The sequence below is a fragment of the Vanellus vanellus genome, assembly GCF_965231255.1.
Source record: "Vanellus vanellus genome assembly, chromosome: Z".
NCBI lineage: Eukaryota > Metazoa > Chordata > Aves > Charadriiformes > Charadriidae > Vanellus > Vanellus vanellus.
Genome location: NC_138908.1, coordinates 34,584,316 through 34,637,494, shown reverse-complemented (window position 1 = coordinate 34,637,494; position 53,179 = coordinate 34,584,316). Strand labels below are relative to the sequence as shown.

General features: G+C 45.6%; 2 protein-coding genes across 3 annotated transcripts; one reads left to right on the top strand and one right to left on the bottom strand.

The window, feature by feature from the left end:
- Window positions 1–15,393: 15,393 nt before the first annotated feature.
- On the bottom strand, window positions 15,394–25,477 carry FNTA (farnesyltransferase, CAAX box, subunit alpha). The gene is made up of 9 exons (XM_082497025.1): window positions 25,322–25,477; window positions 24,566–24,651; window positions 23,857–23,971; window positions 22,907–23,011; window positions 22,016–22,142; window positions 21,457–21,605; window positions 19,256–19,318; window positions 18,003–18,174; window positions 15,394–16,471 (listed from the first exon to the last, which is right to left on the bottom strand). The coding sequence occupies exons 1-9, from the start codon at window positions 25,450–25,452 to the stop codon at window positions 16,343–16,345; spliced, it is 1,077 nt and encodes a 358-aa protein (XP_082353151.1). The 5' UTR covers window positions 25,453–25,477; the 3' UTR covers window positions 15,394–16,342.
- An 8,462-nt stretch (window positions 25,478–33,939) lies between these two features.
- Window positions 33,940–46,438, top strand: FUT10 (fucosyltransferase 10). 2 transcript variants are annotated; one of them, XM_082497747.1, is made up of 5 exons: window positions 33,940–34,047; window positions 35,899–36,105; window positions 38,612–38,897; window positions 44,704–45,539; window positions 46,189–46,438. In XM_082497747.1, the coding sequence occupies exons 2-5, from the start codon at window positions 36,025–36,027 to the stop codon at window positions 46,411–46,413; spliced, it is 1,428 nt and encodes a 475-aa protein (XP_082353873.1). In that variant the 5' UTR covers window positions 33,940–34,047; window positions 35,899–36,024; the 3' UTR covers window positions 46,414–46,438. The 2 variants fall into 2 exon arrangements, with proteins under 2 accessions (XP_082353873.1, XP_082353874.1); XM_082497748.1 differs by having other exon boundaries at window positions 34,015–34,047; window positions 35,902–36,105.
- The last annotated feature ends 6,741 nt before the right edge of the window (window positions 46,439–53,179 follow it).

Here is a 53,179-nt window from a genome sequence, read left to right as displayed (position 1 = left end):
TCTACAAACCATGACGAGTTTTTGTCCCATCATGGATTGTTTCCTGCCCTGTCATGAAAGTAGGCTAGTCTTGAGTGAAAAACCTGCAGCGTGGCCTGCGCTCCTTCCCTGGTTCAGATGTACAGGGTACATACATCAAGCGTCTTGATTCTGTGCTGCCTTTCTTACTATGACTTCCTGGCCTTCCCCCAGATTTCATCCTGAATAGCACCATCTCCCTCACCTTCTCTGTCCATGTTACTCCCACCTGCCTTCATTTTCCTCTTAAGTTTTCATCTCCTACCCTGCTCACGGCAGTCCTCTCTCTTTTATCTCTGACAGTCCAACACCTCCATCTTCTCCACAGCCCCCATATATCTACCCCACCCCTGTAATTCTTATGTATTCACACTGAAGTATCTCCTTAGTCTGTTTTGAAGGCCCTGAGGGCCCATGACAGAGCAGCCTAAGCATCAAGCTGCAGTGAAAGGCAGGAGTGAACAGGGGGTGTTGAAATGAGGATGTGCCAACCTCCTTCCTTGCACCACCTCCCTCCCATGCCAATTTTATTATATAGCCTCTGCTTCTCCCCTTTACATGCACGTGCACACTTTTGTCCCCTGTATTCAGGCCACCTGCTTCACTTCCATCTTTCCCTTGGCCACATATAGTTTCATAACCACACTGCCTACTGACAGTGTAACTTGGATCCAGTCTGTCTAAAAGTCCAGTGGGTTGGGGGCATTATCACTGGAAACAAGCAATACCCGTGCAATGGATAAGCTGTAGGAGAAACTGGGGGTCATTTTGGCTGATGGGAGCCAATGGCTTCACTGCTTCTGAAAGAACGAGAAGAATCAGAGACAGTATAGATTAAAAGTTTGCTCATGATACCAAACTGGGTGGGGTGGCTGACACCTCAGAGGGCCCTGCTGCCATCCAGCGTGACCTGGACAGGCTGGAGAGCTGGGCAGAGAAGAACCTAATGAGGTTCAACAAAAGCAAGTGCAAGGTCCTGCACCTGGGGAGGAAGAATGCTAGGCACCAGTATAGGTTAGGGGTGGATCTGCTGGGAAGTAGCTCGGAGGAAAAGGATCTGGGGGTTGTGGTAGACAGTGAATTATCCATGAGCAAGCAATGTGCTCTTGTTGCCAAAAAGGCCAATGGAATCCTGGGCTGCATAGGGAAGAGTGTGGCCAGTAGGTCGAGGGAGGTCATTCTCCCCCTCTACTCTGCACTGGTGAGGCCACAACTGGAATACTGTGTCCAGTTTTGGGCTCCCCAGTTCAAGAGGGACAGGGAACTGCTGGAGTGAGTCCAGCGAGGGGCAACTAAGATGATTAAGGGCTTGGAGCATCTGCCTTATGAGGAAAGGCTGAGAGAGCTGGGACTCTTTAGCCTGGAGAAGAGAAGGCTGAGGGGAGACCTTATTATGGCGTACAAGTATCTAAAGGGTGGGTTGAAGGAGGATGGAGCCAGGCTCTTTTCAATGGTTCCCAGTGACAGGACGAGGGGTGATGGGCACAAGTTAGAACACAGGAAGTTCCCTTCAAATACACGGAAAAACTTCTTTACGGTGAGGGTGACAGAGCACTGGCACAGGCTGCCCAGGGAGGTTGTGGAGTCCCCTTCTCTGGAGATTTTCAAGACCCGCCTGGATGCAGTCCTGAGTAATGTGCTCTAGGCAATCCTGCTTTAGCAGGGGAGTTGGACTAGATGATCTCTAGAGGTCCTTTCCAACTCTGAAAATTCTGTGATTCTGTGAAAAGCCTTGGTACTTCTGGAATTGTATTAGAGTATACCTGCTTGTGCAATAGTATGTAAAACACACCTGCATTATATCCTTCAGTGGGAATTTTGCTGATTATCTCCTCTGCAAATTCAGCAAATACTGCAAATGTAAGACTCCCAGGCTCCCAGAGATGAGCATGTGGCAACTCCAGCTGAGTGTGGAAAGAGGTGCGTAAGATAATTTGAAGGTCCTTTTACAAGGTCAGGGCCACCAGTAGAAAATATTCTTATCTTGTTAGTATTAACTTGATCATTCATATACTGTCCTTGTTTTGAACAATATTGTTTCTCAAGTCAACATGCTGTTATTCCACAGGCAGAATGAGAAAGAAAGATTTCAGCGAGGTTTATAAAGTTCTGGTTGTCAAGGTTTAGGCTGGGCTGGTCACTAAATGAATGACAGATGCTCTCTATTAGCCCCTCTTCCTTTCCAGAAGGGAAGGAAGAGAGAATAAGGGAGAGAGACTAATGGGTTGGAAAAAAAGTAAACCAGTTTTAATGAAATATTAACAATAAAAAAACCTATTAATAAGAAAATAATGAAATATATACAATATATACAAAACAAGTATTGAGCTCCCAGGATGATGATCACATCACTGGCAGGCACTGGGAAAGTCCCAGGCTGGACTCGGCAATGGATGGGAACTGGATTCTGGATCTGGATTCAGGAACACGCGGATTGGGATAAAAGGCAGGTGAACAGAGTCCTCCTTGGACACTGGCCGTTGAAGAAAGAGGGCTGACCCCTTTGGTCCCCCAGCTTTTATACTGAGCATGAGGCAGATGGGATGGTGTACCCTGTTGGTCAGTTTTGGGTCACCTGTCCTGTCCACTCCTCCCCACAGGTGCGACCTCTCTACGCCTTTCCACCTCTGACCTTCCAACATGGCACACAACAAAGTTAGCTGGCCATGGTTGTTACAGCAATAGGTATATGCAGGAGCCTCTCTGCATACCATTCCTTGGTATTAACTATAAACATCAGGCCTTATCACTCTGGAAACAGACACTGTCTGAAAAACATACCATTAATTTCAAGGAGACTTAGCTGAAAAGTAAAATTACTGAAAAGAAAATTAGTTTTGTTCTGTCTCAAACCAGGACACTGGTGTGGATGGATCATTCTGTCCCTAAGGGAAGAGCCTGCCATAATCAGGTTTCTCATTGTTTCTCTCCCATGCAGCAGAATAAGCCATAGGTGATATTTCTTATAAAGCTGTGAGGAAAAAAAATTCAACGTTAGTATTTTCAGCAAGCTGAAAAATGAAAATTTGTTTACCCAAGGTCATTCAAGGTCAGAGCCAGGCAAGGGATTAGAGACCCAGATCTCATAGCTAATTAGGCCATTGCATAAGCCACAGTGAGAAACAGAAAAAATTATGAATTTTCCCAACATGAAATTATACTATGTTAAAATTTGTGCCTGGAAGTAATAAAATCCTCTGAAATAAGGAAGATATGCTTGTGTGACATCATGTGGGTCCACTCCCTGCCACTGTAAAAAGGTTCAGTGTCTGGAGCAGAGCAGGACAAGTTTGGATACTAGAATGAATAGTGACATCCTAAGCAGAGCTCCTGAGTGCTAAAACTGTTATGTTAGGAGCCACTTAGTCCATTAATCTCATGGAAATACTTCAACCAATTGTGGGCTACTGAAAGCCCACTAAAATAGTGGTTTTACTTGCTTCAGTGCTATCCCTACCAGGCTTCATCCATTTGAGGAAGTGATCTCTACTTCACTTTGCTTAGACTTGTCGTTGCCAAGGTTGGGCACCCCACTACACACAACACTAGGTCCTCGTTGGTTTGGTGGTTCAGCTTCACACTTGGAGGTAAGATACACTGTCACTACAGTGGTATAAAACTTACATAAATCAGTTGCTTAGATCAGTCCAGTCATCGTAAGATAAATGTGGAACTGTGATTGCATACAGGCTCAAATGTTAAATTTGTACACTGGTACATGTCAGGGCCTCCCACTACACTTTATTTTCTAACTGCTGTTTTTCTGCCTCCTCTTGCTCAGTAGTCGTTCAACGTGATATAGAGCTACTTACTGGCTGTTTTCAGCATGATCTATAAGGAAAGCTTTTAAAATCAACTGAGAAAGACAGTCTTGCTGCTTTCTAATATAGAAGCAAAAACCTGAAGGAACTTTGAATACTTACCTTCTTCTGTTTTGTTTTGGTGTCTGCACTAAGGACACCTGTTCTGCTATGAGAATGGACCAGAAAACACAAAGGGTGTGGGACTCATGTGGCTGGATGCTAGATAGGAAATGGTATTTTCACATAAATACTTCCTGGGAACTGAATTCTTCCATGTTCCCAGGCCTATTGTGTCTCGTAATCCAGCTTGAAGTGTCCAAAGCACTGAGGAACAGCACAAGTGAACTTGGAGTCATCAGGAACATCAGATGGCTTTGCTTACTGGCTTTTATTTAGAGTTTTTGCAGTGGAGTACAAGGATCCCTCTGGAAGAGAGCAGGGATTGAATTTTTAGCAGAGATATCCTTCCTGTGGGAAGTGTACTTGGCCTTGGAGCTAAACTGAGGTAAGCACAACTAAATATACTATAAAATGCTCATCAGTTTAAACATTTATTAGAATGCCTCCATTTGAATGCTGGACACTGCTAGGATGTGCAATGCAAATGCTACACTGCTATGCCCGTACTTTACTGGCAACCGGCAGTTGCAGAAGCTGTTCCATTTTTCAGATATAGAGTCCAGGTGTAGATATCACATATGCCATCTTTCCTGAGCAGTGGCATCCCCATATTCACCTGCACATACCCTGAAACTACTGCCCTCTGCCCACGCCAGCTGTAACAGATTTTGCACATTCCCAAAATCTTTTTGGAAGCCAGATAAGCTGTGAAGAGGTTAAGCTGATCAGTACTTGTACACAGTCAGATATATGCATGCAGGCACTGCACAGAATTCTAATATATTGCTGCTCTTTTTCCTTCTGTCAGAAAATATATCTGGACTTTGGCAAAACCAGAAACTGTCTTGTTAATCTCCTCACCTTTCCAGGCCACTCCACTTTGGAGTCAGTATTCAAAGGTTGTCCCAGATCTACCCTTCACTACTGAGAACTTTCATCCTTCTCAGCAGTCAGTTATTGATATTGGGTAAGATACCAGATGTTGATATAGGCCAAAAGTGCCCCAGCTACCTCTTTCTCTCCTACTTTTCTGGCTGTCGTGGTTTGGCCTCAGCCAGCAACAGAGAACCACGCAGCCGCTCGCACGACTCCCACAGCCGTGGGAAAAATCAGCAAAAAAAGGGCAAAACTCGTGGGTTGAAATATTATAATTTAGCAGAACAGACAAAGGGAAAAAGAAAGAAAGAAAAACAATAACACCGGTAAAGGAATACAAGAACGCGATTACAGTACCGCCGCGAAGCGCACCGACCGGACCCGCACCGCCGCGACCCGCCCCCGAGTGGCGACTGACTCCCCCGCCCCGGCTAGCTCCTTTTATAGCGGGCATGGGTCACGTGGTATGGAATACGTGCCTCCCCTGCCGGCTCCTTGGAAATTAACCCCATCCTTGCCGGAACCAGGACATTATCCACCCCTTATTCCATACCATCTATGTCATGCCCAGATCTTTCAGTTCCCATAGTCTATGAGCCATCCCTTAAAAATGTCCATTAAGCTCACGTAGTCCATGACGGTAGGCTCCAGCAGTGAGAACAGTCTCTCAGGGCACATAAGATGGTGTGTAGTGCTGAACTGGTGGGTGCTGTATTTGAAGCTCGTGACTGGGGAATGCAATACAGTCCATGCCCATGGTCCACAGGTTGAAGATGTCGATCTCAAGGAAAATTGCTGGGCGCCAGATACTAAGATCAGTTCTTATTACATCATAAAATTATTCACTGGCTATTCTCACCCAAAATCAAATCCCCATAAGGTACACATCGGACCTCCCCATCCTCTCGCATCACCCACCAAGTGCACCCGGGTCCTTGTGCAAAAGCAATCCCACGGATGGGTTTGCCTTTGCCTGAGGCAGGGCTAACCCAGACTGTCTTTCCTAACATATTCTTCATATGCACTACAGGGACTTTATCCCCTTCTACTGTACGTGGAAGTTTTGATTGGGCAGGGCCAGCTCGATTGGCAGATCCCCTAGTGTTAACTAACCAGGTGGCTTTTGCTAAATGGGTATCCCAATGTTTGAAGGTCCCACCCCCCATGGCTCTCAGGGTAGTCTTTAGCAGTCCATTATATCGTTCTATCTTACCCGAGGCTGGTGCGTGATAAGGAATATGATATACCCACTCAATGCCATGCTCTTTGGCCCAGGTGTCTATGAGACTGTTTCGGAAGTGAGTCCCGTTGTCCGACTCAATTCTTTCTGGGGTGCCATGTCGCCATAGGATTTGCTTTTCAAGGCCCAGGATAGTGTTACGGGCGGTGGCATGGGGCACAGGGTATGTTTCCAGCCATCCAGTGGTTGCTTCCACCATTGTGAGCACGTGGCGCTTGCCTTGGCGAGTTTGTGGGAGTGTGATATAATCAATCTGCCAGGCCTCCCCATACAATGATGTCATCAATGTACTGCAAATGTTCTGGAGCTTCACCCTGTTCCAGTGTGGTCTGGATCAGTCCATGACAAATGGTGGGGCTGTGTTTCCACCCCTGGGGCAGTCGATTCCAGGTGTACTGGATGCCCTTCCAAGTGAAAGCAAACTGTGGCCTGCACTCTGCCGCCAAAGGGATTGAGAAGAATGCATTGGCGATATCAATCGTTGCATACCACTTGGCTGCCTTCGACTCCAGTTCGTATTGAAGCTCTAGCATGTCTGGCACAGCAGCGCTCAGCGGTGGTGTGACTTCATTCAGGCCACGATAATCCACTGTTAGCCTCCACTCTCCATTAGATTTTCGCACTGGCCATATGGGACTATTAAAGGGTGAGCGAGTCTTGCTAATCACTCCTTGAGTCTCTAGTTGACGAATCAACTTATGGATGGGAATCACAGAGTCTCGGTTAGTACGATATTGCCGTCGATGCACCGTTGTGGTAGCAATCGGCACCTGTTGTTCTTTGACCCTCAACAACCCTACCACAGAGGGGTCCTCTGAGAGACCAGGCAAGGTGGATAACTGTTCAATTTCTTCCGTCTCCAAGGCAGCTATGCCAAAAGCCCACCGGTATCCTTTTGGGTCCTTAAAGTACCCTCTCCTGAGATAGTCTATGCCAAGGATGCATGGAGCCTCTGGGCCAGTCACAATGGGATGCTTTTGCCACTCATTTCCAGTTAGGCTTACTTCAGCTTCCAGTACAGTCAACTCTTGGGATCCCCCTGTCACTCCAGAAATACAAATGGGTTCTGCTCCTCTGTAATTTGATGGTATTAAGGTGCATTGTGCACCAGTGTCCACCAGAGCCTTATACTCCTGTGGCTCAGATGTGCCAGGCCATCGAATCCACACAGTCCAATAAACCCGGTTGTCCCTTTCCCCCACCTGGCTGGAGGCAGGGCCCCTCTAATCCTGATCATAGTATACATTACTCACCTGTTGCAAAAATGATTTGGAAGTCCCTTCAAGAGGATCGGAGGTTAGATCAGGCCTTCCATTCTGTCTGGGGAACTGTCTGCTGGAAACAGGAGCTGCACTTTTTCTGGAGGGATCCCCTTTTGTGTTTGTTCTTCCTTGCAGCTCACGTACCCGTGTCCGTAGTGCTGAGGTAGGTTGTCCATCCCACCTCCTCATGTCCTCTCCGTGGTCACGCAGGTAAAACCACAGGGTGCCTCGTTGTGTGTACCCCCTGTACTCTTCCTCTTGAGTAGGGAAACGCCTGCTCCTAATAGCTGAGATGCTGGCCTGTACAGGTGGGGTGTAGGACATACTCTCTTCAAGTTGCTGGACCTTCTGGGACAGTTTCTCCACAGCTGAAACGAGGGGGGAAGATAGGCTTTCTTCATATTGACGGAGTCGTCCAGCCACCTCATCCACCGTTGGTCCCTCTTCACCTCTCCATTCCATCACTGCCAAGGAGTTGGCATATGATGATGGTGCGCTCCGTACAAACTTCCGCCATATGGGCCTTGTGCACTGGACTTCATCAGGATCTGTGGGTAACTGCGCATTATCTGGGTCAAAGTAAATCATCTCTCGTACGGCTAATTCCCTTAGGTACTGGATACCTTTTTCCATGGTGGTCCACTTGCTTGGACGACATACAACATCTTCGCTGAAAGGATACCTTTCCCTTACACCTGCCAGGAGTCGTCTCCAGAGGCTGAGGGCTTGTGTCTTTTTCCCAATTGCCTTGTCAATGCCTGCCTCCCTAGACAAGGATCCCAGCTGCTTAGCTTCCCTGCCCTCTAATTCCAAGCTACTGGCCCCGTTATCCCAGCATCGGAGCAGCCAGGTGACAATGTGCTCACCAGGAAGTCGACTGAAATCTTTTCGCATATCTCGCAGCTCACTCAGGGATAGGGATCGGGTTATTACCTCTGGTTCTGTCTCTTCCTCCTGTTCCTTTGATGGCCCTGGTTCATCATCATCCTTTACTATGCGAACTGATTTCTTGGTGTATTTCTTCTTCTGTATAGGAGCAACTGATACTGGCACAGGTTGGTTGTCCAATTCAGCTGCAGTGCCTGCCACTGGGGTTTGAGTGGCTGCATTGCCTGTCACCAGGGTTTGAGTAGCCACAGTGCCTGCCACTGGAGTTAGAGTAGCCTCATTGTCTGCCACCGGAGTTGGAGTAGGCATAGTGCCTATCACTGGAGTTGGAGTAGGCTCCTTGTCTGCCACCGGGGTTGGAGTAGCCTCCTTGTCTGCTGGTCTGGCTTTCCCCTCTTTCCCCTGAGGGTCCTGCATAGTACTGAGCAGTGTTTGGTAGATACTGGCCAGGGCCCAACACAGTGCCATAAGTTGTGCCTCTCTGGAATAGCCACAGCATTTCCTTTGAAATATTCTATTACTTTATCAGGGTCCTGTAGTTGTTCAAGGGTGAAGTCCCAAACCATTGGAGGTGAGAAGTTCTCTAGATATCTGCCCATGTTCTCCCACATCCCATGCCACCCCTGACTATCTGGCCTTGGGACAGATTTCTGAGTGGTAGTCTTAAACAGCTTTTTTACCCTAAAAAAGACTTGAAAAACATTCAGGAGACATAGCAATAGGAACACGCTGGTTTGAGCATCCCAAGGATATTCAAAATTCTCAAGAGGTGTTACACCTGACCCAAAGGAGAAAAAGGAGGCAAAAGAGCTGGGGAAAGTATCTCCCCCTGTTTCTCCCATAGATTGGGTGTGATTATTGATAACTTCTGAGAGACAGTAACCAAGGTATGGACAGGACAGCAATACTACATAGAAACCCCAACAAAGCCACTTGAATAGTGATGTTGCCATATCATAAGCTGATATTGCACAGGACAGCAAAATTATAGTCCTGATCCCTCTCCCTGAGATAACAAACAGCATCACAGGGAGTACATACAGCATATAAGAATTTACATAACACAGCCATGTAAACAAACGAAGCAACATTGTAACCGGCTACTATTTAACTAATAGGAGAAATACATATAAGAAATCCGTTTTAACAAGCTCTGGTCAGATCTGTTGTTATTACAACCCTTCGAGCCCCACGTTGGGCGCCAAAAAGGACTGTCGTGGTTTGGCCTCAGCCAGCAACAGAGAACCACGCAGCCGCTCGCACGACTCCCACAGCCGTGGGAAAAATCAGCAAAAAAAGGGCAAAACTCGTGGGTTGAAATATTATAATTTAGCAGAACAGACAAAGGGAAAAAGAAAGAAAGAAAAACAATAACACCGGTAAAGGAATACAAGAACGCGATTACAGTACCGCCGCGAAGCGCACCGACCGGACCCGCACCGCCGCGACCCGCCCCCGAGTGGCGACTGACTCCCCCGCCCCGGCTAGCTCCTTTTATAGCGGGCATGGGTCACGTGGTATGGAATACGTGCCTCCCCTGCCGGCTCCTTGGAAATTAACCCCATCCTTGCCGGAACCAGGACACTGGCCAAACCTTTATGAAGAATTTGAGGCACAATGAACACTGAAAATTCATCAATTCATACTGATCTCTTACAAAAATATTTCAAACTGACTACATACCCTTGTAATGGCATGGTTCCAGTAGGCACACTATTCTTACAGGACCTAAAGTCATAGTGTACTAGGAAATAGAAGCAGCTTTTAAAAATTCTCAAAATTCCAGCTCTGCTCTCTGTCAGAAGAGGACAAAGAAAAGGAATTTATCCTTTCTAGACATCGTTATTACTGTTACTTTAGAGGTTACCGCTGAACCAGCTGATATTCCTCTAGTTGATAACCACAAATGTTGCTGGTTTTACTCCATTCCTTGTGAATGAATCAGAAACAGAGTGTCCCAAGCACTGTTGCAGCAAGCAGGAGATATCAGGCATGTATCCTGTTTACTTACAAAGCCCTGTTTCTGTGAGCAGGAGGAAGCAAATACAATATCTTCTCATCACTGTAAACACACTTTCCTCTGCTGCTCAGATATATTTTACGCACGTTTCTCAGGGCCATGCTAAGATACTGGTTCAGGCTATGAGCTAGGTTTTTATTACCTTCTTTTTTTTTTCTGCTCTTCTCTGCAAAACAATACCTCTTTCAAAACAATAACTGTACTTAGGCAGGTTCCCTATGAATTGAAATCACTGAGTGACCATATTTCACCTTTTTGAGTGCTGCTCTGTGCCTGTTCTTACAGTGGATGGTGCTATCTGATACAGGAGACAAGCTGCTCCTTGCAAAGCACGGTGGTTAATCTTTGGATCTATATGCCTCTATTTAAATGTAAAATTTAAGCCAACTGCTACCTTGTGCCTAGACCTCTCAGCTCACCTGCTGGGATCATGTGATGGGTGGGATGCTATGATGAGGTGGTACAATGGAGTCACATACCCCAGTCTCCACAACTGGCCCAAGACTTGGGGGGGGGGGGGGTGTCACAGTGGGCCCTCATGGTTTTGTCCTTTTCCACGAGCAGCCTTGTGAACAAAGGGGCTCTCTAGAAATCACTGCAAAACCTCATCAACTCCAGCACTACCCAGGCTAAGTGCAGCATGGCAAAGCATGGGAAAACATTGCACTGCACTGCTTGCACACGCTATGCAGGGATGGAGCTGAGGAACAGAAAGCCTGTGAAACTCCTACAGTGACAAAGAGACTGCTAGCATTGGGGAGGTGGTGGGGTGGTGTGTGCACCTCTGTGTATAGGGACTTTCAAACATATGAGGACATGCAGTTTCTGCTGTAAAAAACCTGTGCTATAAAGTGACAGCTGGAAACTGGCAGCATGAGATACAAAGACCAGGAGATGAGGGTCATGTCCTGGACGTGGCTGCTCAGTAGCAACCCTGTAGTAAAATGGGTTATATCTCATCTTTCCCTTCCTTTACTCGCATATAAATTTTAGCCTGAGTAGCTCAGACAAGCACAGAGCTGCCAATGTATTAGCAATTAAAAAGAGAAATGAGAAAGTCAATACAGACTAACCTGGAGAGAAGGCACTGCTCTTACTGCAAATGCACAGAACTGCTGGGCGTGCTAGGTGGCTCTGTGGTTCAGCAGCAGGTACCTCTCCTGAAATCATTTGCTGTAATAGTTTTAGCTGTTGTTAGTGATGCATGAGTAGTGATCTTGGATTGCCCCGGACCCAGTCATCGCTGATCTTCCCTTCCTAAGAGAAAATTTCAGCTCTCAGAAGGACCTAGCTATGCCTGGGACACTGCTAATGACAGGCAGAATTCATCTAGCTTTTGGTGTTTTGTCCAGAAATCCCTTTCAAACAAAAATATTAGATCTCACCTGAGACAAACCTCTCTTATACATTTTCCTTCTGAATGTCAGAAGCCAAGCAGTTTTCTAGTCTCCATTTACAGGTTTTTAATTTTTCAGTTAAAGAATGATCAACATTGACCTTAGAAAATGGGGTTTTTAAAACAGATGTTTCTGGTTTTCATTTGCTCATTTAAAATACTGAACACTCTTTCCTTTTGTTGTAGCCTTCAGCTGAGCTCAGGGTCTTTGCAGGCTAGACCTCTAAAACAACTTTGCAAGATGATTGGCAGTACCATTCAACTGGTAGCAGAGTGCTGGCACAGCGCTGCAAAGGGTTATATGCTTGGGAGCCCTCCACACCAGCCATGCACCTGGGCTGTGGGTACCTGCAAATGATCATTTTGGCTGATTTTGCAGCAGAGAAACTGTCAGTGCAAGAAGCAGCCAGCAGAGTCAGTGAGCACCATATGCTATGATGTACAGGGACAGCATGTTCTCACTGTCCTCTAGTAAAACCAGGAATAAAACTCACATTCATGGTGTGGCTGGAAGCTAGAGCAGGGACAGATATGTATAAGCAACTTGGATCTGGGAAGGGAAGAAGCGAAGGTTATCTACCTGCCACCTTATTGTCCTGCTGACAGGCTTTGGCAGAAGGGGAAGGGCAGGGGATGTACATCAACAATACAAACACAGCTCCCTTTTCCTTTTCTTTTCCTCCTTTCAAAACTTCTTGGTAGCAGCACAAGCATTTATTCAGCTGTTCTTTGGACTGTTGGAGACATGACTTGGAGAACTGACAGAACACATCAGGAAACCACTGGAGTACTTAACCAAGTACACCTATATAAAGCAACGCAAACCCAAAATGAGAAGCCCAAGCACAGCAAGACCTCTTCTGCAGTGGCAAGATCATTGCTCATGAGCAGCACTGGTACAACAGCATTGCGCCTGTCACCCGACCATTTCAGAAAAAGGCAGAGGTACGAGAGCCAGCATTATACCCATGGGAGGGGGGAGTGGTAACATATCGTGGCAGCTCAATGTGTACACACATAGGAAGCAGCTGCACCTGAGTAGCCCTGAGTGCTCAAGCTTGCTTGGCTAAAGTCACACATAGCGTTTCTTCATTCACTTAAAATCCCTGCACTGTGGTGACAACCCACAAGACTCAGTTTCAACAAACCAGTGCATGAGGAAGAGAAGTCTGTCTTTGCCCTTCCTCACCAAAGTGCTTGGTCCTGCTTCCCAGTGAACAATGCAACCACTTTTGGACCTGCAACAGCATGCTCAATTTCCTCAATTAGGCCCAAGTCCTCCCCTGACTTCCAAGAAGCAGGAGCAGGTCCTGTTGTCCTTCAACCCCTATTCACAGCAACAGACAGCAATGGCCAGCACTTCATTACAGAGGGACCATAACAAGGCTGGCTTTTTGGGGACGAAAATTTTGCAGCTTGTGAAGTTGCATGAGTGTCGCACTCTTGACTGGAAGCCAGTCTCCAAAAGGTCTAAACTGGCCACAAACCTCACGCTCTGAGAAGAGGGGTTTTGCAGTCATGCAGTTATTTTAGAACACCAGGACTCTTAACAAGAATCCAGATCTGGTACAAGGTGTCCAGTGTCACAGGACATAATTTCAATTAATGAAAAATTGCTCTCCACTTAACACCAACAATTTTTAGTGAAGATGACCATTTAGCCCCTCTCAGAATACTTGTGCTTGAGCCCTCTGTAGTGCTATGTATTGACATACCAAGCAGCTGTCCTTCCGTGTTTAATTGGCAGGTGTGAAAACTAGCAGTGCTGTATGGAGCAAGAGTTGTCCTAATTACACCTCTTGCTTGCCTGCACATAGCTGGCGTCAGTGAACTCAGAGTGAATTTTGCACTGCCATCTAGTGACTGACGTCCACTTTCCCTGCTGCACAGCAGCAGAGAAATGGTACAGCAAAGATTTTAATTCCCCAAAACTGAAATCTTAGGTAGGCTTATATCCCGTGGCTTCTTGAGGTACAGCGATAGGTGACACACATAATGGAGCAGAGTCCTGGGGAGCTTGCACAGGACACTTGATGTGGACATTTAGACATCCTGAGGTGGGGTTCCTAGCTAAATTTGGTGAAGTTTCTATTAGCTCTTCATGCCAAGTACTTATAGAAAACTAATTAAGTGCGTGCACCCTTGATTTTGGCAGTCTTGTCCTGAATGTTCATATACAGACACTTGTGTGCCTCTTTACATACTATCATGCTTTTTTTTTTTCTTTCTTTTCTGCAAATTTGGGGTCCACCCTATCAGCAGAAGGTAAGGTATCCTTTTCATAGCGGGCACAGGGAGGCCTAGAGCTTGTAAATGTGTTCTTCTCTCAGCACTGTTAATAGCATCACTTCTGGTCCAGGAACAGGCTCCTAATTTTCAAAAAGTCATGTGCTGAAGGGCATACGTTCTTAAGCCAAGTGATGCATTAAGATAAAAGGATGCTAAGAGCAGAGAAGGGATGAATAGAGAAAATGACCATGTCACGTTTACACTGTGACTTCAACTAGGTACAGGTCATCCCTATTTGGACTCTTAAGCATTAGGTAACATATTATGGAGGAAAACAAATTATTGCCTACTTTAGAGATTTCTATTCTCTGCTTCAGATTTCATCCACTGTTGGCCTGCATTGAGTAGCCACCCATACAAAATGCACTGATGTAAATGTACACAAAGTACTTTAAAATGGCACTGTTGTTCATGACCAGAATTATACAGACTAGTCTAGACTGCTAGGGATTCTGGAAAGGATCTGTTAAAGGACAAAAATAATGTATTTTTTTACATTCAAGTGCAATTTTTTTACCCTTCGCTGTTAGAATATATTGTACCTAAAGTCTGATGGTACAGCCTTAAAAGGAGGGATATTTGACACCTGTGGACTGGAAGTAAAATGCCATACTGCCACATTAACAGGCTTGTCAAAACTCAGCCAAACATCATCTTACCCAAGTTTTCCAAATCAATCTGCCTTAAGCAGAAGGTACACTAGGGAAACCTGGCTGCCAACCCAAAAGCCTTGGGGTTAATCAACTAAAACCAGACTTGGAATAGAAAGTGCAGAGCACCTACCTTAACCCACAGCATCAGTAAGGTGCAGAAGGCACCGATGTTCAGAAGAGGGCATGACATGAGTGAGGCTGAGGAGCATTTTTCAAACTATTGTATCCACCATGCCATATCTGGGGCAACATCTGAGATGCATGGCTCATGGTGTTAATAAAGATATTCTCTCTCCATTCATGTGCACAGGGCAAGAAAACCACAGCTGCAGTGTCTCTCCTGCCTAGTTCAAACTTGCACATGGGCAAGCCCACCAGCATTTGCAAAGCCTTCAGGTGAGCCTGCAAGGGATGACTCCACATCATCACTTCACGTTGTTCCCTTACTCCTTTGTTCTAAAAGCCACAGGACCTTTAAGGCATTTTGTGCTCTTTTAGGAGCCCATCTCTCCATAAACCCCTTGTCCCCACTGCACTGCATTAATTGCCTCCTAGCACTTGGACAGAAGCGTTTCGTGTGTCAGGAGTGATTAGAAACCTCACTGCTTCTCTGCTGCAGGATACTTCTCCCACAGAAGGTCCAGCTGAACAGCATGCTCCTAATCTGCCTCAGCACAGCCGGACAGTGACTGATATAAGCATTTTGTGCTAGCTGAGGTAGTTTTGTACTGAAGAGATTACGGAGGACTCACGTGCTGTTTTGTCAGCCGAGTTGCAGAGACAGTAACGTGGAAGTCAGTGACAGCTTAGACAGACAGACACAGCTGGACCATGGCAAGAATATCAGTCTCTAATGAAAGCAGGCATAGGAAATTACTTCACGTGCTTTAATAATTCTCCATACTCCACTGAATGTTCCAATTACACCAATTTACAAGGGACAGTTGTACCAATACAGTTTTCCATTTGGGCACACCTCTTCCATAATAAAATTGTACACAAGAGTTACTACACACAACCAGTAACAACAGTACAGATGAACCCTTAGGACCAATCAGTTTGGTGTTTTCCCCTGACCATAGGTAGTCAGTACCAATTGCTACGAGTTAAAGTCATCTAACATCCCTATTGTAAGATACTTCTCTCTATAGCTCATAAGTTTTGTCAAGCTCCCACTTCCATAAGAAAGATTCCGTCTCAGATATTTTTAAAATTAAAGGCTTGGTAGCTGCAGTTGCAACCTTGATGGGCAGCCTGTCATTTTCCCAGCTCTGACAGCTCAGTATTTTTGAGTATGGCTAAATACCAGAGAACTGAGGTGCCTTTTGAAGAGAATTTTAGAGCTTCTTTGCAATCCGAATGTCAGTAAACATAGACATTGACAGAAGAATCAAACATTTGTTATGACATAATAGTAAACATAAAAATTTGAAAAAAAAAAAAAAAACACAAAACACAGAACATTTCTGTTACAACATGACTTTTCTTTTTTAAAAAGGACATTAGTCTTCAGCATGGCTTCTTTTTTTTTTTTCTGTAGGATGTCAGTGTTGCATTGCTTCTCCCACGTAAGGCAACAACTGCAGCGCCTGCTTGCACTAATCACAAGTAGGTTACTTTATATCCACTACAGCTAAGTTACCTGCAGTCATTACTGCAGCATCTGATGTGACTGTGTTAGGAATGAGTGGATAAGCCAGGGCATGAACAGCTTGAGAGTGGATAAGCCAGGGCATGAACAGCTTGAGAGCTTAACACTGTTTTCTTCCGTGTTCAGCTACTGCTGCTTGTCTGTCAGTGTGCTCTGTTCAGTGCCTGAGCTGTACTTGTTCTTAAGGCACCTTCCAATATATCTCCAGTATTCCTTTCGGATGGTGTCTTTTTCTTTAGCCAGAATTTCACAAAACTGTGAAAGAAAATTGAGAGATTGAAAAGTTATAACCAAAAACTTACAAAATCCTTAATTATCTTTACAAAATACATACAATATATTGTTCAGCCAGTGTTAGAAACACCTTTCTTAGCAACACTTGTTTTACTCACTGGATTTGCAACTGTCCAGTGACCTCAAACTGGTTGACTACCAGTTGGAGTAGACATCAATCTGACACTGCACAAAAATCCCTCCAGTTCTATTTCAGTTGCAACTACTTCCCCATGACTCCTTTCTGTGCCTACCACTCATCATCTGCTCCAGCCTATTCAGCCTGCAGTATACTACAGTATACTTGTGACTTGCTGACAAGCTTGGTTGTCTGTTAGTGATCCAGTAGGCTGTAAACCACTTCATTCAAAACTGCGGGGCAACATCCTGCGCTTGAATCTTCAGTACTCCTGAGGGACTGACAGGAGATATTTTGTTTATGGTTTTTCTCTTAGCAGGCTGTCCCAAAAGGATTCTCCATGCAAGTCAGTAACCTCTCACAACATGTTAGAGCTGTTGCTATACAGGTACTTCTGCATGTTCTGATTTTTGTTTTACTTTGATCTGGGTAAGCAGCAAGGCACAGCAGAAATCAACCCTACTCACAGGACATGCTATGTAAAATTTATATGGTATGAACACTGTCTACAAATGTTCTAGTAAATTCCTTTTTATTAAGCAGATGACACTGCCTTACTCAGTGAACCAGAGCTGAAAAATAGAAGCTTTGATGCCTAAATAGATGAAGAAGTAAAACTCAGTGAAATAGTATAAAGGGACATGAATCTGGGAGGTACAACGACACGTATTTACACTCTGGTCCTGGAACATAACAAAGGAAAAATATTGAGAAAGAACACTGTTGGAACAAAGACTCCAGGCAAGAACTGCAGCTCTAATTACACTGAATTCCAGTCTGTCCCACAGTGAATAAAGTGTTGTTATAAAGACCACACTGCAAACCACAGCAAGGAATATGAACCACAGGAAGATACACAACATTTCTAGAAGTCATTTATTCTCTGTAGGAAGTTATGCCTGATATTTCTTACTGATGTCCCCAGTGCCTGCTGGCCTTTAAGCTAGTTCTGCCAGCTTTCTTAGCGAGAGCCAAGAAGTGCAAAGGGAGCTTGAGGTTCTGTTTAGATAGATACTCTGAGAACAAGATTCACTAACCTACAGAGAAGAAAGTGAGTTCAGGCTACAAAGTTAGCATTGGAACTCCTTGATTGTTCAAACATCTCCTTTCTTCTGCAGGCAGTATTAGAAATCTTCCTTTACTACCAGGTGAAGAAAAAGTTTACAGTGATTTTGTAACTAGTAAGTTATTATTTATACATAAATTCACAAGACTCTTCCAATTATCTGGCTTTCATATTCAACTCTTCATAGAGCTCCTGAGATTACCAAGTAACCTGTTCTATTTACAAAGATCCAACCTGCTTTGCTGGGATATAAAAAAAGAGCAAGAGATGGCATCCCTGAGAAGCAACACCAAGCTCTCAAAACGTACCTCCAATGCCTTGTTTAGTGTTTCCTCCTTGTTATCACACTGGTTTTCAAGTATATCTTCATATATGTCCACGAGAAAGGCAATCAGATAGGGTGAACTGTGGCTGGGCTGTAAATTCAACAATTGCTCTAACAGGTTTGGATATTTAGAAAGACCACGATCCTGTAGAATCCTAGAACAGAGGTTAATAGGCCTGAAACATAACACTAGGAAATCTGGTCTGAAGAATTACAGTTCTGTTATGACTCCCTTATTTGGAGATGTTGTGGTTTCAGTTGGGATAGAGTTAATTTTTTTACTAGCACCTGGTATTGTGCTAGGTTTTGGATGTGGGATGAGGAATACTTTTGATTGTGCACTGGTATTCTAAGTTGTTTCTAAGCTCTCAAGGCTTTTTCTGCTCCTCATACTGCCCTGACAGCAAGTAGGCTGGGGTGAGCACAAGAAGTTGGGAGGAGACACAGCTGAGACAGCTGACCCAAACTAACCAAAGCAATATTCCAATGTCATATGATGTCATGCTCAGTCTATAAAGTTGGAAGAAAGAAGGAAGGGGAGGGGATGTTTGGAGTGATGGCATTTCTTCCCAAGTAACTGTTACACATGATAGAACCCTGCTTTCCTGGTGATGGTTGAACACCTACCTGCTGATGGGAAGTAGTGATTGAATTCCTTGTTTTGCTTTGCTTGTGCATGTGGCTTTTGCTTTACTCAACCTGTATTTATCTCAACCCACTTTTACTTTTCCAGATCTCTCCCCAGTCCCAACCAGGGGCAGTAAGCAAGTGGCTGCGTGGTCCTATCTCCCAACTGGCGTTAAATCACAACAGGAGATCAGTTTTGAAGTAAGGGTGCAAATACACGTAAGGCAGAAAGTAAGCAGCATGCAGCAATAATACAGTTTAGTGTTGTAGTAAGCTAGTATAGTTATACTCAGCTGAACAGAAATTAGACTAAAAGCATGCTTGTTACTCTCTACTCTATGCTTTTGAACCAGTAACATTACAGGCAATTTTTTTTTAAACACATGAGAAGCACTTGCAATCCTCCCACAAGGCCCACTACAAGGGCCAGAAACTTAGTGGAAAGTTACAGAAAAATTAGGTTAATATTAACCCCTTGTGGAGGTTTTTGCCTGCCTGCTTAAGCATAAAACACTAGCATGGACAGCAACAAGCTCTTTCCAGATAAGAGCTAGGCATAAGACACCTTCTACAGATATTCTCTTTCCCCCACAGAGATGGATGCCTCACCCTTTTAAATAGTTCCAAGCACTCTCATTATGTGGCACTGCTGTGATCATCTCAAGAGTGTATCTGTGAGAAAAAGGTAACAGGTCATTAATGCAACCAGTAACAATGCAGTTAGAAATTACCTGAATGTGCTCAGACACTCCCAACTACATCTCTCTAGTCTATATTTCAGAACCTTTAAGCAGATCATCTCAGCTGGGTCATAGATCAAAAATGTCTCAATATAATCACTGCAAGTCTCAGGGAGGCAGATATTGTGAGAACAGTTTTAAATTCTGAAGCATTCCATTTGCTGCATTTCAGACAATAATGAAACAGTTCTCAAAATTATGAGCAATAACCATAAAATCATAGAAAGATTAGAGTTGGAATGCACCTTAAAGATCATCTAGTTCCAGTCCCCCTGTCACAGGCAGGGACACATTCCACCAGACCAGGTTGCTCAATGCCCCATCCAACCTGGCCTTGAACACTTCCAGAGATGGGGCCTCAACAACTTCCCTGGGCAACCTATGCCAGTGTCCCACCATCCTCACAGTAAAGAATTTCTTCCTAATATCTAACCTAAATCTACCCTCTTCCAGTTTAAAACTGTTACCCCTCGTCCTGTCGCTACTGAAGAGGCTAGACGAATCAAAGAACAGGGTAAGCTATGTTAATATGACTGCATGTGGTATGTTCTGTACCTATTTGCAGAACTTTTTTCATGAGGCTGCACTTGAGCAAACCCACAGAAAGGCAGAGCTTGAGCTTTCGGGTCACACAGCCTTCTGCAGCAGTTAAGTAGCAGTTAGGCAACTCCTCTAAAACCAAAGCAATCAGAGGCACCTGCCATACAGTCACAAAATCACATTTCATCTTAACAAAACAGACTTTACCTTCTGCCCTTTGCCAGCATAACCAGGCATTCAGCTGATTTTCAGAGACAGAGATACTGATAAAAAGTTCTACAAGCAGTATTGAAAAAAAAAAAAAAAACACCAACCCTAAACCTCTTTTAACCTTCTGCAGTCACTATGACAAAAACTGACCTTATCAAGCAACAGGCACGCCAACTACAGTTCTATAATGACATCCTGGAAGTCTTAACCTTAGACAGTCTGATTCTTAAGATGGTATCCAATTATCCTGAACATAGCACCATGTATAAACATATCAAGGGAGGATGTCAGATCTAACCTTTGCAGGGAAAAAGCTGGAAACATCCAAGCCTAAGTCATAGAAATGGTTCAGATTTATTAATCTGCAAGAAAGTTATAAACTGAAAGAGAAATACAACTTTACAAACAACTTGTTTGCAAAGACAAATGCAAAGGCAATGAAGGGGGGGGGGGGGGGGCTGGCATCCTCTATGAACAACATATTGATGGATCTATTCAGAGACTCAGTCTTTCCTCTGAAGAACTCCCCAAAAATTGTAGTACCCTCTTTTTATTGCTTCTTCACTTTAGACTAACATCTTCTCATAACCATCAACACTGATCAGCAGCCTGAGATGTGAAAACCATACAATGAAGCTTACCACCATCAGTAGTGAAATAAATGGCTAGAAGCCCAGTTCATCTTCAGTTACAAACATACCACTTCAAAAGCAATTTCCAAAGCTCACTTTCCTTAAAACTAGCCAACTCACACAGGTAGTTGTCTTTGTGCTGACCACATACCCTGAAAGCTCCTTTCTTTTTCCAGCTGTGTCAAATTCCCCACAAAAGGCAATTCCTTTTCCTACAACCCACATCCATGTTATCTTTAAATCGTTGTGGCTACTGTACTACTAAACCAGCACTGTTTAGTACAACACCGAGACTGCCTCTCCTTCCAAGTTTTCTAGGGGTAAGATGTAAGATACTAGTGAAGGGCACAACTTATGTGCTTCCAGTGCCACAGATTTTCTGCAGGTTGTTCCACTACAGCTAGCTGACTATAAAAAGCCAAAGGTTTTGTTTGCACAATGAACAGCAGGGCAGGAAGACAGATTCACAAGAACAGCTTGCCCAGGGTAAGCGTAGCTTGCTTCAGTACTATTCAGCAAGTAAGTAGTACTGAACACATCTATATATGCACTAACACTTGCTCTGCTATCCATGACAGTGAGCCCCAAAACTGCATTAAAAACAGGAAAGACACATAGATTGTCAAAGCATTCCTTTGCTTTTGTGTAATGGAGAATGCTTAGTGTTAGCATGAACAACATTACTAACTGGACTTCTCTGTCTAGGACTGCTGGATCGTCATAGCCAGTGGTGTTGAAAATTACAAAGTGTCGTTGATTCCAAACAGAGTTGTTTCTCACATCTTCCCTCAAAAGCTGGTCTACGTATTCCAGTTCATTGTCCCATAATTTGAACTCCTATGGAAAGGCAAGGAAGAGAGAATACCACAATCAAAAATTTGGTCCTTAGTCCTAAGTTCTCTGAATATTAGATACAGAGACTTTTTTAAAGAAATCAACACAAAGTTCAAAGATAAATAAGGAAGGGTGCACTAGGAACACGCTACACTATTCAGTTGCACACAATGATATTAGCCCATCATTAAATTCACACACAACAGTAAGCAGCCAAAAATAGACCCCTTTGAATTGAATTCCTAAAAGGCAAGTCTATAGCTAACCTTTACCACACATTAAAATGTAATTGTTTTTCACCCTTCAGCCTTAAGAAACAAAGTGCCAAAGGCAATTCAGATTATATTTAACAAGCAAAACTCTACAACCTGAGTAGCTTATTTAGTGACTCAAGAGTTCTGTGGATATAATACCTGAATAACCCATTGTCTATGTTGCCATGCATGGTAATTTTTGGCATCTTGGTTAAGAATGTCTGCTATGAACTCAAGCTCTTGGGATGGATCCTGCAGCCACTCCACCAACACCCGTCTGTGATGCCTAATGACAGGAAGAGGAAATTATTTTTAGAATAGCCTAAAAATCTTTTGTGAACGTATGGTCTGTATTAGAACAGCATAAAGCAACTGTACTACTTAGAAAAAAAACACACTAGCTGAACACTTCAAATTAAATATACCAAAACATTTCACTTGGCTCTGAGAAATATGATGCATACTTATACTTCAACAAATTCTACCTACACATACACATTGGCCAATCACCTCCTTTTAGACAAGTTATCTTTACTTGAAGTAACATGCTTCCACTTTTAACACTTGTGGCAAAAGTCTTGAGCAGAATAAAGCTTCCTAGTACTACATAATTGCTTTAGCAATAACCACATTGCTGTTTTGCGTACTCCCATACACATATTGTTGGGAAAAACACAATACAGGTAAGCAAACTCCAAAAGCCAATGACAGAAAAAAAAAAAATCATTTATTTGTCTTTTTGTTTGCCTTTTCATGAATAATTTTTTTGATGTCAAACTTATTTTGACAGTTTAAAAATTAAAATTAAAAAAAAAAACAACAAGACTTTTTCAGCATGTCATAAGCAGCCTGTTCTAAACATGATAAAGAGGACTTTGACAGTGGTACTTAAGCAACTCCATTTAACTCCTCCAGGACTGCCAATGCAGTAGATGCAGGAAGCAACTCTTAACAACTTTGAGGATTGATGATCAAAACTTATTCTAGACAATTTACAAAACAAAAATTATACGCAAAATGTTCAGAACTGAAAAGTAAACATGACGTTACCAGACTTGGTAGTTCTTTGGCTGATCTTCAATGATAGCTGTAATATACTTAAGTTCCTCATGGAGATCCTTTCCCAAAGACTGCAGGAGGACTCTCCGGAAATGCCTGTATAAAAGTCAAGCATTCGAACACTGCAACAGGGCTTTCCTAAAATTCACAGAGGAGAACATAGAAGAACCTTTGTTCACAGTTCTTCTCATAGATACTGAGTTAAAGAGTGAAAAACATTGAAGTACACATCCAGTTCTGGTAAAGGCCATTCAATTATTGAGCAGTGGAAAATTGGAATACAACTGGTTACGACAGTATTTATCCAAGATCACAGCAATCCTGTTTCAAATTAACCTCTGTCTACCAACACTAGTCTTATAATCACAGAAACTATGACTTATGTACTTAAAATAATAGCAATTTTCTGATTTTATGCAAGTAGTTGAATAAAGACGTACAAGAGATACTTGTTAGCATTCACAAGTTAAAAGACCCTGCTCTGAACATCAGAAATTCACTGTTTACTCATTACCTGCCTGCACATTAACCCGACAGATCTTCTAGAAAGCACTATTTAGTAAGTACACAATTATTTAGCAGGAAATAGCAGCTATCATGCTTTTATGCCTCTTCTTGAAGTCAAGTGAAAGCACCTTCAGCGTTTTGCCAAGGTAATGTTATCAAGCAAGTGATCTAATTTTAAACAGCTAAGCTCTTTTTTGTAGCTAATCCTGACCTTGATTGATAATACTCAAAGCCAAATGAATGAAAACCACTGAATCAAAATAAGGCATAGAAAATACTGAACAAAGGCTTTCTTCGGAAGCTCACGGGAATTCTACACTACTCCTCTGTGTAAACTCAGCCAGTCATGCCCTCATTAGACTGACGAAATTATTAAAGAGATAAGAGTTCGGCAATCAAATGATGCTAGAAATAACCCCAAGATTATCACTTACCATACTGTGTAGTTTGCAGCATTTAACTCAATGGCATCTGCTGTTAGCTCAAAAGCTCTTTCACTTCTCTCATCCCGCTGCACAACAGCCCGGAAGTAATCATAGACATCTTGAACTAAATAGATAACAGCATCTTATCCAAGGCTGAGACAATGGCCTGAATTAGGGGCTAATAATCCTTTGAAGTTACTTCCTATTTTGTGTACTTTAAATATACCTCTTTAAAATGATAGCTACATACTGCTCTGACAGCAATGCTGATTGAAACCTCTAAATGATATTAGTATAACAAAAAGCTGCAAAAATATCTTAAAAATACACTACCTGAATAATACCAAAACCAACCAGAAAAATTCCTTACGGCTTACTCACACTATTTCCCCAGGCGCAGTAGCTTCATACATCTCTCCTCCACTTGTGGGCTAGAAATGCCGTATTATGTGAACCAGACTGTCTGTTGTATTAATTCTTAAGCCGTACAATTTTCAAATAAAACCTTGGCTATTAACATCTCAGGTGAAGATTCAACTTCACAGATGTTTGGTGAAGACATCACACACAACCACAGTAACACAATAAACTAATTTCTTCACGGTACCGCTCTAGAAAATGTGTTATCCAAAATGTGAAGTCTTGCTTTAACAACACTAAGGACAGATACAAATTTAATCAACTGAAGTTTTCAGTGCAGAACGTGTTTAAAACTTACATTTTTCACTGTAGATGATCTGAACAACAGGACTTGGCCCATCACTTTGAGGGACAGGTTCAATATCTGCCCACTCCTTCCTGTCCCTGCAAATACATGTTTTTGTCTTTTCAGTGTTTCTAAGAAGCACAAAATGCTACTCAAACCATTACACACGCAAATCTATGTCCACCAACAACACCTTCTTCCCAACGGCCACTATATTATTGTCTATAACATCGACCGGCATATAATACAAGTAAGGACGTACTGACATATGTAACCGTATCCAAATCCAGCTGGAAGACGACTTGGCAGAGGAAAGCGACCAGTCACCCCGCCCACGGGGCTGCCGCGGCCGCCGCGCTGTGACTTGGCTTTGCGCGGTGTGCGACGCCGGCGGCTTTCCGCGTTTTTCACCCGACGGCCCTCTGCTCCAGCCGGCGACATCGCCGCCTTGAGTCGGGAGCGGCCGCCGGCGGAGGGGCTGACACCCACCTCCCGGGCCCTGGCGACTCCCGCCGTCCCCTCCCCCCACGCCCAGCCGCCTGCCCGGCGCTACCTGCACAGCCCGACGCGCCTCCCGCTCCCTCCCCAGCAGCGCGGGCGGCCCTTCCGCCGCCAAAACCGCTGAGACCGGAATGGCTCCGCCACCCCGCGCCCCTCCCCTCCCCCAGACGTGACGCGACGCGAGGCCCCGCGCCGCCACCGCCCTCGCGCCCGTGGCAGGGGGAGCCCCGTCCCGGCCGCTCGGGGGCTGCGCCGCCCCGGCCGTACCTGTAGAGCACGTAGCCGGTGTCCTCCCCCTCCTCATCTTCTTCCAGCAGCTGCCCGAAGCCGCCCTCTGGCTCGCCGCTGCCCTCCCCCACCGGCTGCAGCTCCGCCGCCGCCCTGCCTTCCGCTGCCATGGCCCCGCTGCTGTTTCCGGGGCCTGGCGGAACCACAGAGGCTGGCGCTGCGGCGGGGGCAGAGCGGCCGCCTGGCTCGCCATCGCCTCCTCTGGCGCGGAGAAGCGGGGCCGGGGCCCCGGGGGCTGGACAAGAGGACTGCCCTCGGCACCCGCGAGCGGTACGCCCTCGGGAGCTTTTATCCACGGGTCTGCTGATTAACCGTCAGACACGTACCGGGGGACGTGGCGGGGCTGCGGGCAGTTCTCCATTTCACTTTTCCCCCCACACCGTGCCCGGCTGCGGAGCCAGCAGGGTCTGTCGGCCTTGTGTCCTGACGGGTGGTCGTGTCCCTGCCCCTGCGTTGCGGCGGCAGCACTTACCCCTTAACTTGGGCGGCTGCTGTCTGCTCTGCTGTGCTCTATGTTTGGTTTTCACTACTATAAGCTAAAATCTGAGACAAGAGAATTGAAGGGAGGCATTTCCCATGCCAGCGCGCTTCGTGTCAGAACCCAGACAAACACCAATATCGGGATTTGCAGGTGCGTGGCCATGTCAGCACTGGACTGATGCTATGGGAACACACAGGAAAACAGAGGCTGTGGGAAATGCTGCTATGGCAGCTGAGGTGATGCCCAGGTGCTAAGGTGCTGCAGGCACAATGAGCTGTGTTTCCTCCCCTGTGGAAACTCTCAAAATGGCACCATTTTAAAGTTGAACTTTCCGACAGGAATCTGGTCTCCGTAAAACATGGAATTAAAGGAGGCTTTGAAACAGCCAGTTGTAACCAGTGGCTGCAGTTGGGGAAAGCAGGAGGTCCTCTAAAGTGATGTTGGTCAGTAGGACAAAGTAGCTGAGCTGAAGACAGTCATTAGAAAAAGCAGCCAACCCAGTGTTACAGGTTCATTATCTGAAGCATGCTGAGATGCTTTAGAAAGGGGAGGGTTAAAGGTAGGCAGAGCACATGTGTAGTAAGGGCCATGCATACATCTGCATCTGTACTGTATATTCAGGAAGGTGGGAAATCACTCCGTGTGTGCTAGAAAGGGTTAAAGTCTTTAATTAATGGCACACACAGAAAGGATGGGTGGCAGTAACATGGAAGAATTGAAGCTTGGGACAGCAAGGACCAGCAGGAACAAGAGACTTCCCCCAAAACCTGAGGTGCCCTTGCAGAATTGCTTCACTGCTCTTCAGAGTGAGGACAAAAGACCCATTCCATCAGGACTGGTGCTGGAGCTGAGTAAGGCAACCCGATCTGCTCCCCGTACAACAAACAATCCAACTAAGAAAAAGCAATAGGTGATAGTAGTAGGTGCCTCTCTTGTGAGAGGTATGAAGGCAGCCATTTCCTGGCCTGATGCACTCTCTAGAGAGGTGTGCTGCTTACCAGGGGCTCATATGAGAGACATCACTGAGAGGTTACAAAGCCTTGTACAGTCCACTGACTATTATCCACTGGTGTTGTTTCACATGGTGGGCAGCAGTGATACTGCCAGGAGCAGCCTGAGGAGTATCAAGAAGGATTGGAGAGCCCTAGGAGCAGTGGTAAAGGAGCCTGGGGTGCAGGTAGATTTTTCATCACTCCTCTCAGTCAAAGGGAAGGGACTTGGAAGGGCCAGTCAAATCTGGTGAATCAAGAAATGGTTACAGGACTGGTGCCACAGCCAGGGGCTTGGCTACTTAGACCATGGGACTCACTTTGAGAAACAAGGTCTACTGGGGCCTGGTGGGGCCCATCTGTCAGAGAAGGGGAAGAGCATCCTTGTTCATAGGCTTGCCAAGCTGGTGAAGGGGGCTTTAAACTGAAGGTGCTGGGGCAGGGGAACCTCAATCCCTTCCACTCCTACCAGTATGATGCCGATGCCATCAGTAGATGCCCAGAGAAGGATCACAGGTCAGCAGGATAGCACCTGGAGTGCAGCACAAAGGAATTCCAGCTGCTCCAGGCAGTAAGTTAGCTTGAGCAGGGGCCCACCTGAAACGCCTCTCTGCAAACACAGGTAGCATCGTGAAGAAACAAGAGGAGTTAGAGACGTGCACACACCTGCAGGGCTACGATCTTCTTGGCATCATGGAGACATGGTGGGATGGCTCCTATGACTGGAGTTTTGGAATGGAAGGATACAGGCTCTTTGGGGAGGACAGGCAGGGAAAACAAGGAGGGGGTGTCGCCCTCTGTATCAAGGACCAGCTGGAGTGCATGGAGCTCTGCCTGGGGATGGATGAGGAGCAGAGTGAGAGCTTATGGGTGGGGATTAAAGGGAGGGTACAGACAGGTGACGTTACAGTGAGGATCTGCTGCAGGCCACCCGACCAGGAAGATGGAGCGGATAAGGACCTCTGTAGACGTGTAGGAGCAGCCTCGTGTTCACAAGCCCTGGTCCTAATGGGGGACTCCAACCACCCCAATATCTATTGGAGGGAGAACATAGCAGGGCATAAGCAATCCAGGAAGTTCCTGGAATGCTTCGATGATAACTTCCTCCTCCAAGTGACAGAGGAGCCAACGAGGAGAGGTGCTACGCTGGACCTTGTTCTCACCAGCAAGGAAGTGCTGGTGGGGAATGTGAAGCTCAAGGGCAGCCTTGGCTGCAGTGACCATGAGATGGTGGAGTTTAAGATCCTTAGGGCAGCAAGGAGGGTGCCCAGGAAGCTCACTGCTGTGGACTTCAGGAGAGCAGACTTTGGCCTCTGCAGGGATCTGCTTGGTAGAGTACCGTGGGATAAAGCCCTGGAGGGACGAGGGGCCCAAGAAAGCTGGCTAATATTCAGGAATCACCTCCTCCAAGCTCAGGAGCATCCCAACAAGGAGGAAGTTGGGCAAAACCGGCAGGAGGCCTGCATGGATAAACAAGGAGCTCTTGGACAATCTCCAACTCAAAAAGGGATGCTACAGAGGGTGGAAGCAAGGACGGGTAGCCTGGGAGGAATACAAAGAAATTGTCCAAGCAGTCAGGGATCAGATTAGGAAAGCTAAAGCCCAGATAGAGTTAAATCTGGGCAGGGACGTCAAGGGCAACAAGAGAAGTTTCTATAGGTACGTCAGTGATAAAAGGAAGCGTAGGGAAAATGTGGGCCCTCTGCAAGGAAGAGGGAGATCTGGTTACCTGGGATATGGAGAAGGCTGAGGTACTCGATACCTTTTTTGCCTCGGTCTTCACTGTCAAGTGCTCTAGCAACACTACTCAAGTTGCAGAAGGCAAAGGCAAGGACTAGGAGACTGAGGAACCACCCACTGTAGGCGAAGACGAGGTTCGAGACCATCTAAGGAACCTGAAGGTGCACAAATCCATGGAACCTGGTGAGATTTGTCCACACATCCTGAGGGAACTGGCAGATGACGTTGCAAAGCCATTATCCCTCATATTTGAGAAGTCATGGCAGTTTGGTGAAGGTCCCGCTGACTGGAATGGGGGAAGCATAATGCCCATATTTAGAAAGGGAAAAAAGGAAGACCCAGGGAACTACAGGCCAGTCAGTCTCACCTCTGTGCCCAGCAAGATCATGGAGCAGTTCCTCCTGGAAACTCTGCTGAGGCATGTGGAAAATAAGGAGGTGATTGGTGACAGGCACCATGGCTTCACCAAGGGCAAGTCATGCCTGACAAATTTGGTGGCCCTCTATGACAGCATTACAGCATTGGTGGATAAGGGAAGAACAACTGATGTCATCTACCTGGACTTGTGCAAAGCATTTGACACTGTCCCACACGACGTCCTTGTCTCTAAACTGGAGAGACATGGATTTGAACTTACAGTCCACTCAGTGGGTAAGGAGTTGGCTGGATGGTTGCGCTCAAAGAGTTGTGGTCAATGGCTCAATGTCCAAGTGGCGACCAGTGACGAGTTGTGTTCCTCAGGGTTCAGTATTGGGACCGGTACTGTTCAACATCTTTGTTGGTGACATGGCCAGTGCGATTGGGTGCTGCCTCAGCAAGTATGTCGGTGACACAGAGCTGTGTGGAGCGGGTTGACATGCTGGAGGGAAGGGATGCCATCCAGAGGGACCTGGACAGGCTGGAGAAGTGGGTCCACGCCAACCTCATGAAGTTCCACCAGGCCAAGTGCAAGGTCCTGCACGTGGGTCGGGGCAATTCCAAGCACAAACACAGGCTGGGCGGAGAAAGAATTGAGAGCAGCCCTGAGGAGAAGAACCTGGGGGTGTTGCTTGAGCAGAAGCTCAACGTGAGCTGGCAATGCACACTTGCAGCCCAGAAAACCAACCACATCCTGGGCTGCATCAGAAGAAGTGTGCCCAGCAGGTCAAGGGAGGTGATCCTTCCCCTCTACTCCGCGCTGGTGAGACCCTACCTAGAGTACTATGTCCAGCTCTTGGGCTCCCAACATAAAAAGGATGTGAACCTGTTAGAGCTGGTCCAGAGGAGGGCCACGAAGATGATCAGGGGGCTGGAGCACCTCTCCTATGAGGACAGGGTGAGAGAGTTGGGATTGTTCAGCCTGGAGGAGAGGAGTCTCTGCGGAGACCCTATAGTAGACTTCCAGTACCTAAAGGGGGCCTCCAGGAAAGACGGGGAGGGACTGTTTTATCAGGTAGTGTCGTGATAGGATGAGGTGTAACGGTTTTAAACTGGAAGAGGGTAGATTTAGATTAGATATTAGGAAGAAATTCTTTACTCTGAGGGTAGCGAGGCACTGGCACAAGTTGCCCAGAGAGGTTGTTGAGGCTCCATCCCTGGAGGTGTTCAAGGCCAGGCTGGATGGGGCTTTGAGCAACTTGGTCTAGGGGGAGGTGTCCCTGCGTGTGGCAGGGGGCTTGGAACTAGATGATCTTTAAGGTCCCTTCCGACTCTAACCATTCTGTGATTCTATAAATTCTGGGGTGCTCTAGTTGAACGGGCTGTAGGTGTGTCACATGTTTTACAATGATTTTACAGGAAGAAGAATGGTACCAGATCAAAAATGAGGGAGTATATATGCATGGCTCTAAATCAAAGCACAAGATCCAGGTCAAGGAACAATCAGGCCCACAGGTGGTTCTTCTGTCACTGAGCAGCTTTGTCTCCTTTGGGAAGTCACATGACTGTGCTTTCCTTGCCTCTCTGCCTTTTTCCTGTCCTGTTTCGGTTGGGACATAGTTGGGACATCACAGAAAACACCTAACCTTGAATAGGATGTGAAACACAGAAGTGTCTTAAGTGTTCTTTTGCAGTTGCTGACTTAGACATAAGGTAGCAAAAAAATGTAACTTCTGGACCAAAGTCAAACTAAGAGTGTATCCCAAACAAACCTTGGGTAATCATAACGCTAAAATACATACCCCTTTGTGAATAATGAGCATGCTAATCAGGTAACCTCCCTAAATGTTTTAAACATGAGCTTAGATGCATATGCTCAGTTAGGAGTGCTGAGTGAATCATTATTAACCAATTGCCTATATTTTATTGCTATAAATATTGGACAGTTGGGAACACATGGTGTGCTGGCTGGTGTTAAACGCCTAACACCCAATTCTGCAGAACTGAAATATAAACGAATATCTTGACTTAGTGTGTTGATTGGCTCTCGCACAGTGGGTGAAGAACCCTTATTTAGGGACAACAATCGTACAGTGACTGGAGTGCATAGCTTGGTGGGTGCCTCTGGGTATTACAGTAATATAAACTATAGTAATATCATAATGGAGGGAAAAAAACAAAACAATCTACTGAAATGTTGCTTTGGACTATATGACTATGAATAGAACAGAAAGGAAATGGAGAAAGACATAACTAGAGGATATCCGGCAATACCTAAGTGAAAGGAAAAAGTTATAAAATGCAGAACATTCTAAAAAAAGGGGAGAAAGAACCAAGAAAGGCCTAAAAGCAAACAAGGTATATTATAAACACATCATAGGAAATGTGCACATATGAATGACAGAAACCTCAAATGCAGTAAATCCTGTTTTGTAAGAGAGCAGAAAGGAAAGTCTCTGTTCCTGACCTGCAGAGGGAAAGGCTGCGTTGCAAGTTCGTTCATCTTTACCAGCTATTTAACATGGACTAGAGACAGGCCAGATCCTGCAATAGGAGCTTATTTCCTCAGGGTGGCATAGCAGGACAAGAAACAAAAGCAAGTTCCTCTGAAGCCAGCCACAGGATGAAGCTGGCCCAAGAATATCTTGCTGATGGTGTGAGGCAGACAGCAGATAGGACAGCTATCCCACTGCCCTCAGGACTAGCTTCTGCATTTTCAGTCTGAACCTGTGGGTTGTTGGGGTCTGTGGACTGCTTCTAAAGGCTTGAGGGACAGTACCTGAGAAAAGCAAACCTGTTGCAGGAGGCCAAAGTGTGTTACAATCAAGTTGTGTCCTCATTAGAGCATCTTAGGAGTGTGCCAACTAAGGAAGCTTGAAAGCCATGAGTTTTAAAATGACGGACCAGACCAAAACCCAGTGGAATCACAGCAAACCCTTCCATATTAACCCTTCAATATTACTAAGAAAATAATGAAATATATACAAAACCAATACTGAGCTCCCGAGATGACTGCAGTTACTGGGAATGTCCCAGACTGGACTCGGGGAGAGATGGGAACTGGATTCCAGATCTGGATGCAGAAACACATGGATTGGGAGCAAAGGCAGATGAACAGAGTCCTCCTTGGAAACCAGCCATTGAAGGAAGAGGCCTGACCCTTTGATCCCTCAGCTTTTATACTGAGCATGAGGCAGATGGGATGGTGTACCCTGTTGGTCAGTTTTGGGCCACCTGTTCTGTCTGGTCTTCCCCACAGGTACGACCCCTGCTACGCTTTTCCACCTCTGACCCTCCAATGTGGCAAATAACAAAGTTAGCTGACCATGGCTGTTATAGCAATAAGTATAAGCAAGAGCCTGTCTGCATACCATTCCTTGGCATTAACTACAAATATCAGGCCTTATCACTCTGGAAACAGACACTGTCTGAAGAATATGCTGTTAATTTCAGAGAGTTAGAAGGGGCTTAACTGAAAAATAAAGTTACTGAAAAGAAAATTGGTTCTATTCTACCTCAAACTGGGACATTACTGTAGCAGGTTTCTGATCTGCCTCAAACTGCCCAATTTCATTTACTGAACTCCACACTTTTTGTGGCATGCTCACTTCAGCCCTCTCAGCCTTGGGGTACTCTGAAAGCTTTAGTCAGGCCTGCAAAAGCAGGAGTCTGCCTTAGCATGGATCTGCTTTTGGACATTCCTGCTGCGTGCCCCCTGGCTCAGAGTCAGTGGAGGTCGTTCATGTTAAGGTCTACCATCTGTAACCTCATTTCACAGAGAATATTAAAACCCCACCTGAAGCTTCTATTTAAAAATATGCCTCCAGCAGCTAGACTTTTGGGAAGAAGCAAACAGGATGAGAGCTGCGATGAATCTCTAAATGAGGAGTGGAAGATAAATAAATCTGTCATGTCCCGGTACTGCAGCATCAGTTACTAGTTTTTGTCTTAGGAGAAGAGCCTGGTAGCTCAGAGAGAAGTCAGAGCTCTGTAGCACAGTTAGTGCAACAAGAGGTGGGCGCTGCTCCAGATGGGCTGCAGGCAAGCGTAGCTACGGAGGAATGGGGGCAGAGCGAGCATGGCAGGGGTCACTTAAACTGCTGCAGAGGGCTGGATTCAGGTTGTTGACTAGGTACCCCTGTGCGCTTCTCAGGAAGGCTGCAGGCATGACCTACTGTAGAGTAAGGAGATGCTGTGTGCATAACATTTGCACAATTTATGTCACTCATGCATTTAATCTGAGGCACATCAGGTGTTCCCTCTGCCTCCGGTGGGATTCCTCCTCCCTCTGCTCCCCCAGATAATTGCCTCCTTGCATCTCCCCTGCCTGCCATGTCTGGGTTAGCAGCAGATACAGTGCTTTCCAGTGTTTGTGTATAAATACAAGTACATATGAAGAAGTGTGTAGGTATCAGATCTGTGTTAAAACAAATGTGTAGGTATGAGACCTCTTATAAATACAAACATGTATGGTTCATGTGTCTGTATCAGCTGGATAAATTCTGTCTCTGCCCTGAGCCAACAGAACCAGCCTTTCAGAGTAAGTATCTTTCACTACAAATAGCAAATGCCAAAAACTCTGTAAAGAGGGGCCCAGCCTCTGGAAGCACCAAGCTGGCAGACAGGACCTTTTCCCGGTCGCTACGCACTGCTCTGTGGGGAGGCCCCGGTGAGGCCGGGAGCAGGGCTAACAACTATAGAAATCAGTGACGGGGACAGATTTTTTTTTGGGGGGGGGGGGGGCGGGTGAGGTCTTGCAGTGCGGAACCTGTAGGAAGAGCGGGCGGGCGGGCTGGAAGTGATAGCTCTCTCAGGCCGATTAGCCCTCTGCGTTTCCTCTTCAGGGCCCTGAGGACCCCGAGAAAATCCGACACCCCTCCCGGGCGGCTGGCAGGGCGGTGGGCGGAGGGAAGGACCGCGGCTCCTCTCCGCGCCGCCCCGCCGCGGGGCCCCGCACCGCCCTCGCCGCCTCCGCCCCCCCCTCCCCCCCGCCCCCCCCGCTCCCCCGCTCCCCCCGCTTCCCTCCGCGCACCCAGGAGGTGCACAAACTGAAAGTAAAAACAGAAAACCCACCCCAAACTCCCTCACAGCCAGCCAGAGGGAAACGGCGGCGGTGAGGCGGGAGCGACTTTCTCGGGGTGAGTACAGCGGCGGGCGCCCGGCCGGAGGATGCCCGAGCCACGGGCGGGGGAAGCAGGGCCGGAGCTGCAGCCCGAGCGGGGCTGCGGGACGGGCTGAGCCCCGGCAGGGGCGGAAGGGGCGACTGTAGGGGGACAGGCACAGCCCTGGCTGGGGTGCTGAGCCCGGGGAAACGCAGCGAGGAAGGAGAGGCGGCAGGGAGAGCTGGTAGGAAGTTTAGAAGGATTTGCTGGGAGCTGCTGCTCCCGCAGGGCAGCCGGGGTGATGATTTATCCTTCTTCCCTCACGTCTTCAGGGCCTGCGCTCGGCCTGGCCGAGGCGGGAAAGCACTGCAAGGTCGTCTTTGCCAGTGGAGTTGGGACAGGACAAGTTACTTTTGGGACAGGACAATATTACTTTTTGCCATGCACAGGGTATTGTGTGGTATTGAAGATACTGTGCAGCTCCAGGGTATGCCTTGAGTAGATTTTCACCAACACAGTCGTGGGCAGAATTCAGCCCCTTCCCTTCCTGGTGCCCTAATTTGGGTATAACGTAGGAGGCACAGAAGACACTGGGGCTTTATAAAAGATCCTACCTGATTTCAGAAGTGCTCCGCTGGCAGCTGTGCACTTTAGTGCCCACTCAGAACCTTCAAAAACATCTGTCCCATGCAAAACAGAACTCACACAGCATGATTTCATGTAAGTTTTACTAAAGAGGTTTTCTGATGGTCAGGGGGAAGGGATGAACTCATGTTGCAGTAGAAGCAGAAACTGGATCATTTTTTTTTGTCTCTATCTGCCAGTGCCACAGAGGTAGTACTATGGGAGGCAATGGGTTTGGAACCCATCCCTCTTTGTCAGTTTTTTTTTTAACTTTGTGAGTGGGATTAGCTTGGGGGGAAAGCTGGCAGGTGCATGCACATGGTGACAATACAATCACATACACCGTCTTTTCATAGAAAACCAGCCTAAATTACAGGAGGCACATCTCTTAAAGAGATGAGTTTTAAAATAGCAATTTATTAAACATTTTTTTGCGTGTGTTTCAGAGTTTTTAGAATACCCACATATTCAAATTTTACTCCTCTGCGTTGAGAGATAAAGTCTCATCTTTCTCCCATACTTTTTTTTTTTTTTGGATAACAAAGCTGGAATTTTACCTACTCCTGTTGTCAGGAGTTGGGATTTTCACAAAGTAACATCCAGCATGCAGAAAAACAGTAGGGCTCTATGAAAGCTAAAAAAAGTGTCAGGGAAGGGGAAGAGTTATTTGAGGAGAGGGAGGCAGACCAACACAGATGTAGATTACAGGAGAAGGGGAACTTGATAAGTTTAAATGTTTTTAGGTGTGGAGAGAGTTTATGTGTGTGCTGTATGGTAACTTTCTCTATGCATTGGGCTAGATGTGCTGGTGAACAGAAGTCCCTGAAGACTGCAGTATAGTCCCAAGGCCAGATAGTTGTGTGTGTCCTCCAGGAGCATTTTCAGGGCTTGCCCAGGATAGGAAAGTATTCCATTGCTCATCTGTTTGTGAGTCTGCTGAAAAGCAGCACAGTTTGCCATCTGAAGCTCAGGGAAATGACTGCCCTTCCCACACAGGACTGAGCCAGGCCCATCAGCATCTCTCTACGCTCACTGCTAGGAAGAGAGGCTGTGTGAACCTGGTTAGAGAGGTTGCCCAAGTCTAGGATGACCAGAGGGAGAGTAGATGCATGGGGCTGTGCATGAAAGTGCTGTTTTGTGCAGGCAGCTTTCTGGATACCTGGCTCAAAATATGGCTCTGGCACCTACGGAAAGATACGGGTAGACATCAAGCTAGCCACTGAGCTTGAGAGCGGTCTTTACTGATGCTCTACCCTTTTTCAGCAGCGGTCACCATGAAGAGGAGTAAGGATGGAGTGGGAAAGCCCTGCAGCAAAGGCTGAAGACTTTAGACAAGCTGGCCTTCCTGATGCCTAGTTCTAACTGCTCTGGCAGGCCTGTCAGTGCAGCATGATTAGAATGAGGAGGAAGAAACTGTGGGCATCTTGCTTCTGCTTTGCAGCTGCCTTTTTCCTTGTGGTGACCCTCCAGGTACAGGGGCAAGGGGGGGTACACATGAGATTATTCTCAAAGTGTGACACAATTCTGACAGGTGAGAAAGAGCATTGAAGGTGACAGACATTTTTCATACAAGTCTGTGCTTTAAGAGGAGTGTTTAAAGAAACTGTCAGCAGCATGGTGTTAATAGCTGACTCCAGTAGTGACATTACACAGAGAACACCTTTCTTGCATAGCTCCTTGGCTCCTGGGCAAGTTTCTTGGGACTGGTGTACCATAACATGCCATGTTGCATTGCCTCCATCTAGCATTGCCTCCATCTAGCATCTGTTCATGTGTTTCAACTCATTAGGCAGGGGAGCAAAGCTGGACCCATTTCATACTAATGTGGCAGAAAGACCAGGGAAATCTGAGCACATCGGTAAGCGGTGATGGAAGTCTGTCCGCAGTCCTGACTCAAAGGCTATTGTTGGCATTGGGAACTCCAGTAGCTAGTCAGTAAAAAAATGCATGAGAGAAAAATCAGCATGGAGGCATATTAGTTTGTGGCTGGTATAGGTTACCCTAGGTTTCCATTAGAAGAGAAAAAATTTTAGACAAATTGAATCAGCCTTGGCTTGCAGTCATGGGACCGTAGGGGACTTGAGTCATGAGAAGGCCAGGATCTGCCCCAGATATGTCTTTCCAGTTGGGCTGTGATCTGAACCGAGGCTCTAGTTCAGCCCAGTACCTCTGGTAACTTCCAGTGGAGCCAGTGGGAGGACCTCTGAAGCTCTCCCAGGCCAGCTGCCTACTCCAAATTGCAGCTATTTCTTGGGGGCAGTCACTGACACTTAACTTTCAGTTCTGTTCCCCTGAACAAGGCATCCAAAGGTTATATGGCTGCCCTAGCATAGGAGCAATGCTAGCAAGTGTTAGGACCTTTATTGGGAGGGTTTGTGATTCTGCTGCACCTCCACAGCTAAGCGGGTTTGGAGCTAGTTAGAGCTTCCCCGTGCCTAGCTGGGATTTTTATCTGAGGATGTTCACTGGGTGGTGACGCTTGGTGCCCTGCCACTGGGACTGCTGTAGCACGTGAGCTGTCAGTATAGTTGTGGTGTATCAACTCCAGGGATTCAGAGAGAGCTACTAGAAATTCTCTGCAAATATAGAGACTCCTTAAATTCTGCCAGCGCAAAATCTGGAAGCAAAGAAGGAGCACGTTCCTGGAGAAACCTGGATGTGAGATAGTTAGAGATTTATTTCAATTATATTGCTGCAGTTATATCTTGTCAAACTCTTAGACATATGAGTCTTTTCCCCAGATAGTGTCTTGTCCACTCTCCAGTGTGGGAGTGTTTTCTGTATTTTTCTGTACAGCTGCACATTGCACAGCCTCCTGTTTGTGCTGTCTCAGTATCCTGTGTCACACAGAGCCTATTTAGTCTAGGTACAATCAGTGTATTTTGCTACACAGTGAGAGCTAATGACACAGCAAACAGCAAAATGAATGCATGCAGTAAAGCTATCATGGAAGATAAATGTTTTCAAACAACTTAATATAAACAAAACTCTTCTGCTTTCCAATATCCTCCTTCAGAGCCATCCAGCAAACCAAAGTGCTGTGGCCAAAGCTGTCTGGTGGGTTTGAGTTCCCTCATCATTCTTGCAGCTGTTCCTGGGGTGGCATTATGCACTGCCTGTGAAGGTGCATACACAGAAAGCTATTTGCATGGTAGCAGGAACGTCTTTGCCCCGCTAAAGCTAAGAGCAGGAGCTATGTATTCTGTGGCAATACCTGCCCGCACCATTTCTGTCACTTAGCTTGACAGGCTGGTCTGCCCCAGGCTGCTTTTGTAGCAGGTACTACCTGTAGAAAAGAGCGGTGGCTTCATGGGCACCAGAAATCCCCCAGATTTTCTGAGCACTTCTGTCTCATGGCTGATGGTGAACAGTATTAGAGGTTTCTCCTATGGGTGGAGAGTTTTTAAGGTTCCTTGTAGGGTTTCAGATCTGTAAATAATGGTTCATACTGGTAGGTCTTTCACTTCACTGCATACAGATAAGACTTTTCTCCTCTACCTAGCCACGAAATTGTAGTTATATTGTCTTTAAGACCTGTTTGCACCTGTTTTATTTGGTCAGTGTTTTAAAAATTAACAGGGGTGAATACTGACGGCCACACAGAAACATGAAAATTTCATGCATTTTTTTTACAGCTAATTTCCAGAAGAAACCTGGCTACTGAAGGGCTGTTCTCAGTTTTGTGCTTTTTCCAGGGAGAAAGCAGAAGTTGTGTTGTTGAATCATATGTGATGTGTCCATATCTTAGTACAAAAATTTATTTCCTGCCTCCTCCTTACAAATTCAAATTAAAGCTTTTGCTGTTCTCACATAAGATCACCTGGACAGTGGCTGCAGTCAGTGAAATGCATCCACTTTGACAGAAACTTCACATGCAGACATAGTTTGTGCTTGGTGCTTAAACTCTGATTTGTCAAGCAGATGTCATGGCTAATGACAGTGATATGCTGTGATATGTATGTTTATTTCCCTGAAGGTTATCACTGAACTGAGCAGTTCAGAGAATAAGGTAGCAGTAATCTCCAGTTTACACAGTGGCCCATTAAAGCCTGTGGAGAGACACACTTCCCAGTTTAAGAAGCAGGAGCGTCAAAGCAGCTTCAAGACAGTGTCTGATGTAAATCACTATCCTGTCCTGCTGTGGTGGTCTCCCCTGACTGGAGAGACAGGGAGACTGGGTCAGTGCGGAGAGGATGTTTGCTTCTTTACCATCAACAAGACCTACCAGCACAATCAGATGACAAGAGCATTTCTGTTCTATGGTAAGGATCTGTTTCTTTTTAAAGGAGTAACTTTCCCTCCTGCCCAGTTATTTTCCTGTAGAGATTAAGTATTCTAGGTGGCAATCACTGAGAGCAGGAAGCTTACGCAGCTCATTGTGCTAAACTCTGCCTGGTGCTGAATGCCATCAACAGAGATCCAGAGATGCACGTTCTCTGTAAAATTCCTCTGAAAAGTGACTGTGCACGTCTGTGGGATAACAGTTGCCTTGTCTCACACTGCTTTCCAATCACATGTGCTCTCTGTTTATGGGAGAAAAGGTAATTTCCCATCATTGCCAAGTCATGAAAAGACAGTCTGAGAGCAAGCCAGCTTTTTCCAGTCTTCTGGCTTGTCACCCCTAGCGGAGCTTTTGCAAGGCCTTTGTTGCACTTGTGCAAGTCTTTGTCTTAAAATAATGCCCTCACTGGTAACTGTGCAACTGCCCTGCCTCATGTGCCGAGAGATTGCCAAAAGACTGTAGATGGAAAGTAGAGAAAGAAACCTATTGATTCTGCACAGGGAGCAGCAGCTAGTGCAGCCTTCTGAGCTGCTCTGGCCCTGCCACCTCAGAAACTTCCCACTACATGTACTGTAAAGTGAGTCTAGAAAACACAAAAGATGCATCTTTTAAGACCAGGCATTTTGTTAATTTTCTTTTTCCCCCCCCAGTTGCTTTTCAGAGAAAAAGTGAATTTTAGATAGAAAAATAAAGCCAAATGCTTTTCTGTGACTGGTAGATTCAGCTCCTGTCTGGAAACAAAACAAAATAAAACAGAGTCCTGAATCTCATTCACTCAAATGGGATACAGGTGAACTAGAAATACAGGAAAGAAGGGCCTTTAGCTTGGTGAACAGTGAACCAAAAACTTCTCATCACTAATCTTTTCAGAGCTCCAAGTAGGTCAGCTTTTTCAGTTGATAATATAGTGGTCAAGCAAGAAAGCAAAGGAATAATAGCAAAAGAATGAGAAGCTGACCCAATTAAAGACAAGGAAAGCTGGGTTTGCATCACATGAAAGCTGTAAAGTCTGGTGGTTTTGTTCTCTGGTAGTAATTCTGTTTGTCTGTTTCAGCATTAGAAGGACTATTACTGTTCATTTTTAGCAGGCTTGTGGACATGGTTTGCTTACTTATTTTCAAAGGACTATTTATACTGGGCAAAAGACTTTCCCTGTAGTTTTTTTTTCCTTTTTCTAGTGATGTTGGCTGTGAACAGTGCAAAGACAAATGTCAACACATGCAAAAATGTTACTTATTTTTAAACCACAATAAATGATCTCACAATGCTAAAACCTGCAGAGGCAAAGGTCATAGATGGTACTGAATGTGAAAAAAAATACTTCGTCAATAAAGAAAATCTTCACACACATACACACACACAGAGCAAAAAGACAGATTTTGGTGTTCCAGAATTTCCCTCTGGACAGCCTGCTGAGTGAAAGCTTGAACATCTGCATTTCTGCACTAAGGTTGGATCAGGACACAGTTTCACCTTCCAAAGAAACTGTGTTAATTTTCCCCTAATGTTTGGTCAGTGAGAAGAGTGAAGAAGAATGATCCATACTTAGGAAAAATGTTATGCAAAAATATGGGGTGCAGATGTTTTCCAGCAGAACTGCTTTGCTAGGAACAGCTTCTTTTCTGAAGCTTGTTCTGACTTAGTGTCCTGGGCTGGGAAGCCTCTAGGGGTAGGTGATGACTTTGTCAAGTGCCATCATCTCCTGTTTGGAAGTGAAATGTGGCATCCACTTGCTGAATTTTGTTTCTGCTTTTGGGAGGGATTCCCAACGCCACCTTGTCAGTGTCACATACTTTGCAGAGTTTTGCGTGAGGCGTGAGCTACCAATGCAACTGAGCTGGATCTGGTGCCATGCTGTGTTGTTGGAGCCTTGGGATTGTTGTTTCTCAGGGAGGAGGATGTCCAGCTTTTCTGTGCTGGAGCAATGAGTCCTTGGAGTATGAAACCTGAATGAAAGACGTCTGCTAAGATATAGAACTTCTGACAGCATCTGTCTTCATCTTCTGCACTTTGCCACATATCCTAATTAATAGTTTGGAAGTTGAAGTTGCTAGTAATTGTAGTCTTGTTGAGCTTTCTTTATCCCCTCATAAGCCCCTTTATTTCCTTCATCTCATGGGGTAGGGAACATGCTGATGTTATCTTCTCTTTAGTCCCTAAAAGCTTGTTGTCTGGTGGACTGAGATTGATAAAGTGTTATGTTAGAATCAATCATTATGATGTGCTCTGATCTATAGTGCATTTTTCTTTAAGCTTGTCTTTGCCTAATTCTCTCCTTGTTTAGTAAGTTTTACATGTTGCATTTTTGTCTCTCATCCTTTTCATTGTCTCATTCTTTCCTTCATTTTCCTTCCCTCTTCCCTGCAATAGTGCCTTAAAGAGGAAGGACCCTTGTGAGAGGCAGAGCTGAAGTGTGGTGGTTTCAATCCACAGCATTTCATTATTGTCTGTATGCACTGCTACTTCTCTTCTGGGCATCACTTAGAACAAAGCGTTTTCAAAATCAGATAGGCCTTATTAGCTTCCCTGTGAGAATCAGATTCACTTTAGAACAAGAGGTGATGGGCTCAAACTTGAACACAGGAAGTTCCATCTAAACATGAGGAGGGACTTCTTTACTTTGAGGGTGGCAGAGCACTGGAACAGGCTGCCCAGAGAGGTTGTGGAGTCTCCCACTCTGGAGATATTCAAAACCTGCATGGACGCCATCCTGTGCAACCTGCTGTAGGTGACCCTGCTCTGGCAGGGGGGTTGGACTAGATGATCTCCAGAGGTCCCTTCCAACCCTAATCATTCTGTGATTCTGTGATTCAGTTTTCCTCACCTTCTTGTATCACTATAACACATCAAAATGAGAGGCAGCAAATAGTGTTTTTCAGTGAGTGGCACAGTCCTTCATCCTTTTGGTGTTGAGGGCTTGGGACCACCCTTCAGTAGAAAACAGAAGGTCAAATACTTAGTGGCCTTAAAAAAACCCACTTAATGCTCTTGAAGGATCTTGCTCTATAGGACGTTTTTATGTTACTGACAGCTAACATCTATCTTCACTGCAGTAGTGAAGTCTTACGTTGATTTTATAAGGTCGTCCTTTGAGTCACCTTGGTATGCTCGTGCAGCCACGAAGACCACTGGGCATTTTTTTTTTTCCTTCTTTATATATTACGTTTTAGATCAAAATTCTGTGTTAGACTTTTGCTAGCTCCCTCTTTGTTCCCATCAGTGTTTGAGGTCAAGGGTAGAACAGAATGAAAACTTACAAGTGTGACTGGGATGGTAGAATACCTTGTCCAAAGAGAAGGGATTTGTGGTGTTTTCTAAACCAGCTACTCACTCTTTGGTTCAGTTTATGAACCTGCCTTGCTTCACAATACCAGTTAAAAGTTTTGTATATTCAGTGCTTGTAGTTACGTAAAAAACACATGCAGATATAAGACAGTGAGGAGATATCTTGACAGAGATTCACCAGCTTTGCATTTCATCTGCAATAAGGCTAGTTGTGTAAGAGTAGTACAGCGGTACTGAAGGGAGAGCAAGGGTCAGATTCATGAGCTGGTATTTTGAATTCAGTTTTGCACAGACCAGCCTTTGGAAAAAGGCTTCTAGGTTTGTCCTGAAGCTTCCACGACAGCTTTCCTAAGTTGCTCTGGAGGGTCCCTGTCCTCGCAGGGAGGTGCAAGCAGCTGCAGTTGCCTGTTTTTAGAGTTTAGACATGGTTCTTCTCCTATTGGCATTAGTTTGAGGAGTTCTCTTCTGCCAGAAGCTACTTCTTTATGTATCTAGTGGGCAGCTGTGATAGAATCATAGAATCATAGAATGGTTTAGGTTGGAAAGAACCTTGAAGATCATTGAGTTCCAACCCCCCTGCCATAGGCAGGGACACCTCCCACTAGACCAGGTTGCCCAAGACCATGTCCAGCCTGGCCTTGAACACCTCCAGGGATGGAGCCTCAACAACCTCTCTGGGCAACCTGTTCCAGTGCCTTACCACCCTCAAAGTGAAAAACTTCTTCCTAATGTTCAATCTGAACCTGCCCTCTTCTAGTTTAAAGCCATTCCCCCTCTTCCTATCGCTACATGCCCTAGTAAAAAGTCCTTCCCGAGCTCTCCTGTAGGCCCCCTTTAGGTACTGGAAGGCTGCTATAAGGTCTCCCCAGAGACTCCTCTCCTCCAGGCTGAACAATCCCAACTCTCTCACCCTGTCCTCATAGGAGAGGTGCTCCAGCCCCCTGTTCATCTTCGTGGCCCTCCTCTGGACCAGCTCTAACAGGTCCATGTCTTTCCCGTGTTGCGGACTCCAGAGCTGGATGCAGTATTCCAGGTGGGGTCTCACCAGCGCGGAGTAGAGGGGAAGGATCACCTCCCTTGACCTGCTGGGCACACTTCTTCCGATGCAGCCCGGGATGTGGTTGCCTTTCTGGGCTGCAAGTGTGCATTGCCAGCTCACGTTGAGCTTCTGCTCAAGCAACACCCCCAGGTTCTTCTCCTCAGGGCTGCTTTCAATTCTTTCTCCGCCCAGCCTGTGTTTGTGCTTGGAATTGCCCCAACGCACGTGCAGGACCTTGCACTTGGCCTGGTGGAACTTCATGAGGTTGGCGTGGACCCACTTCTCCAGCCTGTCCAGGTCCCTCTGGATGGCATCCCTTCCCTCCAGCATGTCAACCCGCTCCACACAGCTCTGTGTCACCGACATACTTGCTGAGGCAGCATTCAATCGCACTGGCCATGTCACCAACAAAGATGTTGAACAGTACTGGTTCCAATACCGAACCCTGAGAACGCCACTCATCACTGGTCTCCACTTGGACATCACACCATTGACTGCAACTCTTTGAGTGTGACTGTCCAGCCAGTTCTTTATGCACTGAGTGGTCCATTTGTCAAATCCATGTATCTTCAATTTAGAGACCAGGGTATTGTGTGGGACAGTGTCAAGCGCTTTGCACAAATCTAAGTAGATGAGGTTGGTTGGTCTTCCCTTGTCCACTGCCGCTGTAACCCCTTCGTAGAAGGCCACCAAATTTGTTAGGCATGACTTGCCCTTGGTGAAGCCATGCTGGCTGTCACCAATCACCTCCTTGTTTTCTACATGCCTCAGCAGAGTTTCCAGGAGGATCTGCTCCATGATCTTGCCAGGCACAGAGGTGAGACTGACTGGCCTGTAGTTCCCTGGGTCTTCCTTGTTTCCCTTTTTGAAAATAGGGGTTACATCACCTCATAACTTTCTCTTTGATAAACTACATAGATGGGCTTCCAAAGTCTCTATAGTACAATGTCTTTCCAAGACTTGAAGTCATTCTTGTAATTTTTCTCCTTAACCCTGTCCAATATTTTAGAATCCTTTTTGTTGTTTTGCTACTAGAACCAAATTGAGCCCTGCAGTAACTATTTCCCTCACATCATAGAGGCAATACCATTTGTTCCCCTATTTACAGAACTAGGAGATTATTAAGCATCTTATTAGTCTCATTTCAGTGCATTAAAATATAAAATTCCTAGCAAGCCTTTGAAATGAAAGGCCTTTAAATTAATATGACCTGAAAGGAAACCATTTCTGGCATTAACTACTGATCCCCATTCTCTAGATTCTTCTGCTGCCAAATTCAGTTTTATCTGTCATAACAGTCCTCTATCTTTGCATGAATTCCTCTGTTTGCAATTCTGCCTTATAATGTCATAAATGCAATGGTTTTAGGGCTGATGTTGAATTAAAACTAGACTTCTGTGTCAGTGTAGTTAGTGTTGCAGCAGAGATAGGGGCAGTCTAAAGACGGTTTGCTTTTGTCTAGGTACTGACTTCAGTATAGGCAGCTTACCCCTCCCTCGTAAAGACTATCATGATTGGGCCCTTTTCCATGAAGAGTCACCAAAAAACAACTACAAACTTTTCCACGAACCGACCATCACCTTATTCAACCACACTGCAACCTTTAGCCGCCATTCTCACCTACCGCTGACCACTCAGTACCTTGAGAGTATAGAGGTCCTGAAATCATTGAGGTACATGATCCCACTGCAGATGAAGAACAGCTTGAGGAAGAGGCTTGCACCACTTGTATATGTGCAGTCTGACTGCAACCCTCCTTCTGACCGGGATAGCTATGTCCGTGAGCTGATGTGCCACATTGAAGTAGATGCTTATGGGGAATGTCTGCATAACAGAGACCTTCCTCAACATCTGAGAAATCCAACTGCCATGGACGATAGAAACTTCTATAAAATACTGGCACAGTACAAGTTCATTCTTGCTTTTGAAAATGCTATCTGTGAAGATTACATCACTGAAAAACTCTGGCGGCCACTGAAGTTGGGAGTGGTACCAGTGTACTTTGGGTCTCCCAGCATTGTAGACTGGCTTCCTAGTAACAAGAGTGCAATCCTAGTGTCCAGTTTTTCACACCCTCGGGAACTGGCCCACTACATCAAAACACTGGATACAAACGATCAAGAATATGAGTCCTACCTACAATGGAAACTGAAAGGGGACATTTCCAACCCAAGGCTGCTTACAGCAATGAAGGAACGCAAGTGGGGAGTGCAAGATATTACCCAGGACAATTACATTGACACCTTTGAGTGCATGGTGTGTAACAGAGTGTGGGAAAACATCCGAAGGAAAGAAAAGGTACGTGTGACTTTGTCCTTGTGTCTCAGAGAGGCTTCAAAATGACACTAGTCTCTTATTTGTCCCAGGAAGTCTGGTTACCAGATTTCTGGCCAGCCTACAACCACTGGCATTGCAGTGCCATTCGGTTGTGCACCTTCATGTCAAAAGGTGTTGGTAGAAGGTGTGGCTGCATGGCCAGAGCCTGTGTTCCTCATACTGCTGCAGTACTTGAGCTCATACATGTTGACCATCAAGCTGGTAGTCATTTCAGTGGAACGCTTGAATTGTTTTTATCAGGCTACAGAAAGTAGCCTAACTTGCTGACTTGCTTCAGATGACCTGGAACGTTTGGAAACAGATTGCCCAGAGGGGTTGTGGGATCTCTGTCCTTGGAGGTGTTTTAAGACTCAAGTCAATACTGCCCTAAGCAATTAGATATGGTTAGACCTGTTTGGAAGAGGGAACTAGACTAGATGATCACTGGACGTCCCTCCTGACTTAAATACTCTATGACTATCTGGATCTGCATATTCATGGTTACAGTCAAACCTGTAGGTGGAAGGAGAACGTCACTGACTTGCTTTCATAATCTACTAATGGCACAGCACCTTTCTTCTCTGTCTGTCAGGGTCCCTGAATAACCACTTTTATTTCTCTCCATTGCCAGGGATGGCTGCCTCAGAGGTGGCAGGCTCAGGTTAACCACCTGAGCTGCCCCAAACCAGAACCGTTCTGGTTCTCATCTTCAAACGCTGGCTGGGCTGCTCTCCAAGAAATGTGGATACCAAGCTTCGAGCAGTCCAAGAAAGAAGCCTGGGCGCTGAGGCACCTGGTGGAAAGGAACAGGAATTTTACAGCTCAAGAATTTTGGATGCTTGTATTCAAAGAATAAACACAATGACCTGTAAAACAGAGTGATCTCCTCAGAGGAGTCTGTGGAATTTTCTTTTGTAGGTGACCTTATTATACTTAGAATTGGTAGGTAGGAAGTAGACCTGTAAGACTAAATTTAATATGTTCATTGCTCAAAGAGTACTAAGGAGTGCTAAACAATAGAAACACCCTGCCAGGTGATATGGATACATATATATATATATATATATATATATATATATATGTATTTGTGTATATATAGATGTATTTTTATATATATGCATTTATATTTAGAATTATTTATATTATCATAGATATATATAAATCACAGAACAATTTATATTGTCAGTAGTTCAGATGTTTGAGCATTAAGGCACAAGTTATCAAGGTTTTCAAAGCTCAGTCCTAAGCAAACAGCTAATTCCCATGAAGCAGATGGATCTCCCTCCAACTTTAGATACATACCTTTATTCATGGCCTCAGGACCCCTTCTTCCCCAGTCCAGGACCCTCCTTTGCTGTATTGATAGCCATGAGCTGGAGAGCAGCTGACACCATTGCACTAGTACAGCTTCTGTGCTGCTTTAGAGGTAGAGGAAAAACTTGGGACTGTGTCCCTGGTTAGCTGTTTATTACCAATTTTCCTGGCATCAGCAAATTTAGCAGGGACTTGGCAGGCTTTGTGTCCTGACACTGAGTGCCAATGTAAAGTGCATTAGTGCTTGGCACAAGGAAACACCATCTGTTAGTGTCCAGGGACAGATTGAATCAAAAATGTGCTGGCTCAGATTTGCCCACCATCTTTGCTAAAAATAAGCAGAGCACATGAATTATCTCCACTCCCCAGAAATATGGCTGGTCTCAATCTGACTTCTCTTCTTGCATTCCTGATGATGGACTAGTATTTGTATCACGCATAAACATGGAATTATGTGTTTGAAAGGGCAGGGATAAAACAGTCCATTGGTGCTGAAAAGTCTTCAATAGGCACAAGGAGAGGTAGGCAGGCAGCCTCCCTGTTTTAACACAGAAAACCCCAAATTACTTTATCTGACAGAAAAAAAACCTGACTTGGTGATCTTGGTCATCCCTCGCCAAAGGACACACCTTTGCCTGGTATGCAGACTTGATTTTTCATCCCAAATTCTTCCAACCTCAGTCTATGGAGGAGTCAACTTCCACAAGATCTGCAAAATGGCATTATCTGGGCTGAGCCACTGAGATGAGGGACAGTCATTCATACAAATGCCCATGTGTGATGACACAGGCAAATGTAACTACTGATATGGAGTTCTTCACATAGCTGGAAAGGTAGTTTTTCACCTGTCTGATAATTTCCATGCAATTGTTCCATACAGCAGGGTATTTTAAGATTACTGTCAAGCAGCTAACTATTTTATGAATGGGTAGCAATGGGGGAGGATGTGGGTAGCATTTACACCAAAAAATTCAGATGCAACATTTGCTAACCTTGGAAAAGTTTCCTCACCAGAAATTTCCTCACCAAATAGCTGCTGAAATTTTTATTACCTTTAAATCTGGCAAGAGAAAGAGCTGTTTTGTGGCCACAAACCATATAGTGTTATTGGCCATTGTTTCTATGAGCATGTACTTAGTTTTGATTATTTCTCACCATGGGTGTTTTGCCAGTATGGCACACAGCATCTGTTGGACATATCTTAAACTCTTTCCCCAGTGGTCTACAGTGCAAATGATAACTAAGCTTCACAAATGAAGCCCTTCAGGAAAGTGGCATTAACACCAGAGTTAGAGGCTTTCCTAATTCAGGACTGAGAACTTGACGTAAACCCCACAACATTCACACACAGAACTGTTGAGTCCCCCCCCCTTGCCATGAATCTCTATTTCTCCTTCCAGGATGGCACAGAATATCTGCTGCATGAAGGACTCTTGTTGTTTGTTTGGTTGGTTGTTTTTTGGTTGTTTTTTTGGTTTTGGGTTTTTTTTTGTGTGTGTGTGTGATGTTCTGCTATCTCTTTTGCCAAAATTCTCAAGCCACGTTGTTTATACACCTCAGGAGCTGCACAACTGAAGATATTTTTTTCTTTGTTTCCGTGGTGGAGTCTGTCAGATCCTGAGCTTCCTGAGCAATGTGGTAGATAGATACTATTCAAAGATATGAGGCATATTTATCTCAGTTTATGGTGCATTATTATCCTTCATTTTACTTTGATGGAGTGGGAGGGAAAGGGAGACTTAAGTAACTGGTTTACAACCCACATTCTGAAATTTCAAGTGGTCAGCAGAAGGAGTTTCAGAAGATGTAACATCTTCATCCACTGTGGATCCACACAGTAAGTTGGCTGAAGTTGTGCTCTGGTATAAGATAATTGCATCTCAGCCTCAAAAGATCCTCTCACAAAATGCATCCTTCCTAGAGGATAAGCATTAAGCTCTTGGCTCCCACAGGCTAGTTCAGAGCAACCTGAATTTGGCCTCATGGTCTTTAATCACCCTCTGGAGCCATTTTTCCTGTGGAGGGATATCTTAGTGAATATTGCCCCGGGAGACTTAGGGCAAGGATTTGTGCGAGCTAATCAAGTGTAAGAATGACTGACCATTGTTAATTTTAAGTTGATCTTTTTTCTCCCCCTACTGCTCTGAGAAGGAATAAGCAGAAGCAGCTGACCAGTCCCTTATTTTATTTTTTTTTTAGCTGATTTGCTAGCCTTCCTGTTATGTACAGGTTTGTAATTCTACCCAGCAGAGGGATCCAATTTGTTTGGCAGGCTTATGTATACCCTAGATGGCACAGCCCTTTCTTTTTCGGTTTCTTTTAGAAACCTTATTGCCTTAGAAAGGCAATAGCAAAACAGTTGAGAAAAACTTCGTTTCAAACAAGAACCGATTCTGGATGAATGAGTGGATGCCTCCCAACCTCTTGTATAGTGATAACAAGCTGTCCTGATTTCCCCTGTTTTGGGATCTAAGACACAAAGACAATTCCTACTGGGCTTGCATTTATTCCCCTGAACCCATATCCATCAGCTCCCCCGGGAAGTCGTACATATTAGTGGCCGCTGAGCTGGCAGTGGCATTTGCATTTGAAATACAAACCCTTGAGATCGGACTGCCCCTTCAGATGATGCCTGCGTTCAGCTTGGAGGTGTCTCTGGGAATCTGCAGCAGTCGCTGCAGTGCTGGGAGAGTCTGGAGAAAGAGGCAACCCTGGAGGTCAGCCTTGGACATGGTCCTCCTTCTCCCTCTCACCGAGGAAAATCAGGACTGAAGCATGGACAAATGGGAGCAGGGATTGCTTTTACCCTTCCTGCTACACTCCCCTGGCCTCTCTACTTCCAGCCTCTGCCTTGTACCAGCTCCCTCTGATTTACTTGTGCCCTTCTGCCTTCCATCCTCTGCAGCATCTGGTTGTGTATGGAAACAAAATGCGAGGGGGTTGTTTTTTCACAGCAAATTTTCACTGCTCATGTTTCTCCACTTCACTTTTGCTGTGTCAGAGGCCTGAGCCTTCTCCTTGTCCTCCTTGGGGTCTGACTGCCTGTGGTTAAGGCCAGCTCTGACCCAGTGCAGTGATACCTGGGATCAGGCTGCAGGGAAGCAGATAAAGTGAGCGTGAGAAGGAGCTGGGAGAAGCGTCACTTGGGGCCTTCCCTGTAATGCCAGAGCTGCTTTTGACGTTCTGAGTCCCTGTCCAGGCTGTGCTGTGCCATGCCTGTGCCTGGCCACAGTGCTGACCCTGACCAATGTTCTGGACTTCTGTCTCAATCTTGACGGGCTTCGTCCTCGTGGACATGCTGGGTGATTGCTGGGCTGTGGCTGACCCTGCCCTCCATCACCACCACTGCCCTTTGTGCCCTGCTCATGGTGCACCATCCCCTCCACCCAGTGGGGATGCTGCCCAAACAGCTTCACTCCCAGTGCATTTTTTGTGTCCCAGACAGGGACCCTTCCAGAAGCTATTGCTGGTGGGAAAAGTCCCCTGGGAATAGCTGGTCCTGCTATCATGAGGCTTCCTCCAGCTGCCTGAAGAGTTGCTTCACCTCTTCATGAGCTGGTCCACAGTAGATGCCCCCACATCACCCCTGGTGTTGGTCTATCCCCTGACCATTACCCACAGGCCTTCGACAGCCACATGCCCTGTCCCATGTCAGAGCGCTGTGCAGTTGGGCCCATCCTTCACCTACTCTGCCTCTTCCTTACCCTCCTGCAACACTCCAATGATGGGGGATTTCCTGCCACATTGCTTTGATCCTAAGTGTACATGGACTTCAGGTTCAAAATTTCTTTCCTCCTCTGAATTCGGGGCACTTGACCTGTTTTCCCCAGATTGGTTCATTTTTGCATATTTGTTTGCTCTTCAAAAATCTCCTTAACATTACCAGTAGCCAACACATTTGCTTTGTTTTGTTTCCTTTAGGAGGGCTTGGTGGGGTGGGCGGTGTTAACACAGTTGGGAGCAGATACTATGAAATTGCTGTGCTCGGTATACATTAGAGGAACCATGGAGCATTTACCCCAGAAAAAGAACAGCAAGCCAATGACTGGGAAAGTGATTAGAGAAAAGAAATATAAGGAGGACTTTGATTGCATTCATTTCAATGCAAGATAAGCCTTGATGCTATGCTGTGGGTGCACAACTGTGCATTGTGGGCTTCAGAGGTCAAACCCTAGCTTTCCTCCCTCATTCAGCATTTTACAGAGAAACAAAGCCAAACTCTTGCTTGTGGCAGGCATTAAAGAAAGCCAAAGATTTCGACACTGGTAATGCACGTTTGCAAAGCACGTGATGCTCAGTTTTGTCAGCAGCGCAGTGTTAGCCTAACATGAAATACAAGGAGGGTGGCTGCGTGCTTCTGTAGGAAAGTGTGTCACTACTGCTTATGCATGAGGTGAATGGTGGGGAGGTTTCATATAGCTGACATAGTAGAGCTACGTACTGCACAGCTCTATGGAGACTGTTCAAAACCCAGACTCTGTTTTAACTACACATTAATTACACAGACAGCCAGGCTCTATCTGTGTAGTTAATGGAAAGGGAGAGCTCATCACAGGAACATTTTCTCCAGCAACAGGAAGAATGGAAGGCAAGGTGACATATGCTGCTGTGTCTTACTGACTGACATTCCTCCCTATGTGTTTTTAAACTGTTGTTACTGAACCCTCATGTGCAGACCTTGTTTTTAGTGGGTCTCCTAAACTCAGGGTTAATTAATTAATTATTAAAAACCTACAGCCATTTGCTGATCGCTTAACTCTCTGGCCTTGGAAAAAGATAGGGTGTAGAGACAGGTGTTTTGCATCTGATCAATCAAATGTCTTGAAAGCAATCTTGTTTAATGTATGTACATATATTCTGCAGGGAAAAACTTACCTGAATATTGCTAAGGTTGCAAATTAAAGCAGAATGAAGAACACTTGTGTAAGTGGTCTTTTTAAAAACAGAGGGTTTGCCCTGAAATACTATGGGAAGTTGAGGCACTGCCAAGCCCATGAAGCCCCATCCATTTTGCGTTCCCAGTCCCGTCCCAAAACCACACACGCAAATTAGTTACCTCCTCCTTCCTTTCACTTGCTGTCTGTCCTGACCCTGGAGTGAGGTGAGAGTCTGGAAGAGGCTTAGGCAGAGGCTGTATCCTTCTGCCCACGCACAGGGGAAACACTTGGCATGTCTAACCTGTGGGGCATTCGATTTGCCACTCTGGTAATCTTCTATACACAAAAAGCCACATTAAATGGCAAGATGCTGCGTGTTGCTTTCTGATGTCTTTGGACAGAGAGCAGCCTTCCTGGGACCTGGGCCCCCTGGGTATGCAGGTCTGTGGTCCCATGGGTCCCCAAGCTGGGAGGAGTAAGTGGGGCAGTAAGGCTCAGAGGACTGAAACATGCTGCACACATCAGGTTTGGGGAAGCCTAAGCAAAGCCGTCTCTGTTTGATGGGCTTTGCTGCAGGATCCAGGATTGCATGGCACCTTCATCAATCTCCCTTTCAGTGCTTGTGTTGTCTGCAGAGAATCAGCTCCTTCTGGCCCATCAGCATGCGTATTCTGGATGGTGGGGTGTCGTTGGGCTTCTGGAGGACACTGGCTGCTGCAGTCTTCAGGGCAAGGCAGGGTCCAAGGCAGCTTGATGTGCAGCAGCTGCAACCTGGAGATGGAAGTGACAGTTCATTGGTAATAATCCAGCGAGCCTCCCAGGGTCATGAAGCTTGGAAGATAATTGTATTTTTTTCCCCTTTGCTGGCAACCATTCTGAATGTTTTGGTGTGCATGCTTTGCAGCTTTGGCCATTTCTTTAGCATGGGTAGATCTCAGAATGCCTCTCTTTTCTTTATATGGATGCATGAGGAAATGCTCTTGTACAGCACCCAGCCATTGGTGCGTTAAGAAAGATGCTGTACAAACTGTACAGTAAGACCTGTGATGAAAACAAGAGACTTGGCAGTCAGGGTATGGCTCCCTGGGAGGAGTCATAGGCTTGCTATAGATCTGTTGTCCCCAGGATCATGTGTGCCTTTTGTAACTATGCCACAAAGCTCTCACTTTGCATAAATTAAACTTTCTGTGGAGTGTAAATTATTAATGCACTAAAATGTGCTGCTAACAGTTGTTTGCATTTAAAGCTATTGCTCACTGTTCCTGACTGATGCATTTGGTTGTTTGCCATTTTCCCAGAGTCAGCAAAAACACATCCTTTCTCTCTATGCCATGTATTTTGTGCAAAGACCACAGAAACCCAAGAAGATCCATTCCAGGGGTGGGAGCAGTACACACAAAAAAACCCATAATAATGAAAGTATATTCAAAC

Coding starts and splice junctions, on each gene's coding strand:
- FNTA (XM_082497025.1), bottom strand. CDS start 25,452: ATGGCAGCGGAAGGCAGGGCGGCGGCGGAGCTGCAGCCGGTGGGGGAG. Junction 24,652..25,321: donor ACCGGCTACGTGCTCTACAG/GTACGGCCGGGG, acceptor ATGTATTTGCAG/GGACAGGAAGGAGTGGGCAG. Junction 16,472..18,002: donor CACTAAACAAGGCATTGGAG/GTACGTTTTGAG, acceptor TTTCTTTCACAG/TTTTGTGAAATTCTGGCTAA.
- FUT10 (XM_082497747.1), top strand. CDS start 36,025: ATGATTAGAATGAGGAGGAAGAAACTGTGGGCATCTTGCTTCTGCTTT. Junction 38,898..44,703: donor AAGAGCATTTCTGTTCTATG/GTAAGGATCTGT, acceptor GCTTTTGTCTAG/GTACTGACTTCAGTATAGGC. Junction 45,540..46,188: donor ACATCCGAAGGAAAGAAAAG/GTACGTGTGACT, acceptor CTCCATTGCCAG/GGATGGCTGCCTCAGAGGTG.